At 34.1% G+C, this 72,089-nt stretch overlaps 1 protein-coding gene and 1 long non-coding RNA gene across 8 annotated transcripts; one reads left to right on the top strand and one right to left on the bottom strand.

The window, feature by feature from the left end:
• Positions 1-20,021: 20,021 nt before the first annotated feature.
• Positions 20,022-28,052, bottom strand: LOC142317338 (uncharacterized). The gene is made up of 3 exons (XR_012754703.1): positions 27,492-28,052; positions 26,688-26,815; positions 20,022-20,159 (listed from the first exon to the last, which is right to left on the bottom strand). It is a non-coding gene; the product is annotated as an uncharacterized LOC142317338 (long non-coding RNA).
• Positions 28,053-28,488: 436 nt separating this feature from the next.
• LOC142317335 (uncharacterized) lies at positions 28,489-49,000 on the top strand. Of its 7 annotated transcripts, none has more exons than XM_075353806.1 (4): positions 28,489-28,568; positions 37,338-37,505; positions 40,251-40,373; positions 47,715-49,000. In XM_075353806.1, exons 1-4 carry the CDS (start codon positions 28,515-28,517, stop codon positions 48,981-48,983), a joined length of 1,614 nt encoding a protein of 537 aa, XP_075209921.1. In that variant the 5' UTR covers positions 28,489-28,514; the 3' UTR covers positions 48,984-49,000. The 7 variants fall into 7 exon arrangements, with proteins under 7 accessions (XP_075209921.1, XP_075209923.1, XP_075209926.1 ...); XM_075353808.1 differs by lacking the exon at positions 28,489-28,568 and adding an exon at positions 28,609-28,677; XM_075353811.1 differs by lacking the exon at positions 28,489-28,568 and adding an exon at positions 28,686-29,112 and having other exon boundaries at positions 37,372-37,505.
• The last annotated feature ends 23,089 nt before the right edge of the window (positions 49,001-72,089 follow it).

Raw genomic sequence — 72,089 nt, 5'->3', positions numbered from 1 at the left:
CTGTAAACATTTATGTCGCGTACGAAAAACGACGAGTAGCCGCTAATGTGGCGTCGGACTGTGGACCTTTCTTCAAGACGCGCGATGAGGTAGATTGTTCTGCCGATGGTTGTGACGATGATACCCAACCGCTGATGGTCGCGTACGACATGGATGAAAATTCAAAATAAGATTACGTTAAAACCAATCGATATCTGCGTGGCCGTCATGTCGCTTCTCTTTATTTTATTTTATACAAGACTAACAAACGCAATGAAAATGACAACGAAGAGGAAAAAAACGGTCATTCATCAAGAAGAATTTTTCAATTTAACCGATTTTTAAAAAGAAAGTCCTTTTAAGGACTACAACACATTACACAAACAACATAAAAAAAGTTACACTAAAACACAAAACAAAAACACTTTAAACCCCCATTCAATAAAAAACTGTAACTAACTATTGTTTTCTTTAAAAATGTTTTCTTTTAAAGAAAACAAGAAAAAGAACGATATTTAGTTACGTTTATCGAATGCAGTGGTTCCAAGGCCCGCGACATGATGTGGTAATAGATTTATCTACTATCGGATTATGTTGCAAATGGTGAGGAGAGTGTTTAACGAATTCGGGTTTAGAACGTTGTTGACTTTTTTTAAAAAGAATGGATGTAGTTTCAAATCATACAAAATGCAGTTAGGATATTTTTATATCAGATGGTTGTTTTTCCCACGTTGTTCGTGTGTTGGGCGGTAGGCGGGTAGGGGGAGGGGTGAATAGGGTGTGGCTCATGTGGTGGGGATGTTCATATAAATATAGTGTAAACGCGCGAATTAGTTTATTCTTTGAGAAGCGCACGAAGTGTAAACATCATCATCATGATTCCGGTTAGTGAAGAAGATATACGCGTACGTGTCGGGAACCAACGTCTGCCACCTATGTGTTTTAAGTTAAAACACAGTTTTGCATACGTTGTCGATTTATCTGAACACGATTTCGACAAAGACGGTGATAACTTAACCGTAAGGATAATTTTCAAAGATGATTTCGCGTGTGGTCAAAAGTATTATTGCGAATTTGATTGCGGTGACAAAGCGATTGGACTTATTGACAGTAAAGAGGTTCTATTCTCCGGATTCTACGGTGACGACGGGAACGTAAAGGCGTTCAAGTTAAATCAATCGTCGAATATGAAATTGTCAGCGTCGGTGTTAAAAGATCTCAATACGTCGCATCGCAAAAACAACGTACTCGCTGTAAACATTTATGTCGCGTACGAAAAACGACGAGTAGCCGCTAATGTGGCGTCGGACTGTGGACCTTTCTTCAAGACGCGCGATGAGGTAGATTGTTCTGCCGATGGTTGTGACGATGATACCCAACCGCTGATGGTCGCGTACGACATGGATGAAAATTCAAAATAAGATTACGTTAAAACCAATCGATATCTGCGTGGCCGTCATGTCGCTTCTCTTTATTTTATTTTATACAAGACTAACAAACGCAATGAAAATGACAACGAAGAGGAAAAAAACGGTCATTCATCAAGAAGAATTTTTCAATTTAACCGATTTTTAAAAAGAAAGTCCTTTTAAGGACTACAACACATTACACAAACAACATAAAAAAAGTTACACTAAAACACAAAACAAAAACACTTTAAACCCCCATTCAATAAAAAACTGTAACTAACTATTGTTTTCTTTAAAAATGTTTTCTTTTAAAGAAAACAAGAAAAAGAACGATATTTAGTTACGTTTATCGAATGCAGTGGTTCCAAGGCCCGCGACATGATGTGGTAATAGATTTATCTACTATCGGATTATGTTGCAAATGGTGAGGAGAGTGTTTAACGAATTCGGGTTTAGAACGTTGTTGACTTTTTTTTAAAAGAATGGATGTAGTTTCAAATCATACAAAATGCAGTTAGGATATTTTTATATCAGATGGTTGTTTTTCCGACGTTGTTCGTGTGTTGGGCGGTAGGCGGGTAGGGGGAGGGGTGAATAGGGTGTGGCTCATGTGGTGGGGATGTTCTTATAAATATAGTGTAAACGCGCGAATTAGTTTATTCTTTGAGAAGCGCACGAAGTGTAAACATCATCATCATGATTCCGGTTAGTGAAGAAGATATACGCGTACGTGTCGGGAACCAACGTCTGCCACCTATGTGTTTTAAGTTAAAACACAGTTTTGCATACGTTGTCGATTTATCTGAACACGATTTCGACAAAGACGGTGATAACTTAACCGTAAGGATAATTTTCAAAGATGATTTCGCGTGTGGTCAAAAGTATTATTGCGAATTTGATTGCGGTGACAAAGCGATTGGACTTATTGACAGTAAAGAGGTTCTATTCTCCGGATTCTACGGTGACGACGGGAACGTAAAGGCGTTCAAGTTAAATCAATCGTCGAATATGAAATTGTCAGCGTCGGTGTTAAAAGATCTCAATACGTCGCATCGCAAAAACAACGTACTCGCTGTAAACATTTATGTCGCGTACGAAAAACGACGAGTAGCCGCTAATGTGGCGTCGGACTGTGGACTTTTCTTCAAGACGCGCGATGAGGTAGATTGTTCTGCCGATGGTTGTGACGATGATACCCAACCGCTGATGGTCGCGTACGACATGGATGAAAATTCAAAATACGATTACGTTAAAACCAATCGATATCTGCGTGGCCGTCATGTCGCTTCTCTTTATTTTATTTTATACAAGACTAACAAACGCAATGAAAATGACAACGAAGAGGAAAAAAACGGTCATTCATCAAGAAGAATTTTTCAATTTAACCGATTTTTAAAAAGAAAGTCCTTTTAAGGACTACAACACATTACACAAACAACATAAAAAAAGTTACACTAAAACACAAAACAAAAACACTTTAAACCCCCATTCAATAAAAAACTGTAACTAACTATTGTTTTCTTTAAAAATGTTTTCTTTTAAAGAAAACAAGAAAAAGAACGATATTTAGTTACGTTTATTGAATGCAGTGGTTCCAAGGCCCGCGACATGATGTGGTAATAGATTTATCTACTATCGGATTATCGGATTATGTTGCAAATGGTGAGGAGAGTTTTTAACAAATTCGGGTTTAGAACGTTGTTGACTTTTTTTAAAAAGAATGGATGTAGTTTCAAATCATACAAAATGTAGTTAGGATATTTTTATATCAGATAGTTGTTTTTCCCACGTTGTTCGTGTGTTGGGTGGTAGGCGGGTAGGGGGAGGGGTGAATAGGGTGTGGCTCATGTGGTGGGGATGTTCTTATAAATATAGTGTAAACGCGCGAATTAGTTTATTCTTTGAGAAGCGCACGAAGTGTAAACATCATCATCATGATTCCGGTTAGTGAAGAAGATATACGCGTACGTGTCGGGAACCAACGTCTGGCACCTATGTGTTTTAAGTTAAAACACAGTTTTGCATACGTTGTCGATTTATCTGAACACGATTTCGACAAAGACGGTGATAACTTAACCGTAAGGATAATTTTCAAAGATGATTTCGCGTGTGGTCAAAAGTATTATTGCGAATTTGATTGCGGTGACAAAGCGATTGGACTTATTGACAGTAAAGAGGTTCTATTCTCCGGATTCTACGGTGACGACGGGAACGTAAAGGCGTTCAAGTTAAATCAATCGTCGAATATGAAATTGTCAGCGTCGGTGTTAAAAGATCTCAATACGTCGCATCGCAAAAACAACGTACTCGCTGTAAACATTTATGTCGCGTACGAAAAACGACGAGTAGCCGCTAATGTGGCGTCGGACTGTGGACCTTTCTTCAAGACGCGCGATGAGGTAGATTGTTCTGCCGATGGTTGTGACGATGATACCCAACCGCTGATGGTCGCGTACGACATGGATGAAAATTCAAAATAAGATTACGTTAAAACCAATCGATATCTGCGTGGCCGTCATGTCGCTTCTCTTTATTTTATTTTATACAAGACTAACAAACGCAATGAAAATGACAACGAAGAGGAAAAAAACGGTCATTCATCAAGAAGAATTTTTCAATTTAACCGATTTTTAAAAAGAAAGTCCTTTTAAGGACTACAACACATTACACAAACAACATAAAAAAAGTTACACTAAAACACAAAACAAAAACACTTTAAACCCCCATTCAATAAAAAACTGTAACTAACTATTGTTTTCTTTAAAAATGTTTTCTTTTAAAGAAAACAAGAAAAAGAACGATATTTAGTTACGTTTATCGAATGCAGTGGTTCCAAGGCCCGCGACATGATGTGGTAATAGATTTATCTACTATCGGATTATGTTGCAAATGGTGAGGAGAGTGTTTAACGAATTCGGGTTTAGAACGTTGTTGACTTTTTTTAAAAAGAATGGATGTAGTTTCAAATCATACAAAATGCAGTTAGGATATTTTTATATCAGATGGTTGTTTTTCCCACGTTGTTCGTGTGTTGGGCGGTAGGCGGGTAGGGGGAGGGGTGAATAGGGTGTGGCTCATGTGGTGGGGATGTTCATATAAATATAGTGTAAACGCGCGAATTAGTTTATTCTTTGAGAAGCGCACGAAGTGTAAACATCATCATCATGATTCCGGTTAGTGAAGAAGATATACGCGTACGTGTCGGGAACCAACGTCTGCCACCTATGTGTTTTAAGTTAAAACACAGTTTTGCATACGTTGTCGATTTATCTGAACACGATTTCGACAAAGACGGTGATAACTTAACCGTAAGGATAATTTTCAAAGATGATTTCGCGTGTGGTCAAAAGTATTATTGCGAATTTGATTGCGGTGACAAAGCGATTGGACTTATTGACAGTAAAGAGGTTCTATTCTCCGGATTCTACGGTGACGACGGGAACGTAAAGGCGTTCAAGTTAAATCAATCGTCGAATATGAAATTGTCAGCGTCGGTGTTAAAAGATCTCAATACGTCGCATCGCAAAAACAACGTACTCGCTGTAAACATTTATGTCGCGTACGAAAAACGACGAGTAGCCGCTAATGTGGCGTCGGACTGTGGACTTTTCTTCAAGACGCGCGATGAGGTAGATTGTTCTGCCGATGGTTGTGACGATGATACCCAACCGCTGATGGTCGCGTACGACATGGATGAAAATTCAAAATACGATTACGTTAAAACCAATCGATATCTGCGTGGCCGTCATGTCGCTTCTCTTTATTTTATTTTATACAAGACTAACAAACGCAATGAAAATGACAACGAAGAGGAAAAAAACGGTCATTCATCAAGAAGAATTTTTCAATTTAACCGATTTTTAAAAAGAAAGTCCTTTTAAGGACTACAACACATTACACAAACAACATAAAAAAAGTTACACTAAAACACAAAACAAAAACACTTTAAACCCCCATTCAATAAAAAACTGTAACTAACTATTGTTTTCTTTAAAAATGTTTTCTTTTAAAGAAAACAAGAAAAAGAACGATATTTAGTTACGTTTATTGAATGCAGTGGTTCCAAGGCCCGCGACATGATGTGGTAATAGATTTATCTACTATCGGATTATCGGATTATGTTGCAAATGGTGAGGAGAGTTTTTAACAAATTCGGGTTTAGAACGTTGTTGACTTTTTTTAAAAAGAATGGATGTAGTTTCAAATCATACAAAATGCAGTTAGGATATTTTTATATCAGATAGTTGTTTTTCCCACGTTGTTCGTGTGTTGGGTGGTAGGCGGGTAGGGGGAGGGGTGAATAGGGTGTGGCTCATGTGGTGGGGATGTTCTTATAAATATAGTGTAAACGCGCGAATTAGTTTATTCTTTGAGAAGCGCACGAAGTGTAAACATCATCATCATGATTCCGGTTAGTGAAGAAGATATACGCGTACGTGTCGGGAACCAACGTCTGGCACCTATGTGTTTTAAGTTAAAACACAGTTTTGCATACGTTGTCGATTTATCTGAACACGATTTCGACAAAGACGGTGATAACTTAACCGTAAGGATAATTTTCAAAGATGATTTCGCGTGTGGTCAAAAGTATTATTGCGAATTTGATTGCGGTGACAAAGCGATTGGACTTATTGACAGTAAAGAGGTTCTATTCTCCGGATTCTACGGTGACGACGGGAACGTAAAGGCGTTCAAGTTAAATCAATCGTCGAATATGAAATTGTCAGCGTCGGTGTTAAAAGATCTCAATACGTCGCATCGCAAAAACAACGTACTCGCTGTAAACATTTATGTCGCGTACGAAAAACGACGAGTAGCCGCTAATGTGGCGTCGGACTGTGGACCTTTCTTCAAGACGCGCGATGAGGTAGATTGTTCTGCCGATGGTTGTGACGATGATACCCAACCGCTGATGGTCGCGTACGACATGGATGAAAATTCAAAATAAGATTACGTTAAAACCAATCGATATCTGCGTGGCCGTCATGTCGCTTCTCTTTATTTTATTTTATACAAGACTAACAAACGCAATGAAAATGACAACGAAGAGGAAAAAAACGGTCATTCATCAAGAAGAATTTTTCAATTTAACCGATTTTTAAAAAGAAAGTCCTTTTAAGGACTACAACACATTACACAAACAACATAAAAAAAGTTACACTAAAACACAAAACAAAAACACTTTAAACCCCCATTCAATAAAAAACTGTAACTAACTATTGTTTTCTTTAAAAATGTTTTCTTTTAAAGAAAACAAGAAAAAGAACGATATTTAGTTACGTTTATCGAATGCAGTGGTTCCAAGGCCCGCGACATGATGTGGTAATAGATTTATCTACTATCGGATTATGTTGCAAATGGTGAGGAGAGTGTTTAACGAATTCGGGTTTAGAACGTTGTTGACTTTTTTTAAAAAGAATGGATGTAGTTTCAAATCATACAAAATGCAGTTAGGATATTTTTATATCAGATGGTTGTTTTTCCCACGTTGTTCGTGTGTTGGGCGGTAGGCGGGTAGGGGGAGGGGTGAATAGGGTGTGGCTCATGTGGTGGGGATGTTCATATAAATATAGTGTAAACGCGCGAATTAGTTTATTCTTTGAGAAGCGCACGAAGTGTAAACATCATCATCATGATTCCGGTTAGTGAAGAAGATATACGCGTACGTGTCGGGAACCAACGTCTGCCACCTATGTGTTTTAAGTTAAAACACAGTTTTGCATACGTTGTCGATTTATCTGAACACGATTTCGACAAAGACGGTGATAACTTAACCGTAAGGATAATTTTCAAAGATGATTTCGCGTGTGGTCAAAAGTATTATTGCGAATTTGATTGCGGTGACAAAGCGATTGGACTTATTGACAGTAAAGAGGTTCTATTCTCCGGATTCTACGGTGACGACGGGAACGTAAAGGCGTTCAAGTTAAATCAATCGTCGAATATGAAATTGTCAGCGTCGGTGTTAAAAGATCTCAATACGTCGCATCGCAAAAACAACGTACTCGCTGTAAACATTTATGTCGCGTACGAAAAACGACGAGTAGCCGCTAATGTGGCGTCGGACTGTGGACCTTTCTTCAAGACGCGCGATGAGGTAGATTGTTCTGCCGATGGTTGTGACGATGATACCCAACCGCTGATGGTCGCGTACGACATGGATGAAAATTCAAAATAAGATTACGTTAAAACCAATCGATATCTGCGTGGCCGTCATGTCGCTTCTCTTTATTTTATTTTATACAAGACTAACAAACGCAATGAAAATGACAACGAAGAGGAAAAAAACGGTCATTCATCAAGAAGAATTTTTCAATTTAACCGATTTTTAAAAAGAAAGTCCTTTTAAGGACTACAACACATTACACAAACAACATAAAAAAAGTTACACTAAAACACAAAACAAAAACACTTTAAACCCCCATTCAATAAAAAACTGTAACTAACTATTGTTTTCTTTAAAAATGTTTTCTTTTAAAGAAAACAAGAAAAAGAACGATATTTAGTTACGTTTATCGAATGCAGTGGTTCCAAGGCCCGCGACATGATGTGGTAATAGATTTATCTACTATCGGATTATGTTGCAAATGGTGAGGAGAGTGTTTAACGAATTCGGGTTTAGAACGTTGTTGACTTTTTTTTAAAAGAATGGATGTAGTTTCAAATCATACAAAATGCAGTTAGGATATTTTTATATCAGATGGTTGTTTTTCCGACGTTGTTCGTGTGTTGGGCGGTAGGCGGGTAGGGGGAGGGGTGAATAGGGTGTGGCTCATGTGGTGGGGATGTTCTTATAAATATAGTGTAAACGCGCGAATTAGTTTATTCTTTGAGAAGCGCACGAAGTGTAAACATCATCATCATGATTCCGGTTAGTGAAGAAGATATACGCGTACGTGTCGGGAACCAACGTCTGCCACCTATGTGTTTTAAGTTAAAACACAGTTTTGCATACGTTGTCGATTTATCTGAACACGATTTCGACAAAGACGGTGATAACTTAACCGTAAGGATAATTTTCAAAGATGATTTCGCGTGTGGTCAAAAGTATTATTGCGAATTTGATTGCGGTGACAAAGCGATTGGACTTATTGACAGTAAAGAGGTTCTATTCTCCGGATTCTACGGTGACGACGGGAACGTAAAGGCGTTCAAGTTAAATCAATCGTCGAATATGAAATTGTCAGCGTCGGTGTTAAAAGATCTCAATACGTCGCATCGCAAAAACAACGTACTCGCTGTAAACATTTATGTCGCGTACGAAAAACGACGAGTAGCCGCTAATGTGGCGTCGGACTGTGGACTTTTCTTCAAGACGCGCGATGAGGTAGATTGTTCTGCCGATGGTTGTGACGATGATACCCAACCGCTGATGGTCGCGTACGACATGGATGAAAATTCAAAATACGATTACGTTAAAACCAATCGATATCTGCGTGGCCGTCATGTCGCTTCTCTTTATTTTATTTTATACAAGACTAACAAACGCAATGAAAATGACAACGAAGAGGAAAAAAACGGTCATTCATCAAGAAGAATTTTTCAATTTAACCGATTTTTAAAAAGAAAGTCCTTTTAAGGACTACAACACATTACACAAACAACATAAAAAAAGTTACACTAAAACACAAAACAAAAACACTTTAAACCCCCATTCAATAAAAAACTGTAACTAACTATTGTTTTCTTTAAAAATGTTTTCTTTTAAAGAAAACAAGAAAAAGAACGATATTTAGTTACGTTTATTGAATGCAGTGGTTCCAAGGCCCGCGACATGATGTGGTAATAGATTTATCTACTATCGGATTATCGGATTATGTTGCAAATGGTGAGGAGAGTTTTTAACAAATTCGGGTTTAGAACGTTGTTGACTTTTTTTAAAAAGAATGGATGTAGTTTCAAATCATACAAAATGTAGTTAGGATATTTTTATATCAGATAGTTGTTTTTCCCACGTTGTTCGTGTGTTGGGTGGTAGGCGGGTAGGGGGAGGGGTGAATAGGGTGTGGCTCATGTGGTGGGGATGTTCTTATAAATATAGTGTAAACGCGCGAATTAGTTTATTCTTTGAGAAGCGCACGAAGTGTAAACATCATCATCATGATTCCGGTTAGTGAAGAAGATATACGCGTACGTGTCGGGAACCAACGTCTGGCACCTATGTGTTTTAAGTTAAAACACAGTTTTGCATACGTTGTCGATTTATCTGAACACGATTTCGACAAAGACGGTGATAACTTAACCGTAAGGATAATTTTCAAAGATGATTTCGCGTGTGGTCAAAAGTATTATTGCGAATTTGATTGCGGTGACAAAGCGATTGGACTTATTGACAGTAAAGAGGTTCTATTCTCCGGATTCTACGGTGACGACGGGAACGTAAAGGCGTTCAAGTTAAATCAATCGTCGAATATGAAATTGTCAGCGTCGGTGTTAAAAGATCTCAATACGTCGCATCGCAAAAACAACGTACTCGCTGTAAACATTTATGTCGCGTACGAAAAACGACGAGTAGCCGCTAATGTGGCGTCGGACTGTGGACCTTTCTTCAAGACGCGCGATGAGGTAGATTGTTCTGCCGATGGTTGTGACGATGATACCCAACCGCTGATGGTCGCGTACGACATGGATGAAAATTCAAAATAAGATTACGTTAAAACCAATCGATATCTGCGTGGCCGTCATGTCGCTTCTCTTTATTTTATTTTATACAAGACTAACAAACGCAATGAAAATGACAACGAAGAGGAAAAAAACGGTCATTCATCAAGAAGAATTTTTCAATTTAACCGATTTTTAAAAAGAAAGTCCTTTTAAGGACTACAACACATTACACAAACAACATAAAAAAAGTTACACTAAAACACAAAACAAAAACACTTTAAACCCCCATTCAATAAAAAACTGTAACTAACTATTGTTTTCTTTAAAAATGTTTTCTTTTAAAGAAAACAAGAAAAAGAACGATATTTAGTTACGTTTATCGAATGCAGTGGTTCCAAGGCCCGCGACATGATGTGGTAATAGATTTATCTACTATCGGATTATGTTGCAAATGGTGAGGAGAGTGTTTAACGAATTCGGGTTTAGAACGTTGTTGACTTTTTTTAAAAAGAATGGATGTAGTTTCAAATCATACAAAATGCAGTTAGGATATTTTTATATCAGATGGTTGTTTTTCCCACGTTGTTCGTGTGTTGGGCGGTAGGCGGGTAGGGGGAGGGGTGAATAGGGTGTGGGGATGTTCTTATAAATATAGTGTAAACGCGCGAATTAGTTTATTCTTTGAGAAGCGCACGAAGTGTAAACATCATCATCATGATTCCGGTTAGTGAAGAAGATATACGCGTACGTGTCGGGAACCAACGTCTGCCACCTATGTGTTTTAAGTTAAAACACAGTTTTGCATACGTTGTCGATTTATCTGAACACGATTTCGACAAAGACGGTGATAACTTAACCGTAAGGATAATTTTCAAAGATGATTTCGCGTGTGGTCAAAAGTATTATTGCGAATTTGATTGCGGTGACAAAGCGATTGGACTTATTGACAGTAAAGAGGTTCTATTCTCCGGATTCTACGGTGACGACGGGAACGTAAAGGCGTTCAAGTTAAATCAATCGTCGAATATGAAATTGTCAGCGTCGGTGTTAAAAGATCTCAATACGTCGCATCGCAAAAACAACGTACTCGCTGTAAACATTTATGTCGCGTACGAAAAACGACGAGTAGCCGCTAATGTGGCGTCGGACTGTGGACTTTTCTTCAAGACGCGCGATGAGGTAGATTGTTCTGCCGATGGTTGTGACGATGATACCCAACCGCTGATGGTCGCGTACGACATGGATGAAAATTCAAAATACGATTACGTTAAAACCAATCGATATCTGCGTGGCCGTCATGTCGCTTCTCTTTATTTTATTTTATACAAGACTAACAAACGCAATGAAAATGACAACGAAGAGGAAAAACACGGTCATTCATCAAGAAGAATTTTTCAATTTAACCGATTTTTAAAAAGAAAGTCCTTTAAAGGACTACAGCACATTACACAAACAACATAAAAAAAGTTACACTAAAACACAAAACAAAAACACTTTAAACCCCCATTCAATAAAAAACTGTTACTAACTATTGTTTTCTTTAAAAATGTTTTCTTTTAAAGAAAACAAGAAAAAGAACGATATTTAGTTACGTTTATCGAATGCAGTGGTTCCAAGGCCCGCGACATGATGTGGTAATAGATTTATCTACTATCGGATTATGTTGCAAATGGTGAGGAGAGTGTTTAACGAATTCGGGTTTAGAACGTTGTTGACTTTTTTTAAAAAGAATGGATGTAGTTCAAATCATACAAAATGCAGTTAGGATATTTTTATATCAGATGGTTGTTTTTCCGACGTTGTTCGTGTGTTGGGTGGTAGGCGGGTAGGGGGAGGGGTGAATAGGGTGTGGCTCATGTGGTGGGGATGTTCTTATAAATATAGTGTAAACGCGCGAATTAGTTTATTCTTTGAGAAGCGCACGAAGTGTAAACATCATCATCATGATTCCGGTTAGTGAAGAAGATATACGCGTACGTGTCGGGAACCAACGTCTGCCACCTATGTGTTTTAAGTTAAAACACAGTTTTGCATACGTTGTCGATTTATCTGAACACGATTTCGACAAAGACGGTGATAACTTAACCGTAAGGATAATTTTCAAAGATGATTTCGCGTGTGGTCAAAAGTATTATTGCGAATTTGATTGCGGTGACAAAGCGATTGGACTTATTGACAGTAAAGAGGTTCTATTCTCCGGATTCTACGGTGACGACGGGAACGTAAAGGCGTTCAAGTTAAATCAATCGTCGAATATGAAATTGTCAGCGTCGGTGTTAAAAGTTCTCAATACGTCGCATCGCAAAAACAACGTACTCGCTGTAAACATTTGTCGCGTACGAAAAACGACGAGTAGCCGCTAATGTGGCGTCGGACTGTGGACCTTTCTTCAAGACGCGCGATGAGGTAGATTATTCTGCCGATGGTTGTGACGATGATACCCAACCGCTGATGGTCGCGTACGACATGGATGAAAATTCAAAATACGATTACGTTAAAACCAATCGATATCTGCGTGGCCGTCATGTCGCTTCTCTTTATTTTATTCTATACAAGACTAACAAACGCAATGAAAATGACAACGAAGAGGAAAAAAACGGTCATTCATCAAGAAGAATTTTTCAATTTAACCGATTTTTAAAAAGAAAGTCCTTTTAAGGACTACAACACATTACACAAACAACATAAAAAAAGTTACACTAAAACACAAAACAAAAACACTTTAAACCCCCATTCAATAAAAAACTGTAACTAACTATTGTTTTTTTTTAAAATGTGTTCTTTTAAAGAAAACAAGAAAAAGAACGATATTTAGTTACGTTTATTGAATGCAGTGGTTCCAAGGCCCGCGACATGATGTGGTAATAGATTTATCTACTATCGGATTATGTTGCAAATGGTGAGGAGAGTGTTTAACGAATTCGGGTTTAGAACGTTGTTGACTTTTTTTTAAAAGAATGGATGTAGTTTCAAATCATACAAAATGCAGTTAGGATATTTTTATATCAGATGGTTGTTTTTCCCACGTTGTTAGTGTGTTGGGTGGTAGGCGGGTAGGGGGAGGGGTGAATAGGGTGTGGCTCATGTGGTGGGGATGTTCTTATAAATATAGTGTAAACGCGCGAATTAGTTTATTCTTTGAGAAGCGCACGAAGTGTAAACATCATCATCATGATTCCGGTTAGTGAAGAAGATATACGCGTACGTGTCGGGAACCAACGTCTGCCACCTATGTGTTTTAAGTTAAAACACAGTTTTGCATACGTTGTCGATTTATCTGAACACGATTTCGACAAAGACGGTGATAACTTAACCGTAAGGATAATTTTCAAAGATGATTTCGCGTGTGGTCAAAAGTATTATTGCGAATTTGATTGCGGTGACAAAGCGATTGGACTTATTGACAGTAAAGAGGTTCTATTCTCCGGATTCTACGGTGACGACGGGAACGTAAAGGCGTTCAAGTTAAATCAATCGTCGAATATGAAATTGTCAGCGTCGGTGTTAAAAGTTCTCAATACGTCGCATCGCAAAAACAACGTACTCGCTGTAAACATTTATGTCGCGTACGAAAAACGACGAGTAGCCGCTAATGTGGCGTCGGACTGTGGACCTTTCTTCAAGACGCGCGATGAGGTAGATTATTCTGCCGATGGTTGTGACGATGATACCCAACCGCTGATGGTCGCGTACGACATGGATGAAAATTCAAAATACGATTACGTTAAAACCAATCGATATCTGCGTGGCCGTCATGTCGCTTCTCTTTATTTTATTCTATACAAGACTAACAAACGCAATGAAAATGACAACGAAGAGGAAAAAAACGGTCATTCATCAAGAAGAATTTTTCAATTTAACCGATTTTTAAAAAGAAAGTCCTTTTAAGGACTACAACACATTACACAAACAACATAAAAAAAGTTACACTAAAACACAAAACAAAAACACTTTAAACCCCCATTCAATAAAAAACTGTAACTAACTATTGTTTTTTTTTAAAATGTGTTCTTTTAAAGAAAACAAGAAAAAGAACGATATTTAGTTACGTTTATTGAATGCAGTGGTTCCAAGGCCCGCGACATGATGTGGTAATAGATTTATCTACTATCGGATTATGTTGCAAATGGTGAGGAGAGTGTTTAACGAATTCGGGTTTAGAACGTTGTTGACTTTTTTTTAAAAGAATGGATGTAGTTTCAAATCATACAAAATGCAGTTAGGATATTTTTATATCAGATGGTTGTTTTTCCCACGTTGTTAGTGTGTTGGGTGGTAGGCGGGTAGGGGGAGGGGTGAATAGGGTGTGGCTCATGTGGTGGGGATGTTCTTATAAATATAGTGTAAACGCGCGAATTAGTTTATTCTTTGAGAAGCGCACGAAGTGTAAACATCATCATCATGATTCCGGTTAGTGAAGAAGATATACGCGTACGTGTCGGGAACCAACGTCTGCCACCTATGTGTTTTAAGTTAAAACACAGTTTTGCATACGTTGTCGATTTATCTGAACACGATTTCGACAAAGACGGTGATAACTTAACCGTAAGGATAATTTTCAAAGATGATTTCGCGTGTGGTCAAAAGTATTATTGCGAATTTGATTGCGGTGACAAAGCGATTGGACTTATTGACAGTAAAGAGGTTCTATTCTCCGGATTCTACGGTGACGACGGGAACGTAAAGGCGTTCAAGTTAAATCAATCGTCGAATATGAAATTGTCAGCGTCGGTGTTAAAAGATCTCAATACGTCGCATCGCAAAAACAACGTACTCGCTGTAAACATTTATGTCGCGTACGAAAAACGACGAGTAGCCGCTAATGTGGCGTCGGACTGTGGACTTTTCTTCAAGACGCGCGATGAGGTAGATTGTTCTGCCGATGGTTGTGACGATGATACCCAACCGCTGATGGTCGCGTACGACATGGATGAAAATTCAAAATACGATTACGTTAAAACCAATCGATATCTGCGTGGCCGTCATGTCGCTTCTCTTTATTTTATTTTATACAAGACTAACAAACGCAATGAAAATGACAACGAAGAGGAAAAAAACGGTCATTCATCAAGAAGAATTTTTCAATTTAACCGATTTTTAAAAAGAAAGTCCTTTTAAGGACTACAACACATTACACAAACAACATAAAAAAAGTTACACTAAAACACAAAACAAAAACACTTTAAACCCCCATTCAATAAAAAACTGTAACTAACTATTGTTTTCTTTAAAAATGTTTTCTTTTAAAGAAAACAAGAAAAAGAACGATATTTAGTTACGTTTATTGAATGCAGTGGTTCCAAGGCCCGCGACATGATGTGGTAATAGATTTATCTACTATCGGATTATCGGATTATGTTGCAAATGGTGAGGAGAGTTTTTAACAAATTCGGGTTTAGAACGTTGTTGACTTTTTTTAAAAAGAATGGATGTAGTTTCAAATCATACAAAATGCAGTTAGGATATTTTTATATCAGATAGTTGTTTTTCCCACGTTGTTCGTGTGTTGGGTGGTAGGCGGGTAGGGGGAGGGGTGAATAGGGTGTGGCTCATGTGGTGGGGATGTTCTTATAAATATAGTGTAAACGCGCGAATTAGTTTATTCTTTGAGAAGCGCACGAAGTGTAAACATCATCATCATGATTCCGGTTAGTGAAGAAGATATACGCGTACGTGTCGGGAACCAACGTCTGGCACCTATGTGTTTTAAGTTAAAACACAGTTTTGCATACGTTGTCGATTTATCTGAACACGATTTCGACAAAGACGGTGATAACTTAACCGTAAGGATAATTTTCAAAGATGATTTCGCGTGTGGTCAAAAGTATTATTGCGAATTTGATTGCGGTGACAAAGCGATTGGACTTATTGACAGTAAAGAGGTTCTATTCTCCGGATTCTACGGTGACGACGGGAACGTAAAGGCGTTCAAGTTAAATCAATCGTCGAATATGAAATTGTCAGCGTCGGTGTTAAAAGATCTCAATACGTCGCATCGCAAAAACAACGTACTCGCTGTAAACATTTATGTCGCGTACGAAAAACGACGAGTAGCCGCTAATGTGGCGTCGGACTGTGGACCTTTCTTCAAGACGCGCGATGAGGTAGATTGTTCTGCCGATGGTTGTGACGATGATACCCAACCGCTGATGGTCGCGTACGACATGGATGAAAATTCAAAATACGATTACGTTAAAACCAATCGATATCTGCGTGGCCGTCATGTCGCTTCTCTTTATTTTATTTTATACAAGACTAACAAACGCAATGAAAATGACAACGAAGAGGAAAAAAACGGTCATTCATCAAGAAGAATTTTTCAATTTAACCGATTTTTAAAAAGAAAGTCCTTTTAAGGACTACAACACATTACACAAACAACATAAAAAAAGTTACACTAAAACACAAAACAAAAACACTTTAAACCCCCATTCAATAAAAAACTGTAACTAACTATTGTTTTCTTTAAAAATGTTTTCTTTTAAAGAAAACAAGAAAAAGAACGATATTTAGTTACGTTTATTGAATGCAGTGGTTCCAAGGCCCGCGACATGATGTGGTAATAGATTTATCTACTATCGGATTATCGGATTATGTTGCAAATGGTGAGGAGAGTTTTTAACAAATTCGGGTTTAGAACGTTGTTGACTTTTTTTAAAAAGAATGGATGTAGTTTCAAATCATACAAAATGCAGTTAGGATATTTTTATATCAGATAGTTGTTTTTCCCACGTTGTTCGTGTGTTGGGTGGTAGGCGGGTAGGGGGAGGGGTGAATAGGGTGTGGCTCATGTGGTGGGGATGTTCTTATAAATATAGTGTAAACGCGCGAATTAGTTTATTCTTTGAGAAGCGCACGAAGTGTAAACATCATCATCATGATTCCGGTTAGTGAAGAAGATATACGCGTACGTGTCGGGAACCAACGTCTGGCACCTATGTGTTTTAAGTTAAAACACAGTTTTGCATACGTTGTCGATTTATCTGAACACGATTTCGACAAAGACGGTGATAACTTAACCGTAAGGATAATTTTCAAAGATGATTTCGCGTGTGGTCAAAAGTATTATTGCGAATTTGATTGCGGTGACAAAGCGATTGGACTTATTGACAGTAAAGAGGTTCTATTCTCCGGATTCTACGGTGACGACGGGAACGTAAAGGCGTTCAAGTTAAATCAATCGTCGAATATGAAATTGTCAGCGTCGGTGTTAAAAGATCTCAATACGTCGCATCGCAAAAACAACGTACTCGCTGTAAACATTTATGTCGCGTACGAAAAACGACGAGTAGCCGCTAATGTGGCGTCGGACTGTGGACCTTTCTTCAAGACGCGCGATGAGGTAGATTGTTCTGCCGATGGTTGTGACGATGATACCCAACCGCTGATGGTCGCGTACGACATGGATGAAAATTCAAAATACGATTACGTTAAAACCAATCGATATCTGCGTGGCCGTCATGTCGCTTCTCTTTATTTTATTTTATACAAGACTAACAAACGCAATGAAAATGACAACGAAGAGGAAAAAAACGGTCATTCATCAAGAAGAATTTTTCAATTTAACTGATTTTTAAAAAAAAAGTCCTTTTAAGGACTACAACATATTACACCAACAACATAAAAAAAGTTACACTAAAACACAAAACAAAAACACTTTAAACCCCCATTCAATAAAAAACTGTAACTAACTATTGTTTTTTTTTAAATGTTTTCTTTTAAAGAAAACAAGAAACAGAACGATATTTAGTTACGTTTATTGAATGCAGTGGTTCCAAGGCCGGCGACATGATGTGGTAATAGATTTATCTACTATCGGATTATGTTGCAAATGGTGAGGAGAGTGTTTAAATATTTTTTTATTTATACAACTTATGTATGCGAAACATTTTTTTCTTGTTACTTCATGGCATTTCTTCACAAGACATATCATGAAGATACTTTTTGTAGATGAGTGTTTTGTAGGCCTACTGGGGAGAGATATCACTCTAAAAAAAATCTCAACGCGCCGCGGTTGCTACGTCTTGGGTGGTGTGGAAATGCATCCATTTTTTCTTATACACAGAATACAAGTCTCTCTTTATTTTTATTCGGAGTAATTTTTATAGTACCAAACTTAATTTTTAGCTTATATTTTAAATCATTTGCTTTTTTTTGTACGAGTGTTTTGTAGGCATATCGGGGAGAGATTTAACTCTAATAAAAAAAAAATCTCAACGCGCTGCAGTTGCTACCTCTTGGGTGGTGTGGAAATGCAACAATAATATTATCATTATTTTTTTCAAACTAATAATTTTTTTTGTTTGCAGACTTACTAATAGACTACCGTACTGCGCGCCAGGTGTGACGTCACAAGATGGCGGTTGAACCACCGCCCGCCGCTGTTGTCGTCGACTTATATACAACTTATTTCACCCTCCGACCAGGGGAGCCGCTGCAGCCGAATGGTCTAAGGCGTCAGTCAGTCAGTCGCGTCCCGCCGTGTCTAGGTTCAATCCCTAGCCGACCTGGTTTTTTTTCACTTTAAATATTATTTATTTAATTCAAACATACCGCTACACAACAGCGGTACCAACCTTTGAATTAAATAATTAAATAATATTCAAACTGAATTAACATTACCAACGTTGGCTACCCTGTGGAATTTCAAACTTCCCGCAAAGGGAAACGGGAAATTCCCACAGGGCGAAAAGGGAAAAACCAACATGGCGGACGCGACACTAACGCTCCCCGCGGGAGGGCTAGGCACTTGTGACGCCGCTCTCCTATTTATACACTACTGGCCTCAGATTAATAGTAGAAGGAAGATTAAAGAAAAAAAAACCAACATACTTGGCATTTATAGACCTTGAAAAGGCATTCGATAACGTAGACTGGAATAAAATGCTCAGCATTTTAAAAAAAATTATGGTTCAAATACAGAGATAGAAGAACAATTTCTAACATGTACAGGAACCAAACAGCAACAGTAACAATTGAAGAACATAAGAAAGAAGCCGTAATAAGAAAGGGAGTCCGACAAGGATGTTCCCTATCTCCGTTACTTTTTAATCTTTACATGGAACTAGCAATTAATGATGTTAAAGAACAATTTAGATTTGGGGTAACAGTACAAGGTGAAAAGATAAAGATGCTACGATTTGCTGATGATATAGTAATTCTAGCCGAGAGTAAAAAGGATTTAGAAGAAACAATGAACGGCATAGATGAAGTCCTATGCAAGAACTATCGCATGAAAATAAACAAGAACAAAACAAAAGTAATGAAATGTAGTAGAAATAACAAAGATGGACCACTGAATGTGAAAATAGGAGGAGAAAAGATTATGGAGGTAGAAGAATTTTGTTATTTGGGAAGTAGAATTACTAAAGATGGACGAAGCAGGAGCGATATAAAATGCTGAATAGCAAAAGCGAAACGAGCCTTCAGTAAGAAATATAATTTGTTTACATCAAAAATTTAAATGTCAGGAAAAGATTTTTGAAAGTGTATGTTTGGAGTGTCGATTTATATGGAAGTGAAACTTGGACGATCGGAGTATCTGAGAAGAAAAGATTAGAAGCTTTTGAAATGTGGTGCTATAGGAGAATGTTAAAAATCAGATGAGTGGATAAAGTGACAAATGAAGAGGTATTGCGGCAAATAGATGAAAGAAGCATTTGGAAAAATATAGTTAAACGAAGAGACAGACTTAGAGGCCCCATACTAAGGCATCCTGGAATAGTCGCTTTAATATTGGAAGGACAGGTAGAAGGGAAAAATTGTGTAGGCAGGCCATGTTTGGAATATGTAAAACAAATTGTTAGGGATGTAGGATGTAGAGGGTATACTGAAATGAAACGACTAGCACTAGATAGGGAATCTTGGAGAGCTGCATCAAACCAGTCAAATGACTGAAGACAAAAAAAAAGTTACGGTACTTATTAATAATGGAATGGTTTTATTTTTAAAGCAAAAAAAAATTATTCCAGTACTGATGTCTGAGAAAGTAAATGTATATTTATACTCCTAAATTACCCACCAGCAATAACTAATCTTGCAATTTTTGCTTGTCTTTGGTGATCATCTGCATCTCCCAACCATCCTGTAATCCAATCAATCATTAACTGAAGTGAAAATAAATCACCATTCTGACTCATATCCAAACCACTCAGTATGACCAAATACCTTAAATCAATAAAATTATAATGCTTATTTTAAAAGAATGTAATCTACGTATTTTACGAATTTTAATCCAGATAGTTACAGTGTGATTCTGCCATAACATAGCCAGAAATTAAACTTCTCAAAATAGCATAAAATAAATTAAGTAAAAAATAAATTAATTACTTTCAGAATTACAATTTTTTTATTTTTTTTAGTTGAAAGAGTGATGCCAACAGTATTCTATAGGAACTAGTCAAATGAGAATGACATCAACCACTAGGATAAATCCTTACTTCATATCATTTTCAATTACAAGATACTACCCACTTGAGATATACCATTTATTCAGTAATGACCACAGTAAGGGATGAAATTATCATCCTTCCTCTAATATAAAAATAATTAATAACTAGTAAAATAATATAATACTAATATATTAATTTATTTAATTTACATTTTTTATAATCCGTTTTTTCTTTATTTTTCCTCTGTACGTTTAAACAACTACATATAATAAAATATTTTTTCAGCCTCTGTAAAGTACAGAATTAGAGAACACACTTACCTTTAATTCTTCATGTTCAAAATGTTTTCAGGTCTACTAAGCCCATCTTCAGTGATTTTTTCTAATAATTCTTATTTTTGTACATTTACACATTAAATTATAGCTTTTTACTTTTATTTTGTTACTTTTATTAATAAAAAAATTTAAAAACATTTTAAAAATTCAGAACAAATATTTGTTCAGTCAAGAGAATGAAAAGTATTGCAATAACTATTAATTTATCAATATCTTATCTTTGTATATCAAATAAATTAATTTGAATAAGAATGTTCCCTTATTTGCAGATTTAGAAGGCTAATAACAAATTTATCCTTAAAATAAGCATAAATTATTAGGTTTCTTATTATTATTATTATTAAAAAATAGGTTTCTCATTAACCTTGAAAAACCTATTTTTTTATTTTTAAATGATTAAAATGTTCATTAAATCTACCTTTAAAGGACCTATTCGTTTTAGTATATATTTTTTCAAAATTGTTGCATTTTATTTTATAAATATCGAAAGAATCATATTTATTTTTTACTTTTTTACCATTGTAATATTTTAAATGTTTTATTATATGATTATCAGGTTTATATTTTTTATCATTATATGTGTTAATCAAGTTATCTATAATTTCATTTGTATAAGAGTATTTTAAATAAATATTTTAACTATTTTTATAATTGGGTATTAATATTTGTTATTGAAAAATTCTGGATTATATTTTTTATGTATATTATATTTTATCAATCAATGGCGTATGATACCCATTTTTTATAGCTATATTTTTTTATATTATTTATTTCATTATACAATTCCTGTTTATTGTTTATGTACTTTATTTCTCTATTTATCATGTTTTTAAAAATATTATTTTTTTTTTAAATGTAAATTCACCCTTATAAATTTGCAAACAGAATTTGATGGGGACAACCTTACTAAATTATTTAAATTGGCATACAAAGATTAGATTAGAAATTAATAGTTATTGTAATAATTTTCATTCTCTTGACTAACATATATTTGTTCTGAATTTTTAAAATGTTTTAAAATTTTTTTATTAATAAACAATTTTTACAAAATAAAAGTAAAAAGCTATAATTTAATGTGTAATTTTTTTTTTTTTATCTTCAGTCATTTGACTGGTTTGATGCAGCTCTCCAAAGACTCCCTATCTAGTGCTAGTAAATGTAAAAAATAAAAATTATTAAAAAAACATCACTGCAGACTTAAGGGCAGGGACTTAAAGGGGCTTAGGCCTGAAAATATTTTAAACATGAAAAATTAAAGGTAACAGACTCTAATTCTGTACTTTGCAGAGGCTGAAAAAATATATTATATATAATACTAATATTGAAGAGTTATACGGAGGAAATGAATTAGAAAATGGTGTTATAGAGGAAGAAGACGAAGTTGAGGAGGATGAAATGGGAGAAACAATACTGAGATCTGAATTTAAGAGAGCATTAAACGATTTAAATGGCAGAAATGCTCCTGGAATAGACGGAATACCTGTAGAATTACTGCGCAGTGCAGGCGAGGAAGCGATTGATAGATTATACAAACTGGTGTGTAATATTTTTGAAAAAGGGTAATTTCCGTCAGACTTCAAAAAAAGTGTTATAGTCATGATACCAAAGAAAGCAGGGGCAGATAAATGTGAAGAATACAGAACAATTAGTTTAACTAGTCATGCATCAAAAATCGTAATGAGAATTCTATACAGAAGAATTGAGAGGAGAGTGGAAGAAGTGTTAGGAGAAGACCAATTTGGTTTCAGGAAAAGTATAGGGACAAGGTAAGCAATTTTAGGCCTCAGATTAATAGTAGAAGGAAGATTAAAGAAAAAAAAACCAACATACTTGGCGTTTATAGACCTTGAATAGGCATTCGGTAACGTAGACTGGAATAAAATGTTAAGCATTTTAAAAAAATTAGGGTTCAAATACAGAGATAGAAGAACAATTGCTAACATGTACAGGAACCAAACAGCAACAGTAACAATTAAAGAACATAAGAAAGAAGCCGTAATAAGAAAGGGAGTTTGACAAGGATGTTCCCTATCTCCGTTACTTTTTAATCTTTACATGGAACTAGCAATTAATGATGTTAAAGAACAATTTCGATTCGGGGTAACAGTACAAGGTGAAAAGACAAAGATGCTACGATTTGCTGATGATATAGTAATTCTAGCCTAGAGTAAAAAGGATTTAGAAGAAACAATGAACGGCATAGATGAAGACCTATGCAAGAACTATCGCATAAAAATAAACAAGAACAAAACAAAAGTAATGAAATGTAGTAGAAATAACAAAGATGGACCACTGAATGTGAAAATAGGAAGAGAAAAGATTATGAAGGTAGAAAAATTTTGTTATTTGGGAAGTAGAATTACTACAGATGGACGAAGCAGGAGCGATATAAAATGCTGAATAGCACAAGCGAAACGAGCCTTCAGTAAGAGAAATATAATTTGTTACTATACTATATATATAACTTAATAGGCGTAGAAGGAAGTCATGTGGTGTCCCATTAGATTTTTTGATCAGAATTACAAAAAATCAGAGATCTATACATTGATTCAACTAAAATTTGCAGATCTCTTATAGAGTGGTTTTTGTTTACTAATATGATGACTAATTTACTTGACATATATATATACTATTGAATTTGTTTTGTTTTTTGTCAGTTTGAATTTGCATTTAAATTATATATACACATTTTTTTTAAATAGAAAGTACAATAAATTTTATTTCATTAACTACTTCTGATATTTTTTTATATATATTTTTTATTGTTATTATATTATTATTATGTATTGTATTTATTTTTTTTTTTAATCAGAGGTTAATAATAATAATTTTTTTTTTTTTTTGTCTTCATTCATTTGACTGGTTTGATGCAGCTCTACAAGATTCCCTATCTAGTGCTAGCCGTTTCATTTCAGTATACACTCTACATCCTACATCCCTAACAATTTGTTTTACATATTCCAAACATGGCCTGCCTACACAATTTTTCCCTTCTACCTGTCCTTCCAATATTAAAGCGATTATTCCAGGATGCCTTAGTATGTGGCCTATTAATCTGTCTCTTCGTTTAACTATATTTTTCCAAATGCTTCTTTCATCTATTTGCCGCAATACCTCTTCATTTGTCACTTTATCCACTCATCTGATTTTTAACATTCTCCTATAGCACCACATTTCAAAAGCTTCTAATCTTTTCTTCTCAGATACTCCGATCATCCAAGTTTCACTTCCATATAAAGCGACACTCCAAACATACACTTTCAAAAATCTTTTCCTGACATTTAAATTAATTTTTTATGTAAACAAATTATATTTCTCTTACTGAAGGCTCGTTTCGCTTGTGCTATTCAGCATTTTATATCGCTCCTGCTTCGTCCATCTGTAGTAATTCTACTTCCCAAATAACAAAATTCTTCTACCTTCATAATCTTTTCTCTTCCTATTTTCACATTCAGTGGTCCATCTTTGTTATTTCTACTACATTTCATTACTTTTGTTTTGTTCTTGTTTATTTTCATGCGATAGTTCTTGCATAGGTCTTCATCTATGCCGTTCATTGTTTCTTCTAAATCCTTTTTACTCTAGGCTAGAATTACTATATCATCAGCAAATCGTAGCATCTTTATCTTTTCACCTTGTACTGTTACCCCGAATCTAAATTGTTCTTTAACATCATTAACTGCTAGTTCCATGTAAAGATTAAAAAGTAACGGAGATAGGGAACAGGTCTATAAACGCAAAGTATGTTGGTTTGTTTTTCATTAATCTTCCTTCTACTATTAATCTGAGGCCTAAAATTGCTTCCCTTGTCCCTATACTTTTCCTGAAACCAAATTGGTCTTCTCCTAACACTTCCTCCACTCTCCTCTCAATTCTTCCGTATAGAATTCTAGTTAAGATTTTTGATGCATGACTAGTTAAACTAATTGTTCTGTATTCTTCACATTTATCTGCCCCTGCTTTTTTTGGTATATCATTACTATAACACTTTTTTTGAAGTCTGACGGAAATTCCCCTTTTTCATAAATATTACACACCAGTTTGTATAATCTATCAACCGCTTCCTCACCTGCACTGCGCAGTAATTCTACAGGTATTCCGTCTATTCCAGGAGCTTTTCTGCCATTTAAATCTTTTAATGCTCTCTTAAATTCAGATCTCAGTATTGTTTCTCCCATTTCATCCTCCTCAACTTCCTCTTCTTCCTCTATAACACCATTTTCTAATTCATTTCCTCCGTATAACTCTTCAATATATTCCACCCATCTATCGACTTCACCTTTCGTATTATATATTGGTGTACCATCTTTCTTTAACACATTATTAGATTTTAATTTATGTACCCCAAAATTTTCCTTAACTTTCCTGTATGCTCCGTCTATTTTACCAATGTTCATTTCTCTTTCCACTTCTGAACACTTTTCTTTAATCCACTCTTCTTTCGCCAGTTTTCACTTCCTGTTTATAGCATTTCCTAATTGCCGATAGTTCCTTTTACTTTCTTCATCACTAGCATTCTTATATTTTCTACGTTCATTCATCAGATGCAATATATAGTCTGAAACCCAAGGTTTTCTACCAGTTCTCTTTATTCCGCCTAAGTTTGCTTCTGCTGATTTAAGAATTTCCTTTTTAACATTCTCCCATTCTTCTTCTACATTTTCTACCTTATCTTTTTTACTCAGACCTCTTGCGATGTCCTCCTCAAAAATCTTCTTTACCTCTTCTTCCTCAAGCTTCTCTAAATTCCACCGATTCATCTGATACCTTTTCTTCAGGTTTTTAAACCCCAATCTACATTTCATTATCACCAAATTATGGTCGCTATCAATGTCTGTTCCAGGGTAAGTTTTGCAGTCAACGAGTTGATTTCTAAATCTTTGCTTAACCATGATATAATCTATCTGATACCTTGCAGTATCGCCTGGCTTTCTCCAAGTGTATATTCTTCTATTATGATTTTTAAATTGGGTGTTGGCAATTACTAAATTATACTTCGTGCAAAACTCTATAAGTCGGTCCCCTCTTTCATTCCTTTTGCCCAGCCCGTATTCACCCACTATATTTCCTTCCTTGCCTTTTCCAATGCTTGCATTCCAATCTCCAACTATTATTAAATTTTCATCTCCTTTTACGTGTTTAATTGCTTCATCAATCTCTTCGTATACACACTCTACCACATCATCATCATGGGCACTTGTAGGCATATAGACTTTAACAATCGTTGTCGGTTTAGGTTTTGATTTTATCCTTATTACAATGATTCTATCGCTATGCGTCTTGAAATACTCCACTCTCCTCCATATCTTCTTGTTCATCACGAAACCTACTCCTGCCTGCCCATTATTTGACGCTGAGTTCTAAAGTCACCTGTCCAAAAGTCGCCTTCCTCCTAATTATTAATAAATCAATATATTTAATAAAAAAAAAAAAGATGAAGTCTGATTCGAACCGATGTGCCTTTGTAAGATCCAAATATTTCATAATTGAAATTTTATTAGGCTATGACGCTGGAACAAATGAAAATAAGAACCGCTTATGATATATCGTTGAAAAGCTCTCAATGAAGGCTTATTACTGCAGTTAAGAAAAAGTCCATAATCAACATTTTTAGGCTTTTCTGGGCACTTTTGGTCCAGTCGATTGCAATCAAAGGGGGAGTTGCACAAACTAGATGTTACAACAGTCCAAAATAACCTTATCCTATTCAACAGACTCAGTTTTATTTCAACTTTCTACGGCTAATTGTTTTTTAGTTATGCAAGATACACACATACATACATGCCAGAATTAGTCAAAATGGATTCAGGAATAATCAAAATGGATATTTCCGTTGAAATCTAAATTTAATATGACCTCACATTGGACAAATAGCGATTTTTTCAATAATTACTTTATATATACAAAGAATAAATTAGAACCTAATAGTGTAACTAACACCAATTATGTATATAATTTATATTACTTACCTCTTCACTAATTTCCTTTAGAATGCTTGGTTTCAATTCTTGATGTTTAAACAAAGTTCCAATGACAACACATTTCTAACCATTTATATCAGGAAGATCCATTAAACGTGCTATCCTCACATTTGAACCTATAATATAATTTACACATTATAATAAAAAATAAATATCGTAACATATTGTAAAAAATAACAAAACAAGTAATACTAATGCCAAATTATAATAAGGACTATAATTAAATAACAATAGCTACACTTACAAGCAAAACTCTGTATTAAAAACCAGAAACAGAATATGCTTCAAGATGAAAATAGCCGTGTCACAAGTAGTTTACACATATCACTGGCAATTCTTTTTCAGGTAAAGCCAAAGGAAGGATGTATTGCATTAGAAGCAGATCAAAAAAAAACTTCTTTATTCTAATTTATGTAAAAAGTACAGTTAGTTCCAGAATTATGTTACTGTTTTTTTACTTGTTACTGTTATTGTACATAAGATTCTATCAGGAATATGTAGCTGTGCTACACCAAGCATAGAAAAAGAATTACATCAGCCTCTTTCTGGCAGGATCAAGGGAAACCATTAGAAAATCTTAAGTGTTATCACAAGATATAAACAATAATAAAAAAATCAAAATCAGTGTAAAACAAGTGTATAAATTGAAACTATAAAAGTACTTTCCATTTGTACATGTTAAATGAAGTGGAAACACGGGTTTTGTTTCTTTGATTTTTTTAAATTAGTATTAATACATTATTAGAATGAAATCTCATCAAAGTAGTAATAATGATAATCAAGCAAACTTACCCCATTTTTGACCAGACATTTAATAAGATTGTCACGCATCTTACTAAGTCTAGCTGCATATATGTGAGCAAATTGTCGGGTGAAGTCTTTAGACTGATGGCGATACTTAAACTATAAGTTGTTATACGAACATTGAACTCGAGAAAAAACTTCATCCACCGATATTTTATCGGCTGAATTGGGCAAATTTCCCTTTTTATCGTTTACCTTCATGATATCACCTAGTCAAAAATGTTCCCCCACCTTGATTTCAAATATTGTAGTTTTACAACAAAAAACTTCCACGAACAAACGTCATTTATATACTTTGTGATGTAATTTGGAGGTTAAGCAAACAAGTAATACTCAGATAAAGACCAAATTCAATTACTAACAAACACATCATCAAAATTAGCACTTCTGAAGACAATTAATTAAGTCACGAACAACTACCCGCCAACTTAAGTTTGTCAATCAATGTCGCAAACATACCCAACCATACCGAACCACAAACTCTGAAAGAGCCACAAAAATTAATTATGTTTAAAAAGTGAAAATGAGAAAATCTAAATAAAAAACTATCCAAAGTAAATCTTCCAGATTAAATATGTTATTTTTCAAAACGATTTTTTTTTGCACATATGATTTATCATAAAAATAATGGCAAGAAGTTTAAATTCGATACTAAACAATTAATAAATACTGACTATGACTTCAATTTGTTCTTAAGAAATTATCTTTAGGTTAAGATACTACTTGTAATAAAAAGTTATAAGAATCTTATAACACACATGACTGAATTTATGTTTTTTTGCCATTAATATACTCCTTATCAACATTATAATTCTCGATTCTCTTTCAGAATATCAGATAAATTTTTCGCTGTACTTGCACAAACTGAATAAATTATAATCTGTTGTATTTTATAATAATTTAAAATGTCGTAAAGCTAATTACATAAATTTTAACAAGTCTGAATTATTATATTATGTTGACTTGTTAGGTTGGTCCCATTACCGTTGGCTGGTGTGAGTGTTTACGTTAATGTGTAAAACTCTTACTAATATAAAGTTTATTTCTCCTGTATCAATTTTTATTGTACATATTTTTATTATTTATTTATTAAATAACAAACATTATCGTTTTAAGTATTTGCTTCCACTCAAACAGATTGATAAATTTTGGAGGGCTTCGTTAATTATATTTTGTTAGTAAATATAATTTTTAACACAATTTGGGTATAGCTGTTTAATTTACGAGAGGGTTGATTTTAATGACTAGCCATCTTATTGTTGTTTATTACAGTTCTTGTATTAGTGTATATTAATTCCTGCTCCAGCTTCTCGGCATTTGTTAAGTGAAAGAAAAAAATACTTTATCAACTATTGAATTGTTTGTTATGCATACGCCCTTAAGTTAATGTTAATTTAATTAAAAACTATCGACGTTGGTTGTTCAAAACTGACTGTGAAAATATCCTTTACTATATAACATTTAATATTATACCAAAAATTTGTTACATTAAATGAGGAAGATGTTGAAATTAATAGGGCATGCTAGTACTATTACTCTGAATTATCCTAATTCATTTTCAATTCCTAAGGCTCTTGAAAGAATGATAACTGATTAGTAGTATAATAATGTAAGTAATCTAGTTTTTATTACTGATAATATCAAATTCTTCCCCTTTCCACTAGGTTACTGTTTATACAAGATACATATAGAGATCACATAAAATTTATGTGAAGTACATATCAACTTTATAAAATATCTTAATCATTTACAAACATAAAAGTGATGGTGATTTAAACTGTTAAATACAACTATTTGAGAAAAGTATGCTTTTGATTTAATTAAATTGATTTTGGCTTATATCATCAAAATTTTGGTTTTTAATGATAAAAATCTTAGTTTTATTCTAACTAGAAAAATTACTACACTTTGCATTCTGCATAGACTGTAGCTAGTTGTAAGAGGCTTTTATTTTTGTTGGCTTGTTTACTGTTGTTAATTAAATCACAAAAAAGAACTTAAAAGTGGTGGCAGTGAGAATATTTAATAAAAAGACATGTGTAGTTCGTGTACAACAATGTTAGTTATTGTATTAACTGTAGGAGATGCTTCAGCATTTAAAAAATACTGGAAATTGTAATGGCTGTAGGTTGGCCCATTAATAATAAAATACAAGATTATGAGAAGTTACTTAATCAGCTGACTAACTAGCAATAACACTGGTTTTTACAGATTGTGATTATTTTACATTTTTGATGAATCTGCTTAGAATTTCCCAAAGTTCAACGCGCTACATTATTATTGTTTATGAGGCTTTAGTGAAGTCTGTCTTAAAAGAAGTGAATGTAAGAAAAAAAATTTTAAGTAATTATTTTTAAGAGAATTTAAAAATTTTCTTATATTCAATTAATTATTATAGTTTTACTTTATCTTAATTGTTGTGATTGTAACAAGAAAAATAATTTGTTACGTTGTAAGTTTTTCCTGATGTATTGGTGTCTAAATCAACATTAGAAATTTCAAGTTTATAGATTTGCTGTGAGATTATGATAATGATTATGGAGTTGATGAATCAGGTGAGGTTTCAAATCTATGTGGAAATACAGTTACACTATGTATTCTTATGTGCTCCATTTCTGCACATTGTAAGGCCACAGTAATTTTTGTTTTGCCACTCCCAATTTCATTGCACACTTCAGGTAATTTTCTGTGTTCACGTATTTACAAAATATTTGAAATTCATCCTGTGGTGATGTATCTGCAGTACTCACTCCTACTGCAGATATTTGTGTGACCATTATCTCAGATAATGGTCACTAATGACCATTAGATAATTGATACTGATAATCATATCTGTATCCCAAACACTATTACAGTGCCTTTCTATGTAATAGAAAAGATCTAAAGGCATACAGTGGTGGTCTATGCACAATCAGTGAACTTGTCATCAGGCAAGATTGTTTTTAACCAAGATATGTATAATGTTCAACATGTATCCAAGAAAATTGAAGTAATTTCTGAAGTACATTAAGTAAAAATAATAATTTTGGAATTAAATTAAGGGTTAGTAAGTTTTTATTTTCCCTTTTATATATATGTATATATATTTAGATTCAAAGAGTTTAAATATTTATTTTGACTGTATTTTTTTAAATGTTCATTTAATAACATTAGTAAAAAACATTACTAATGAATGTAGAAATGTTTGTTTAGTTAGCTTTCATTGTGTTGCCTGCAACATTAATAATATTTAATGACAAGTGATTAGATTATTCACTGGAAATAAATAAATAGATCTCTGTATGAGATGTAGCCATAAAAACATGCCCGTATTCAAGATTTGAAAATCCAGTAGCGTGAATTTATCAGAGATTCTAAAACTGAATAATGAAGAATAACTGAAGAATCTAAAACTGAATAAGTTTAAACAACTTATTCAGTTTTAGATTTTTCTTCCTTTTCTTATCATAGTTCCTGCCTAGAGGTGGAGTCTGCTGATATGTAATGCGCCTGCCATTTTGTTTGGTTTGCCATGTTCTCTGGCTGGACATTGACATCTAATCAGCCTTTTAGGTTGTCCTGACTCCAGATGGAATGTAGTTTTAGCCACTGATTGGTTGTCACTGCGCAAAGCATAGCCAAACTGTCGCATTCATGCTTCTCTCATTTTCTCGGGTATTGGTGCAACACCAGTTGCCTTTATTGTACATTCGGGTTTGTGATGAGGTCAAATCGTGTGGTCAAGTGACCACCACAGCATGTGCATTTCCATGGTGTGCCTTGTTCATGTATTTTTGTCATAGGTCAGCACTCAGCTCTATACAGCATTACCAGTCTTACTCTCACAAACTTTTAATTTCAAGAATTCTAGAATTCAAGGCACAAAGAATGACAGTGACCGGGTGTCGCTTTATCCATGCTACGTTTACTCTCATCCACGTGACCTGCAATGCATGATTTGTGACCCCAGATACTTGAATTTGTTAAGCAGCTGTTCATTGATCATTATGGATCTGTTGGTTTATTTGTGTGTGTGCTGATTTTGAGAGATCAAGCAGTCCAAAATGCATGCAACTTCTATGACTTTGTCACGTAGCTGATGGCCATGCCATTTATTGTGCCCTTTGTCCGTAGTAATAGAGTTTATAACCCTTGTATATGGCACATGCTTTGGCCCCAGTCTACTTTGTCCTGTATGCAGAGTTCAACATGCAATGTGAACTAGGGTGGTTGAGGTTGTTAGGTGCTGAAAAATTTATTTATTATTCAGTTTTTTGTTTGTTTTTAAAAAGTTTCTTAACAGGATTCATTAGTAAGGAATTGGATTTTGGTTTTGTATAGTTTTTTTAAGTGATTAGTATATATATATTGATATATACATATATATATGTATATATATATATATATATATATATGTATATATTGATATATAATTTCTCAATTTTTGGTTGTGAAGGTACCCTTTATTAGGCCACTTGTATAAGTAATAGTTTGTTTGGACTTTTTGTGACTGGGACTGACGTGGACGGTTTAATATTTAGATATATTAAAATTATAAATATTTAGTTGATTTAAATCGTTTAAATCATTATGTTTATTATAATATTTATTTTAGTATTTATTAAAAGTTATTGTTTATTGGCAACCATTTTGTTTATGTTGTTTCTTATTGGTTGTCATCTTTGTTTACTTGTGTTTCAATTGGTAGTTGTTTTTTAAGGTGTTTCACCATTGCCTGTTGTTTATTTATAACGTCAGTGTGCTTTTTGTGTTTAGGAGTTTTTTTGTTGTGTTTGTGATTTCGAAAATGTCTAAAACTAAGGGAAAATGGGTAAGTCCAAGAGGGCTAAACCTCACAAGGAGATTGAGGTTATGCTCGATACTCTTCATCCTCTGGGGATGAGAAGTAACAAGCAAGTGTTTCTAGTTCTTTATGGGCTGGAAAGAGTAAAAATTGTTAATGATTGGGTAGTTTTCTAAAGGTAATGGGAGGGCTGGAAGTTCAGTCCCATTAGTACAGGCGTTTGAAGAGAAGTACGACTTTATTCAAGTTTCAGGTCATCCTTCGACAAAAGAGGCAGGACCTGAGAATTGGTAATAATAGAGACAAAGAAGGAGTTAGTCATCATTGCTGACGACAAAGAAACTGTGAAGGTCATCTGTGACTTCTTTCAAATCAAAAAATCTGACTTGAAAGTCAACCCTAAAGGGGTGTTATAAAGTGACTGTCTGCAACGTAGATCGACGACTTTCTGAAGAAGAATTAATGGCTCTCATTATAAAATAAAATATTTTGATGGATGAGGCTGTATTCAAGTCTTGAGTGTTTATATTTTCAGCATAGAGATCCTGCTGATCATAATCTTGAGGTCTGGGATAAAATCCTACAATTATCTGGCACTGGTCGAATCCTTATTGGTGTGGATGTGAATGCTAAGTCACTTTTGTGGCATAACGATTTCACTGATGGCCATGAATTAATAGAGGGCTTTTTAGTTCAGTATGATCTACAGGTATATAACATACCTTGTGAGTTACCCATCTATGTAGGTATGGTAGATGAGCGTCAATTGTTTGGTGGAACAAACATCGATGTTGCCATTGGTAAGTTTATCCCTGCCAATGTTTGTAATGTGAAGGTGTTGATGATTGTTCAAGTGATCAACGATTGATTGCCTATGAGATTGCTAATCCGGATTTATAATTCTATGAGATTGTAGCATTCTGGTACAGCAGGATCGTTTCCTGCACAGGCATGCAGACTGGAAAAAATTTGTGGAGTTTCTTTCAGCCAGGCTTCGAGTTTTGGATCAGAGTCTTTATTGTAAGTGGTGGAGTTTGATTCTCTCCTGCGGCTGAGGTTGCCCAGCAGTTGTAGCATCCAGGCTTATGCTGTGGCGGTGGGCTCCTGCTGGTCAAAGGATGTTCACGGAGGGAGGTTGAACTCTAATCCACTCAAGCTGTAGCATCAACTCAAGATGATGTTTAGCCCAGAAAAGACCATGATGATGCTTCTCAAAGGCTGTTTTGCAGTGAGTTGGCAAGTCCATGTTTCAATGGCAGGCCAGCATATAAAATATGTTCCGGTTCAAAAGTACCTCAGGATATTTCTTGATGAGAAACTGCCATTTAAGAAGCACCTTCAGTATGTCACAGAGAAGACCTGTAGTACCTTCTTTGGTATTCAATGTGCGGTTAATCCTGATTGGGGGTCTTAATTCTAAGACCATGAGCATACTGTATAAAGCATGTGCGAGGCTATTATGCTATATGCAGCGTTGGTTTGGGTGGACAGGCTAAAATATTAAAGCTCAGGTCATATTATTAAGGCAATATCGTTAATGGTAATTGGTGGTTACGGTACTACTTCCTGAGAGGCAATCTTGGTGATTGCAGGTGTGAAACTGATAGACTTGATTGCGTCTGAGAAGCAGCAGCGATACCTTGCTAAGAAGTCCAGTGAGTTGACTTCAGATGCAGTTTGAGAAATTGAACAACATTATAATTCCTTATGGCAGGCCAGATGGGATGAGACAGAGGGTGGGTGTTTACGTATGATCTCTTTCCAAATGTTGTTGGTTTGTAGAACGCCTCTTTGGTACACCGTAATAAATATATAACATAATTTCTTTTCAGCCGTTTGATGACACCTACCATGTTCTTTATGAATGCTCAAAGTATGAGTTAATGCACACGGAGACCACCTGTCTGCTTGTTTTAACAGGTCGACATTGGATCTTTGTGTAAACTGGACGAGCCAGGCTGAATGGGAAAATAATGGAGAGTTTTATAGTGTACTTATTAAATGAAAGGATTGCTGTGGGGATCTAGAGCCCTGCTTGAATTTCTCTAGTATTATGTTTTTGTTACTGTTTTGTCTTATAATTTTGTTTTTTCCTTTGTTTTGTTTCAATGTTATTGTTCCATGTAATATTTTTGTTTCGTGTTGTATGTATAACTCACTCTTACTTTCTATGGATAGATAGTTCAGTTCCTTTGTTTAATTAAGTCCTTTCAGTCTTACGTAAGACTCGGTAAGATGTGTTTTGTTTTGAGCTCATTAAATAGTAATACACCAAAGGGAATATCACTCATTGCATTTACATTGATGGCATCGTGGCCGAGGCAGACTGAAATATGTCAAAAGCTGAGGTTTTGTAAATGACCTCTGCTAAAGTCCATAAGGGCTAAGAACAGAGGGGGCGGCAGAGAGGGTGTCTTTCCCTATTGTGGGGAGGGGGTCAGAATGTCTTTTATACAAGCGCCTTTGTCAACACACCATTGTTTTAAGACGTCTGCAAGTTCACAGCTGCAACCAATTAGCATACGAGTATTGATACTGGCTAGGCAAATTCAGGGGACTTGTTTATTTAGCCTGGCCTGCCCTTGTTCAGGTACCTCTTGCCCACTGTTTGCATCGTTCAGGCGAAGATGGTGTAAGTCACCTACAGGGTACATCCTAGCACTCCACATGAAATTTTAAGGCAGTCTGCATTGAGAACAACGTTCAACATCCAGCTTGTCCCGCTACATGATGTTAAGGGCAGTTATGAGCTACTGTTAGCAAAAAGAGGCCACCACCAGCCATGAGACTTTGTTCTAGGGGCGGCTCACACTCACCCCCATCATGATCTTTTATCAGCTTTGTGGTATTTTATCGTGGCACAAATGCCACCAAGTACCCCATCATGTCTGAAGATCACCGATCCTTATTTGGGTCACCCCTTATTCACAGATAACCATCATACTGATCCACAGCCTAGGGTTGCATCCTCTTGTCCACAGGTAGGCTCCCAATCCATAGGGAAGAAAATTTTAAATTGTATGCTTAAAATATTCTAAAAAAAAAGATTTTTTTAAATTATTTGATTTAAAAAAAAGACGATCTTGACAAATCCGAATAAAACAGTCAATTACATATTCTATTAAAAATAAAAATATCATTTATTTATCTTATATTTTTAACAATCTTTGTATAGATTAAAAGAATAATAGTAACAACTGAAAAAGTATTATTTATATTTAATCCCCATTCAAACAAATTTATTTCTTTTAAAAGATTAAGCCTACATAATTTTATTCAAAAGATTATTGATTTTCTTTATTCCTTTATCTTATTAATTTTTAAAATGTAATAAAATCTGAAATAAATAAATCAATAAGAAGAGAAAACTATCAAAATCTTAACTGTTATTACTAATATGGCAACTTAAATTTGTTTTCATCTTAAACCTTGAAAGATTACTTTCAAGAAATTTACAATGAAAAAAGTCACACACTACATTATTAGGAAAAAAGCGCTTAAAAATTGCCAAAGTTAATGTTATTTATAAGAAAGTGTTTTCAAAATAGATCAATGTTTACTTATCTGATATTTCACAGATTCCTAAAATACAAGAAGAATGAAAAAATTTGTATAAAATATTTTTGATTCAAATTTGAAATTAAAAACTAACATGATTAAATATCAAAGCGAAATAAATAATAATTTTGTATATTATAAATTATTGTTTTTTTTTATACTTATAGAGAAAACGTAGGAAAAAAACAATTAAAAAAGTATCTATTTATTTTTAAATAAAATATTCTTGTTTTGTATTAAAAAAAAAAATGTTAAAGAAATGTAAAAACATGATAATATTACAAAAGTAATTCGTAGCAAAATTTTGAAATTGTTTATTTTTTTTTAATTTCATGCAGTTGAGATGTTTTAGTTAGTTTGTATCATTAAGACTAAACATTTGATTTTATGGGAAAAGGAGATTTGAATTACACCTAACGTCATTTGACTTGAGTAATCTATTATAATTGATCTTTTAAGTGTAACTCCACCCATTAGCAGTTTATTCTTACTTCACACACTTTAATTTCCAAGTAGTTGTCAAAAAAATCAGTTCATGAAGGACACAGTTTATATTGTTAGTAGGAACCAGTTATTTATTCCCCTTGATGTAACATACAAAAGTAGTCTACATGTGTGTAGGTTAATTTACAGCTTACAGTTAAATTAAAATCAGCTGACAATAGAATTATATCATTTATATATGTCAAACAAACAGTTCGTCATTTAAGAGCCTAATCATAAATGAAAGAATTTTTCAAATTTTAAGTTTAACAATAGCAAATATTACACTAACCTAGAAATATTATAAATTTTTAATTTAGACTAAAATATTAAGAAAAGCATTTTATAAATGCAAACATAACCACATTTTTATGAATGAGCAGATAATTTGAATATGATAACTCTTTTAAATTGCAACACCTCTTTAATAGCTTAACAATAATTAATATTTAATTCATTGATCATATAGTAAACTTATAATTGAGCATGATAGAACTTGTTTTAACAAGTAATGAAGCTAATGCATTACCTGATATATTATTTTATAACAAATAATGAATCCGTGGATTCAAAGATTTTGTTATGTATTGGTAAGGTTATATTTAGCATGCCATTTTGTAGTATGCACAGGTGATTTGTATTAATGATTATTAATTGCAATACTCTAGACAACATATTTAAAAATTATATCTTTAGTTGCACATTTTATACAAATTCAATTGGCTATTACATAATACAATTTACAAAACACTAAGAGTGTAACAAATTTATCTTATCTTTCATGTAAAGTTAGAACATTAACAGAAATTTCTCTTGTATAGTATTATAGAAGGACAAGTTAGACTACTGCCTCAAATCATTTAACCTGTTATCATATTATTGGTTGAACTATGTTCATAAATGCTGAGGTGGACAATTTAACACAGGCTGGGGTTTTAAAAATTACTTTTAATAGTAGTAAATTTTTCATTATTTTCAAAATATTTTTTTAATTTTGTTAACCATTACAGAAAATGAGTGCAACAGATGATGTCTTAATTGCAGATGAGACACTTCCATGCAAGTATCTGAAAGTAGAAATTGCTGATAAAGAAGAAGAGTTTGATATTGGAGAAAATGAAATAGATTGTTTATCATCAAACAACATTAAAATGGAAGATGATGTTTTATTTGAGAATGTAAGTAAAATATTATAACATGATCTATTTTAAAAAAAGTTTTTGTAACAAGGGGTGGGGGATACTCCCACAATTCTCTCTGTAGAGGTTTATAATAGAAAAGACCAAAATTATAAATGTTTTTGTGGTCAAATGGGTAAAAAATACAGTATTCTAATCATAATATTTTTTTCTATAACCAATTATTTTGTAATATAAATATAAAAACTTTTATTGAAAAATCATTAATAATGTAAAAAAATAAGAATACTTTTTCCAATAGAAAAGGACAACGGATTTTAAAAATAAACATTTAATTTTATTGTGAGTATACACTACAGTGGCTTCGTTTGTTTATATTAGATTTAATTGCAAAATTTCTGTACAATTATTTATTCAATATATATATATATATATATACATATATATAAAATATAATTAATTACAATTAATATAAAAATACACAGAATTTTAGTTTTTCTCAAAAACCCTTTATTTATTCATCAATATGGATTTTGTTTTCTTCAAAGTACTCCCTTTCAGATATTTATATTTGTACAAGCGCTTTTTACAATTTTCGAAGCAAATCTGGAATGCAATTTTCAGTACAACGTTTAAGCTCCTCAGCTATTTTGTCTTTATCTCTTCAGTGTTGGTAAAACTTCATCCTATCATGGTTCTTTTCAGCTTGATGAATAGGGTGAAGTCACAGGGAGCCATGTCAAGTGAATATAGAGGTTGAGGCATCACAACAGTATTGTTTTTGGCTAAAAGTTCATGAACAAGCAGTGAAGTATGTGGACTGGTGCATTATCGTGGTGCAGTTACCATGAATTGTTTCACCACAAATCTGGGTGTTTTCTTCGGATTCCTTCATTCAAACAGCGTACAACTTCACTTAGCCGTTGAATTCAAAGAACACAGTAATCAGAACCTTCACATTCGATCTAACTTGACAAGCTTTTTTCAGTCTTGGCTCTTCAGGAAGCTTCCATTAGAACAATTGGGCGTAAGTTTTGACATCATGCCCATACGCATACATGTTTCATCACCAGTTATGACCCTTTTGGGCAGTTCCGGATTGTCTTTCACTTCATTCCTAAGCAATGTTCATTCACCATTACTTTTGTTCAAAATTCAATAATTTTGGAACAAATTTTGCAGCCACATGTTTCATGCCCAAAACATCCAAAAAAATTTCTTTGAATGAGCCAAATGATATGCCGACGTCATCTGCAACCTCCTGATAATGATTTGGCTATTGTCCATAATAATTTTTTTTACTTTTTCAACATTATCATCGGTTGTTGATGTGCTGGGATGTACACAGTGCTCGTCATCTTCATCTTCATGGCCCTCTTGGAAACATTTTTACTACTCATAAACGTTTGTTTTATTCATAGAAGAATCGCCAAAAGTAACATTCAATATTTCCAGTGCACTGCTGCACTTTATTCCATTCTTAAATCAAAATTTAATGCAAATTCTTTGTTCCATTTTTTCCATGAGTTAAAAATAGCTAACATATAACACCTTTTTACCTTTGGCACCGACATATCACCTTTGTAACGTGTCAACACATGTAATGTTATCAACAGCCGATAATAAACTAAGCATCCAATATGGCTACCAATGTAAACACACAGTAGGGATAAGTGTACCAACACAACAACAAAAAAATTATACAGAAATAAAAAAAATTCTGCATATTTTAACTTTGTACATTATAATTTGTATATATATATATATTACACATGCACACACACACACACACACACACACACACACACACACACACACACACACACAGTTAGAAGCATTACAAAATTAAAATGATATCTGTAATATGCAGTTCTGCTAGAGAACTAACTGTCAAGTGTATGAATGGTTCTCACTTTCAAAAAAAGTGAAATGTCAACTGATTCCAATTTCATTCTGAATATTCTTCAACTTGCCAAAAGGATGAAAATGTCAAAAAAATTCATGCAATTGTGCTTCTTTTCCAAGATCATTACTGGTGATTCATCATGATTTTATGGTTAAAAACCAAACAGCAGTGAAGACAGTGGAAGGCTGCAGTGTCACCTTGCCCAAAAGCTCATCAAGTGAAGTCAAACTTCAAGGCAGCAGTCATTTGTTTTTTTCAATGTGAGAGGGGTGGTGCATTTGGAATTCATTTTACCAGGTTGGACTTTTAGCCGGGGTTTCTATTTGGAGGTTCTGAGAAGATTGCCCAACAATTTGTGGCAAAAATGTCCAGTTTGTGGCAGGTGGGTGGTGACTGGTCTTTTCACCGTGACAATAATCTGCTCACACAGCTCTCTCATTACACTAATTTTTAATTTTAAAAAAACCACATGATTCCCTTGCCCCTCCTTTAGTCACCTGATTTAGCTCTATGTGATTTTATTTGTTCCTTCAAATGAAGAGGGACTTGAAAGAAAAGTGTCTTGCTGATTTCTAACTCATTGCTAGAAATTAAATTAAAAATATATACCTGGCTTAAATAAAATGCTGTAAAAGATAAAAAGTAATACTTTAAATTATTGAGATTTCTACTTTTAAAGTAAGTAGCTAATAGAAAACAACATTCAACTACTTATAAACTTTGTTTGGTTTTTTTAAACTATTAATGAATGGCTATTTTATATATGCACATTTAAAGATTTGTAGATGTGTATACGTTTATAAAAATATTGTATCTTGTTTATTTACTTGAACTAAATCAAATTATTTTTGTTTTACCATATTTGTTCACTTTTACAGGAAATTGATGATAACTCACAGTCATCTTTTCTTACGGAAGAAGACCCGCTGCGTATAGAAATTGGTGATATTAAGTCAGATCCTGACTGTAATGGAAATTTGTCAGTTAAACATGAAGAAGTGGTAAGATATTTGTAGTTGTTTTATCACTTTGAATACATACTGGAAATTTTACTGCTTGGTTTTTAGTTTATAAGATTTTTAGTTTTATACTGGATTCTCATGTGATTAAGCTTAAATGCTACTGAACTCCAAAAACTTTTTTTTTTTAGTGTTATTAATTCATTTTATTGAAGTAACTTTTTATAATACTATTAAATAATTATTTTACTGTTAGTAATTTTGAAAGATGGTTAAATTAATATTATGGTAAACCTTCTTTCCTATGTATACTTCGTGTTTATGTGTTCTTGTCAGTAGTTTTTGAATGAATTTACTCTTTCCCAATAAAGCCTCATTAAAAAAAAATATTATACTGTCAAAGCACTATATAACGAAATTGAGAATCCCATTAAATAGAGGTAGTGCAATTTAAGATTTTTGTTACCCTCTGATCCATAGGTTGTATAATTGACATTAATTTTTGTTGAAAAATACGACTTTTGGAGGATGTGCCATACAATTATCAGTAAAAAGTATAATTTTTTTTTTGTCTGGTAATCTCTTTGTTCAGCTTTTTTACCCAGTCTGTAAAAATGTTCATAGTCATCCACACCTTTTTGTTAAATATGTAGCCTACCTATAGAGATTTAACTCCTCAAAAACAATGCAGAGTTTTACTTTTGCTCATTATCAACATTTAAGTTTTTCAGTCCCTAGCATTGATGCAGCCAATAACACCGTAATTTTTAGCGTACTCTGTTTACCAAAAAAAAGCATGGATAATTTTTAAAAGTTAATGTTTTGTTGGGTAAACAAAATAGATCCGTTTCGTCCATGATGAAAATGTCTTTTTGCAGATATTCTTCTAAAATCGGTTTCTACACAGTCACTTATGGTGGCACTTGTACTTTCTCCAGAAATTATTACTGTATGACTAATACAATGACTTTCTTAAATTTCTCTAACCACCCATTGGTGCCTGGAAATCTTTTTATCTTAATGCAGCTCCAAATTTCAGGGCTTTTACTTTAATTAATGTCCCAGATAATGAAAGCTTTATTTTGCACATCACTGTCATCAATATTAAAATGGCTTTGTTGATATCACCATATGTGCTACTTTTTAATTTTCTCTATATTTTCTTTATTCTTGTCTAGTTCTTGTAGTACAGTATCACGACCCATTTATTGAAATTGTTAACAATGAACTTAGTGGGATTCCAAATTTTTGCACAATATTTTTTTTGTAACACCTTTGTCAACTTCATGTATAACAGTAATTTTTTCTGAAACACTAAGGCACTTCCGTTTTGACATTGCGTATGGCACTCTTAAGAAACAGTGCAGTACAGTACTGTATAACATGAGTAATGTAATCCAAAGATAGAAACCAATTGAATTAATCCCAGGAAAAGTTATTGTTGAACTGTATGTATGCACTGAACAATGGAGGGTGTGTGTGTTAAATGTTTTCTAGGAATTCTATTTATTATGTCAACGTACTGTAAGTAAATGAATAAAAGTTTGCACAGTAATTTTAGTGCTCTGTGTTAGTTAATGGATTCCAGGAAATTCCGCTACTTAATGTAAAGGCAGACAGTAACACGTGTTTAAATCTTTTATTCAAATTTTATTGTTAATGGGTTAAGAATCTTGGAAATTTTTCCATTATCAGTTCTAAAAATAACCTGTAATTTTTTAATGTTGTCAAAAATACTTGGTTTTTATATACAGGTGCAATTTACCTTATTAGTGTTAAAAAAACATTTATAAAAATTACTATATATTATGTTACTACGCAGTATGTCTCAGTTTCATTATATAGAGGTATAAATACGTTAAATAGAGGTAAATTTTTACGTTGATTTATTAAAATATCATGGTGCAATAAAAAAAATTTATAAAATTGAGGTTTGACTATTAGTATTATTATTACTTCTAATTGTAATTTAAAAAAAAAAATAATAAAGAAAAATGTAAAACAAAATTTATGCCATTCTAACATATATTATTTATAGCAATATCTATTTCTAGTTGATCTGCAGCAGAAATTTCAAAAAGCTGTAACACGTGCAGAATTTTTAATAAGTAATATTGAACTTATTCCTAATAATTAATATTACTAATTGATTAAGAAACACTTTTTTATCATGAAATATTTTATTCAACTAAATAAGCATATGTTAGGCTATATAAAATGAAGATTACAAATAATGTTAACATACCCTAAACACTGTCATATTAATTTAAATATATATTTTCTCATTTTTGCATTTATGTGGAGTCCAGTCTTTTTTTATAGAAACCAGCATGAGTCATCAATTATTGCTGGATCCCAGCACCATTGGTATCTGGTCTCCATAGTTCTATGTCCTTATGAAACCTCTCTTATTGTTCATCTCTAATTATGCCAAGATTTTCCATTAAGAAATTGATTTGGAAAATGTATTTTTAGCAACATTCAACATCCCACAATTTGGTGACTTGAGAAGCTTTGTAGTTCTTTTTTTTAATTTTCCTTTAAAAGCAGATTTTACAAGGTAAGTCAGTCTTAAATATATAAGGCAGATCACTCAGGCCCATTAAATATACCTAGTTCGGCATCGCTTAACTGTAAAAAAAATTATCTAAAGCCTTCACTTTCTTTATTCACAGCCTTAAAAATAATTTTCATCAATTTTAGCTTTATTTGAACTAGAAGAAGAAGAATTTTGGGTTGAACAGGAGGGCATCTTGATCAGTTTCAAAAAATCTCTGTTTTTTTTAAAGAACACTGCGGTTTTGCTTTACTATTTTATAAACATAAAATACCACAATATTTTCTAAACCATGTTGAAGGCCCATTTGTATAGTTATGACTGTCTAATCACCTAAACTGCTTATATTAAATTGCATTCCATAGAATGACCATTCTATCATCAAAACCTAGTAAGTGACTTCTTGTTTTTATTGTGGATTAAAACTCCTTGTAGGCTATACTTAGTTGAATCAATTAAAACATGCTACTCTGTAAGTTTTTGGTCTTCATGGTTCAGTAATTAATTCATCAGTATCAAAACATACACAAAAAGAACCCTCCATTTCATAAAACACTAAAAGCAGCACTTGTTTTGTAGAAATTTTCAGCCTTCTGTTTTGATAAGCTGAAGTCGCACACTAAATTGTTTAATTAAATTCATTTTGATGGATAAGATGTCTTCACTGTATATCTGAGAAGTGGTATATAAGTGGGATAACAAGTGTTCTCAGAAAGATATGCATTTTTGTCAGTTGATATCATCACAGTCACTATGTTCTAAGAGTAGGTGGCACATTCAGTTATTTAATCTTATGTTTTTTTTTTTAAATCCTTTTGTGTTACATCAAAATAATTGAAAGGCTCACGTGGCACTAAGGACAGCTAATGACATAGAGTTTCTGTTGTCTCATTCACTGAGCTAAAGGCACGTTACAGCTTACACAACAAATCTGTGAAGCCCAATTTTTATTTTTATTCTATTATTACAAATAAAAAATAATTTTTTCTTATTTTTTTTGTTGTTATTGATCTAACTTTAATATTAAACTTCCACATATATAACAAAATTTATCTGGTGAATTTTTACATGATCTGCTATGAAAACTTGACATTTTGGGAGTAAAAAGCACACAACTGCACTAAATGAATGCCATTTCTCTACTGAGAATAAATACAGACCAAGACACCATTACATTGCCCCCACCACTATACTGCACTTGTCAACTGCAACATAGTGAAAACTCTAAATTATGGTAAAGGGTGGTAATTAATGATAGGGTAATACAGAAATGTAATCTGCTGGACTTTATTAATTGTTAATATTTAAATTACAAACAAAGTGAAAAATAAAAATGATAATTTGTTCTTTGCTGACAAGTGTTTTCATTGAAATTAGTGGCTTGTGGCATGATGCAGGAAAATTTGTAAAGTTTTATGTGGCTTCTCTTTATCAGTGAGTAAAAGTCTAAGTGTGGGTCAGTTTCTTTTGAATGATGTTAGACATTATATAAAAGAAGAATCTCGTTTGTATCTTCCTTCTACTTCAGCATGTCAGCCTTAGTTAACTTCTTCAATAAACTTCCTCAACAAATCCTCAGGAAAAAATCAAAAGGGTCATATCCAGTGGCCATGGTGACTGTGTGTTACATATATTTGAGTCATTATTTTTAAATAACAAATAGATAATTGGAAACTGTTACATTAATCACTGGTAATTTTCTATCTTGTTACCAGAATTGCTACAGAAAAACTCACAACATTGCTAAGAATGAGGTCTCTTCAGAAAATAACCAAACTTTAATTTTTTAATCTTTATTATTAATTTTTACAGATTATTGGTCCTTGTCCCCTTCAGAGTACTCTCCTCCCCTACTCACACTTTTCCCAGTGATGTTTCCACTTTGCGAATCAGTCTTGGATAGCTTCATTTGAAATGGCCTTTAAGATGTGTAACAAATTTGCCTTTAATTTTGGAAATAAGAAAAAATTGCAAGAAGTCAGGTCTGGTGAGTAGGGAGGCTGAGGGAGGACAGTCATCTGATCTTTGGTACAAAACTGACAAATTGACAATGTTGAGTATGCAAGTGCATTCTCGTGGCGAAGGAACCATGAGTTGTCTCACCACAAATCCGGTCTCTTTTTGCAGATTTTTTCACGTAACCATTGTAAAACACCTTGATAGTATGCATGGTTCATTGTTTCACCTTGAGGCAAGAATTCAAAATGCACAATTCCATTAAAATCAGAAAGCACATTGACATCGGATCAAGACTGACGTGCTTTCTTGGGGCGTGGAGATCCTTTGCCACTCCATTGTGATGATCGAACTTTTGTCTCGATGTAGCCGTAAACCCAGCTTTCGTTTCTTCTTATGACCCTTTGCATGAATGTTTCATCATCATCGTGTTGTTCAAGAATTACCAACAAACATCCACTCCATGTTCTTTCCGCTGTTTGGTTATCAAATGAGAAACAAACTTTGCTGCAACTTGATGCACGTTCAATTTTTCAGTCAAAATATCTTGGCGTGATCCAGTTGAGTTGCTAACCTCTTCTGCAAGTTCTCTGACAGTCAGTGATTTGCATGCACCAGGTTGTTGATTTTCTGATCGTGGGAGTAATCAGTTGAAGTCAAAGGCCTTCCTGATCGAGGATCTCTTCAATTGACTGACGACCACTTCTAAATGGTGAAAACCATTGTATCATTGTGTATGACCCAGAGCATCATCTCCATAAGCTTGTTACAAAAGTTGAAATGTTTCTGTTAAAGTTTTCCCCAGTTTCACGTAAAATTTTATGTTGTATCCTTGCTTCTGAAAATCAGTTACACAAGCAGGACACAATGCTGCCAACCACACTTCAATAAATATCTGTTGGTGCATAATTAAAAATGTTCAGTTACTTTACCTCATATACAGCAGTTTTGTAAAAAATTAATCTTCTAAATGATTATTTCTTCAATTTTGTTTATCTCTGTTTAGAAATCTGTGTTGATATGAGAAACATACTCTAACACTGTCCTAACTGATTGATGCAAATCTCAGTTGCAAAAATTACCATACACATTATAAAAAAGGAGATTATCGGACATTTGGGAAATAGCCGCTTTATATTCATATAAATGAAGTCACTTAATTGAAATTTTGTACCATAAGGATTTGGATGATTGTTCGAAACAGCTTTAACATTCTCTTAACTGACTGATAGTCTCCATGTTGATTTCGTTTAGGTTAAGGAAATGTGTTTAAGGATGATGAGCCTGGCATACCAAGTTAATTATCCTGTTACTACCAGGTGATTGCAAACCTATCTATATTTTATCCTGTATGTGTGTACCTCCAAAAATTGTTTTGCTTATTTTTTCTAGTAATTTTTTTATTTAATGAGGGAAAGACTTCATGAACAATCTTCATAATTCATTTAATATACTGAACAGTTATTTAATCATTACCTGAAAATGATAGATTTATATATAAAACTATTTGGACAAAAAGGAAAGTCCATGATATTGCTAACAACTAAGTTATTTATTGCTTTAGTATTGAGTAGAAATAAGCTCCCAGCATATGGAATAGAAAATACCATTCACTATCTTTGAAACAAAATAATTAATATATAAATTCTTTGTAATTTAATCACACCATGACTGAATTATTTCCAAATAAATCATTTTAAATAAGTGATTTCTTGTTTACTTTTTCTATATCCTGATCAATTTAGAAGTTAAACTGTGAAAACAGTTTTTCTAGAATTTTGCTTCAAGTGTTTTTTCGTAGTAATAAAGTTAATTTCAAATATTAATATACAAAATATTTCACTGAGGGAAGATCAAAAAATACAAAAAGAGTGTGATAAAAGATAACTTATTTTTTATCACAAGTAATGTATAAGCAATTGTTGGCAAAACAAAAAAAAAATGTGCAGAATTTTTTAATCTTTAAAAAGGTATAACTTTTTTTTTGGTAGATCAGTAGTTTTTGAGATAGTTTGCAAAAAAAAAGAAGATTTTACCTGATTTCCCATTACTACAGATATCTTATTAATTCTGGAATCTTAATGAGTAAAATGAAAAATCTCACCAAAAAAGTTGTCAGTGGCCCCTAATTATTTCCTTTTTCAATATACTATTTTACTTTACTATTAATTTAATTTTTTTAAAAGATAATTTTTCTTAGAGACTGATTATTGCTAATTTTACAATTACAGTGTACAAAACAATCCTTCGTAGTTCAAACATGCCAAACCAGAATTTTTTTTCATTTTCCCTTGGTCTCAATTTTACAAAGGTGTTACTATAATAAATTAATACATATTGTTCCTGAAGAGTAAACCTTGTGTAATAAATAATTAAATTAAAAATTGCAGGTAGTATTGAAAGATATTCATGTACGAAAAAATGTAATGTGGTCTGTTTGTTCTGAAATATGTATAATCGGTCATGAGTAATCAGATATAAACAAATTTAGCTCATCAAACTGCTGGTTTGCTTCTTTCCTTAGCCACCTATTAAATACCCAAAGGAAGTCTTTCAAAATGATAGGGCATTTGAAAGACAATTACACGGGTAACATTTGCATGTTAGAACAAGTTGTTATGCTGTACTTTTACATTTATAAAAACATAGCGTAAGCCAGCAAATGCATGTAGCCACTAGATTGAGAAGATGTAGATAAAAATAGAATAAGTTTTAAGACTGATTGACAAGTAGCATAGTTTTTTGATAGAACTATCTTCTGCATTAGTAATAATCTGATATCAAATTTTATAATTCGATCTACTTCCTTGTTGTTGAGGCTTTAAATTGTAATAAAATTAAAATCAATTACTTTGTATTTTCTGTTGCAGGATCTTGGTGTAGAGACAGTGTGTGATGTTGATACAGTCGATGAAAATGTAGACCATTTTCTAATGAAGTGTCTTACATTTAGTAATGATATAATGTTAAATGAAAGTTATTGTGAGAATATTGCAAGTGAAAATGAGTTTGCTCAACAGAACCAAAGTTATACAAAATTTAAATGTGAACTTTGTAAAAAAATCTATAAACATGAACGTAGTTTGAAGACTCATTATATAAATGCACATTCTAATACATTTTTTTCATGTTCTTATTGTAAAAAGTCTTTTAAAAGTAAACAGTATTTAATCAAACATCTAAATATTCATACCAATGAGAAATTATATGATTGCAGTTATTGTCCAAAGACATTTAATCGGAAAGATGCCTTAACGATACATCTTAATATTCACACCAGTGAGAAGAAATTTGTGTGCAGTGTTTGTCTTAAATCATTCAATAATAAAGGTTCTTTATTACGACATATCAGACTTCATACAGACCAGAATGAGATATTTTCTTGTAATTTTTGTCATTACACATTTAATCGAAAGGTTGCTTTAATATCACATCTTAAAACTCACACTGATGAGAAGAATTTGGTATGTAATGTTTGTTTAGAACCTTTTGATGACAAACATAGTTTAATAAAACATTTAAACAGTCATTATGATCAGGAAACAAGTTTGCTTAATTCTTATCAAAATTCTTTTCCTGGAGAAAGTGAGTTAACACGTATTCCTAAAGATATTATTAGTGCCGATGAAAAAAAATACATATGTGGTTTTTGTCGTAAGTCATTTGGTCACAGAGATAGTTTAATTCTACATATTAAAACTCATTCCAGTGATAAAAGACATGTTTGCCATTTTTGTCAAAAATCTTGTATTCAAAGAAGTTCCTTGATAGCACATCTTAACAGTCATACATTAGAAACAAAGATTGTGTGTAGATTTTGTCAAAAATCTTTTAACCGTAACTTCAGTTTAGTAAGACATCTTAGTATTCACACTAATGAAAAAAACTATGTTTGTAATTTTTGTCAAAAAACATTTATTTCTAGTGGTGATTTAGTGAGACACGTTAATATTCACACAAATGAGAAATCATTTAAGTGTAATTATTGTGGAAAATCATTTCGTGATAAACGTAACTTAAATAGGCATATAAATTTGCATACTAAGGAGAAAACATTTTCATGTAATTATTGTAACAAGGTATATTATATGAGTGAGAGTTTGTTAGACCATGTAAAAAGTAAGCATAAAAATATATAATAGCCTGTATGAGTTAATTTTTTTTTTTCTAATCAGACCAATACAGCTGGAATCTAATCAAGAAAAAAACTTCATCTTATATTAACTAAAAATCAGACATTCCCTGAACACGGTTCCCACACTGTTATTATGGATATCTAGCATTTACCAGCCTCCAATCTGAAGGATCCAATGTTTCCCACGAGTCACTGGCAGACAGCAACCCAAGGGTGCCCCTGCTGCCCACCCATGAAGACATACACAGGACCAGATGCCCAACATCTGAAGCATCACTCCTCCTCAACTCTTAACATGACTCTACAGACCACCCACTGATCCAACCTGTTACAACATTGATACAATTATTAGTAAGTTGTAACACAGATACTGTTACAACTGATACAACCTTGTTTTTTCCTAACTGTCTCACTTAATACATTGCATACCAACGTGACGAATCGGATACATTCGTCTGTTTATATTAGGGGTCACTGTATCGATCCCAAACATCAGACAGATGTTTTTTCTATCGTCTGTCAAAAGAGCAGCATTTCTCGGATATTTTCATTTTACTAGTGGTTATTTGTCATAGTTTATAGAGTGTTTATTATCCTGATTTCTAAATCAGACTTCATTTTGTCCATGTCATTCTTGAACGTTTTTCACAATCTCTTCCCATTTTCCTCAATGATATTTATGAGTCTAGTGTTGTACAGTGTAATTTTAACCATTCCTGAGATATGTGGTTAATTGAAACCCAACCATCAAAGAACACCAGTATTCACGATCTAATATTCAAATATGTATAAAAGTAACTGGCTTTACTAGGATTTAAACACTGGAACTCTCGATTTCCAGATCAGCTGAATTGGGAAGACATGTTCACCACTAGACCAACCCATGGATTAAGCTGCACCTATCCTTTCCTTTCTTTTTCCTGTTTAGCCTCTGGTAATTACAAAATTAATTACAACAAAATTATTTTCTTATTTCTGTACAAATGAAAATTCGCCCATAAATAAAAATTTTGATGTATTCGCGTACATTATTCTGAACTGTAAAACCCAGTTTCAAATAATAATATTAACAAAAACCGGGTTACATGATAATAACGATTCTGATTGTAATTTAAATGGATACTAAATAATAATAAGCCGGGTAATTTAAATAAAATAATAAAGTATATTTTATAAAGACGAGTAGAAAATAAATAGATTAAACTATGAAATTCTTGGAGCTAATTCGACAGTCATAAACGTGATGATACAGGAAAATGTTGACATCGCTTGAAACACACTTTATCGTTTTCCTTCAGCTTCTGTTGATATTTTATTAAATTTTCTCAACGAGTGCTTACAAAATTTTGAAAGATGTAATAATACTCTCCTGATTGGCAGCTGAACATTAATTTGCGATAGGATTCCAATATCGCGAATTTATATTCCTGTACAATGTCCTCACAAGCTTCAAATCATACATTAATAAACCTATCAGAATTTGAAATGATTGAGTGGTTTCGGAGGCTAAACAGAAAAAGAGAGATCTTTGATCTGGAAGTAATATAGAATATCTTGCATTGTCTTATGTAGCAGGGTACACCGGGAACAAAATTTTAAAAAAACTTTGTTATTTTCAAATTTTAATGATGGTATTCTGGAAAATGACTGAAAAATGTCAACAGAAAAACTTTAAAAATTAAAAACAAGTACCATAATACATTTGATTTTTTTAAAAATCATATATTAATTGAATAAAAAATAATTATTGTTGTCTCCATATTAATAGAAAAAAAGTTTACTTTCCTTTAAAATTCCTGCAACAGTTAATTCATAACTTTATGAGAAAACAGCAATACTCCAACAATGACAGCATCAGGGTCAACTTAAGAAAAAAACAAGTGTGTCAAAATCAAGGTATCTTCAAAATAATGACCTTAAAACTTAAAAGATCGGGATTTTCATTGGTACAAAACCTGTCACTACATTTATTTTGTCAACAAAAAAATTTTTTAATTCTATTCTTTATATGAATCATTACAAGGTGGACAAGACTTCTCTCATCTACATGTGTGAATTTTGATTATTATCTCCAGACTAGCCCAACATAAATTCTTTGAAAATGATGATGGATTAATAATATGATATTAATTGTTAAATATGATTTTATAAATTGCATTAAATTTTGGGAAAAGTTAAAAAAAGAGGGAATGGTTGTTTTCATCACTTTGAATCTTTGAATAGTGGTCACAGAAAATTGATCTTTAGTATGATGAAAATACTTCAGTTATTTAGAATTCCAAAAAGTGTAAGTCAATCAGAATTAGTGGTAGGAGAATAATTCAATATTATTCCTTAACAGTTTTCACCTTATCTTAAAACCAGTTCATTAAAACGTTGAAATTTGTCACAAATAATTGTCTAAATTTATACATATATCCTCCAATTTTAGCCTTATTTTTTGACCACATTGGACAGGGGGCATGAAATTACCAATTTTCCCCTGAAAGGATATCTAGGAGGTGTTGGCCAAATTAAGGGACTGATTTAGGACATAAAAAACTTCATGTAGATAAATGCCCATTCTTGATTTATTTTACATCTGTTCACCTCATTTTGTAATTTTCTAATAGCTCAGTAAATATTAGTTTTATCGAATGCTTTATTTAGATAAATTGCGTTTCCTTTTCTTTTGAACAAAATGACATCTAATTTACTCAAACAGATTGAGAAACAGCAGATATGACTGAAATTGTTTAAGAAGTGGAATGCAAAAAGTATGAGTGAAAACAGCCACAAAATTATCAGACTGCATAATTTACAGTCTGAATTTTTACAAATGAGTACTTGATTTCACAATTATTAGTTTCTTCTAATATAATTAAACTGATTTTATATTATTACTGCATGAAAATAACTACAAAGGATACCTATGAATGATCATAATCATTCATTATAATCAATCTATATGCTTCCTTAATTTTATTTTATATTTTTACTTTTATTATTATGACCTTGGCATATTCTTTTATAAGTATTACAATGAAAAATAACATATGAAAAAAATGTCAGACTCTTGTCATAAATTTATGGGTAATAAGTAAAAAAAATAAAGATAAGAAAAGAAAGAAGATGAAAAATACAAAAATTTTAAAGAATAACAAAACTTACTTTCTCTCATAAACTTTTCCTTGTAAATTTAATTCAGTGAATCCAAACAGTGTATAAAATGCAAACTGAACAAGAGGTCAGGTACCATCCTTATATGCTTGATAACTATCAATCTATTGTAAACAACAGTTCCTGCCATAAATAAAACAACTTCACAATTTTTAACTCTATTTTTTTATCACAAACTGCAAACTGCACGAGGGTTGCACATGGGAATGTAATATTTATAGATAATGAATAATGACAAACCTTAGTAAGATTTGAATCCAGAACATCTTTAATTCAAGAAAATAGGATGAACAGGATCCACAAACTTCTAAGGAAGTCAAACTTTCTAAGGAAATAGGAGCCTGAAACTAGATTTCAAAAAATATGTCTGTATGTTAAATAAACAATATCAATGTAACATTTTGACATGAAACTGTTAGTAGTTAAGTATAAAAAAAAAAACTTAAGTAATGAGGTTATTTGCCAGGTTTAAGAACAAATTCTGTAGCAAAAATTTAATCTAAGGACAGACCCTAGAATAACTGCTGCTATTTAATTTCAAGGCATTGCGGTACTGAATCACATTAAATTTCTGAAATATTAAACTGATTTCCTACTGCAGATGAGTGTATGTACAGTTTACTAATTTTATCTATTAGATAGATCTAGAAAACATTTAAAAATGTTATGCTGATGCCACTGTAGTATTACCTAACATTCATTATATTTTTTACGAAGTTTACAATAAAATAAGCCAATTAATTATTTCACAGAAGTGTAAGAAAAAATGAATAAAGGAAATAAAAGTTAACTTTACTGAAATCCTTAACTACAAGTTTGGGTAATTATTTTTTTAAATATTCTGTTTTCTTATGCACAAAGAAGAAAAATAAGCAAAATAAATATTATTTGGAATTAAAAGGTACATGGAGATATCACTGACTGTCACAATTTCAACAGACCTATCAAGGAGTATTGAATGAAGTATAAGAAAAATGGGAAGGCAGAGGAAAATGATGTCCAACTCTCTAACTATTTATATCTGTCTACTTTTTTAAATTAACCTGAACTTTGTGATAATATAATTTTTTTTCACAAATGAAGTAAGCTATAGTAGTAACTTTTTAACTTCTGTATTAGACAATCATCCAAGGGGATTGTCTGAGCACTCTATTTCATATCCATTATGAACTAGACTGAGATGCCTATCTTCTAAAACTTGACCTCCTACTCCTAACTATTAAAACCAAATGAAATTTCAAGTAAATTCTCTGGAGAAATTAAAATATATAAACTGTTTTACATCACAATATAAATAAACACTGGCAGCTATACACATATGATTTGTCATAGGAATAATTATCAATAATGAAAACACTTTCTTATCACTGAACATATTCACAAGCACAATGTTAGGGATTTGGACCACAAAAATTCATATGAATTTATTGAACCAGCAACAAGATAATGTCATTTTTCCAAAGGTTATGCTCCTTCATGCATATGGTATTAAAAATTTCCTCAATAATAAATCACAACAGGAGGATGGAAGTAATGATCTTTTGGTCCTACGATTATAATAAAAGGGACAATGGTGTCGTGCTGGAGGTGGTAAATGCTGGAGGCTGACGTTCTGAAAAGGAACAAGTTGAAGGCTCAGTTGCTGGCCGAGCGGCGGCCACAAGTATTGGTATATGATCAGCCAAGAGTGAGAAGGGTAGAAGAGCCCAAAATCCTCAACTCTGCGCACAGTCAAAATCCGTTATTGGATATGGCCGTTGAATATTTCCTTCGGGAAACCAAGGAAGTTCGGCAGCTGAGAAGGAAGGAAGCCCCAAAGAGTCACTGGGTGTTGGAGACCACGCCAAAGATCCGGCAGGTCTTTGTGGCCGGTGGACGTTTGTTTTTCAGCTGGACCTCATGTAAGGTCGTCGACCAAACAGAGGTTGCCCGATGTTTTAAGTGTCAGGGCTTTGGTCACACCTCTATCCACTGCAGAGGGCAGTCGGAGATGTGTGGTCACTGTGCTGTTCCGGAGCACAAGGCACCCAATTGCCCTGCTAAGTACGCCGCCTGTGCCTTGGTGAAAGGAAGCAATGCTGGACACCGGGTAGGGGGTAGGCAGTGCAGGGCGTATGATACTGCTCGGGGGAGAGCTGTGAAAAATACAGCTTATGGTGACACCTGAATTGAGGAAAGCCTTTGAGGACGCTTGCGCCTGGGGCAGTTTAAAGCTGCATCATTCCCGGGCGGCCACCAGTGAAACCATGAAGCTCCTTGAGGATACAACCTCGAGGCCTCTTGGTGCAGGAACCGTACGCGGTCACGGATAGGTGGTCGGCTTCCGCGGGGTGGATGTTATTCATTCTCATGGGGAACGGCCGCTCTCCGCGATCGTGGTTGGCTCAGATTCGTTGGGTGTCTTCTGGATGTCCCATTGTTCTGATGAGCAATTTACTGTTCTGTGAATAACGAGGGGTACACTCCATGTCGTACTGGTGTCTGGATACTTCCAGATTGGATGGAGTATCGATGGCTTGCTGGCGAAATTGGGCAGAATTCTGAATGGCCTTCCGGGCACCAGAATGCTGGTTGTTCTGAACTCTAATTCCAAGTCTCCGACCTGAGATTCACCACTCACAGACTCCAGAGGCGCTGGTCTCGAACAGTTTGTGGAAGCCAAGAACCTCTACTTGATTAATGATGCAGAACCGCCAACTTTCTCTTGCGAACTCTGAAAGTTTCATAGACGTCACTTTGGTGACAGGCGACTTGCTGCGAAGTACAAGAGTTGGATTGTCTGGTCTGAGGACAGTGTGAGCGATCATAAGCTTATACCCTATGAGATCGTTTATAGAAGCGGTTTACAGACCATCGGTTACATGATCCTTTGGTTCACGTCAAGCCATAGGTACACCAAATGGCAAAGCCTTCCGTATACCTTTCATCCATCCTCTTAAATATACAGAACAATTAGTGCATACTATATAAGGAGCCTATGTTGTATCTTGATCAATTTTACACTGAAAATACAAATGATATGCTTTTTTAATTAAAGGTGTAATGTTTTTTCAATTTAATTTTACAGTAAACTCGCCACATACATAAAAAAAGGCATCCACATCATTTGCACAATTTTGAATCATTATGACACTGCATTATTAACAAACTTAAGACAGCAATAAAACTGAACAAAATTAATTCATTCCTAAATCCAATGCTTTATACAAACAACATAACAGTGCTTTCAGCTACATATTTTGACCAGCACAGACGTGATTAAGCTTGTCCATGACGGCTCACTTTTCAGTATTAGATATGATGTCATAGTATGCGATTATTATATGATTTAATTCTTTGTCTAGTATTGTTTATTTCCGGCTTAAAAATTATGTTAATAAAGTTAAACAATAAAAAATGAGCTAACAAAATACAATATAGGAGCTAAAAAATGCTAACTATATGTTGAAAAAATGAAAAAAAATGTTTAATTAAAATTTAAAATTTTTTCAAAAATTGTAGGTGATATAAAGATTCTGAGTTCATATCCGTTTTCAGTATAAAAAAACAGATTAAAATCATGAATCACATGTTTGGAAACAAAAATTATGTTTATCAGTGTAATTGGATGATAGTTTATTGTTTTTTTTTTTTCAGTAGAAATGATTGTTTCTATACTTTTCTCATATTTTGTATACTAATAGGAATCGGTGAGTCAAAAACGGAAATACAGTATGTTGCTATATATTTCATTTCTTAATAAAATAGTGATTAATATAAAATTTTTGAGAAACTAAATTTTCTTGGCTAACATTACAAATAATTAAAATATCTGCCAATAGTATATATATCATTGTAAAAAGTGATCTCCAATAAATCCAAAAAAATAATAAAAAAAGTTCTGTAAGAAAGTAGGGTAAAAAGGTTGATAGGTTAGAAAATTTAAAGAGGGAAATAGATAGGTTAGATGTAGTAGTTGTAGGAATTAGCGAGGTTCGGTGGGAAGACGAAAACACCTTTTGGTAGGTGATTTTAGAGTAATTAACTCAGCGGCAAATAAAGGGCAGGCAAGAGTAGGCTTCATAATGAACAAGAAGAGAGTAGAGCATTTCAGAAAGCTTAGAGAGAGAATCATTGTAATCAGGATAAAATCAAAACCTAAGCCGACAACGATTGTAACGTCTATGTGCCTACAAGTAAGTGCCCATTATGATGATGAGGTTCAGTGTGTATACGACTGAAAGAGGGGAACAACTTATTGAGAATTACAGGAAGTATAATTTAGTAATTGCCAATACCCAGTTTAAAAATCATACAGAATACATACGTGAGAAAAGCCTGGTAATACTGCAAGTTATCAGATAGATTATAAAATGGTTAAACAAAGAGCATATCCAGGAGCAGACACTGATAGCGACCATAATGTAGTGATGATGAAATGTAGATTGGGGTTTAAAAACCAAAAGAAAAGGTGTCAGATGAATCTGTGGAATTTAGAGATTCTTGAGGAAAAGAAGGTAAAAAACAATTTTGAGCAGGACATCGCAAGAGGTCTGAGTAAAACTGATATGGTAGAAAATGTAGAAGAAGAATGGGAGAATGTTAAAAGGAAATAATTAAATCGCAGAAGTGAACCTAAGCGGAACAAAGAGAACTGATAGAAAACCTTGGTTATCAGAGGATACATTGCAGTTGATGGATGAACGTAAAAAGTATAAGAATGCTGTTGATGAAGAATGTATTTACTTTATAAAATTTGCTTTTGAACACTCAGAATTGAAATTAAAAAAAAAAATTATTTTTATAACAATATAGATATTATGCTTATGTTCAGCATTTTAAAAAAATTAAGGTTCAAATACAGAGATAGAAGAACAATTGCTTGCATTTATAGGAACCAAACAGCAACAGTAATAATTGAAGAACATAAGAAAGAAGCCATAATAAGAAAGGGAGGCTGACAAGGATGTTGCCTAGCCCCATTACTTTTTTAATCTTTATATAGAACTAGCAATTAATGATGTTAAAGAACAATTTAGATTTGGAGTAACAGTACAAGGTGAAAAGATAAAGATGTTACGATTTGCTGATGATATAGTAATTCTAGCCGAGAGTAAAAAGGATTTAGAAGAAACAATGAACTGCACAGATGAAGTCCTACGCAAGAACTATCGCATGAAAATAATCAAGAACAAAACAAAAGTAATGAAATGTAGTAGAAATAACAAAGGTAGACCACTGAATGTGAAAATAGGAGGAGACAAGATTATGGAGGTAGAGGAATTTTGTTATTTGGGAAGTAGAATTACTAAAGATGGAAGAAGCAGGAGCGATATAAAATGCCAAATATCGCAGGCGAAACAAGCCTTTCAGTCAGAAATATAATTTCTTTACATCAAAAACTAACTTAAATGTCGGGAAAAGATTGCTGAAAGTATATATTTGGAGCGTTGCTTTATATGGAAGTGAAACTTGGATGATTGGAGTACCTGAGAAGAAAAGATTAGAAACTTTTGACATGTGGTGCTATAGGAGAATGTTAAAAATCAGATGGGTGGATAAAGTGACAAATGAAGAGGTGTTGCGGCAAATAGATGAAGAAAGAAGCATTTGGAAAAATATAACTAAAAGAAGGGACAGACTTATAGGCCACATATTAAGCCATCCTGGAATAGTCATTTTAATATTGGAGGGACAGGTAGAAGGAAAAAGTTGTGTAGGCAGGCAACATTGAGAATATGTAAAAAAAATTGTTAGGGATGTAGGATGTAGGGGGTATACCTAAATGAAATGAGTAGCACTAGATAGGAAATCTTGGAGAGCTGCATCAAACCAGTCAAATGACTGAAGACAAGAAAGATAATAAAAATATGAAACTTTTAGAGTCATCAATATCACCCAGAATCACAGGCCAACCAATTAATAAAACTCTATCTTCAATCGACAACAACCAATCATAAATTGATGGTGAAAACCATCACGTATTTACTCTTCTATGGATTTAAATTCCCTTGGTAACTGATTAAATATTTTTACACCTAAGAAAGAACATTTAAATAACTCAATTCTTGTCCTAGCAGGAACTACATTATCCGCTTCCTGCAAAGGATTCGTAACCAAAGTACCAAGAATCCTTTCCTGTTTACAGCCTTCATAATATGTCTTTGGTATTCTATAGAAATACATATGATGCAGTGGCAAGATCTTAGGCCTCTGAATAATGGGAAGGATTCATGTCATCTACTTTTAACCAATATTATACGTACTACATGCTTCTGAGCAATACAAAGAGATCTAAAAACACTGTAGTGAGCTCCACCACATAATTTAACCTTGACTCTACAAAAGCGTAATACAGTGATAACTAAACTCTGTATTACTGGTGAGAGCACTAAATCTCACAAACTTACTGAACTCGAACTTCTTCAAAAGGAGCACTACCATATCAGTCACCAAAACTTTTAATACCTGTTTTCCTTACACGATAATGTAGTAGCCCATACGGTGATGATAGAAATTCTTTGTTGAATTCACTAGAGCACCATCACAATCCTTAAACCATTATATTACACCTATATCTCTGTTATACTTACTGCTTTGTTTTATGCAACTGAGCTTATACTTCATTCCCCTCATATTTCTAATTTCAACGTACACTTTACTCTCTTTTTTCTGTTTAGTCTCCAGAACCAATGTAAGGTATTAGTTCAGAGGATGATTTGTATGAATGTAAATGAAGTGTACTCTTGTATAGTCTCAGGTTGATATTTTCTGAGATGTGTACTTAATTGAAACTCTACCACCAAAGAACACCAGTATCCATGATCTAGTATTCAAATCCATATAAAACTAAGTGCCTTTACTAGAAAAATTCTTCCTAATTTGTAACTTTTACAATTTTTTTTTTAATAAAAATACTTTTTATTTTAAATTAATACATTCTTTCTTTACTTTAAACCTGTTCATTACATAACTTACTTCTAAAATACAAACCTGTCTATAAAACTATAGTATGGTTGTGCTGGTTCATATCAACATGCAGAGCCTGTAGACATACATGGACTTGTCAATTGAAGATTTAGGATTACGTAAACTTTTAATAAGTGGCAAACCAGATTTTAGTCATTTTTGGAGCCATCTTCAGCAATTGGTGATTTTGTTTATCAATTTAGATGCACGGTTTGCATTTGAAACTAGAGTTGTAAGGGGTTCTGCAATCCCTTACACCTCTTTTGTACTGCAGAGAGCATAGTGTGTGAAAATATGCTTGTTCAAAGATGATGCTCTCACAGTGAATATTATGCAAGTAGACCAAATTACAAGGAGCATGTATACATAAAGTTGTAAACTGTAATTTGCTCATATTTATACACTATATACATGCATGTCCATGCCCATCATATCAACACAGCTAAAATATTTTTAACTAGGTTTCATCGAGTTGTGGTTGGGGGGGTTGCAAAATATTCATTATATATATTTTTTTTTTACTTTTTGGAGGTTGTGGAGATGAAAACGTATAGAATCACTGGTTTAAATGATTTAAACAGGTTTAAATGATTTAAATTGGTTTAAATAGGCAATAATAACTCATTAGCTCATTAGGGATTTTAAAACGAAAGTAAAGAGCATTTTTTTTAGTGACCATGTCAAAGCAAAGTTTATTAGAAAATACTTTTATTATAAAACAACAGATTATAAAACTCCAATAAATTTGAATGTGGTATAAACAGGATACAGCTGGATTCATCAGATGGTAGTTGTGCAAATTATAAGCAGATGTTTGTATTCTAGTATTTATTCTAATAAATATAGATTAATAAACCATTTCTTCTAATTTGTATTTAATAATGCATTATACACATCACATTTGAAATGCATAGATATACTACTTCATGGATAAAAAAGGAACTGTGCAGGCATTTGGCTGGATTGATCAAGGGAAACCATGGTAACACTGATAAAAAATTTTTTTTAAATATTTTAATAATAAACAATAATAAGAGTAACATAAAATAATAATAATAATAGCATCACAAAATTTACAGTTAATTATACATATATAGTTATATATTTTCAGCACCACAACTTAATCCATTTTTCTAATATATCCTACACTGATAAATAAGGAATTCTTCCAGATTTTGGCTGGATAGATTAAGAGAAACCATGGTAAAATTTTGATCAGAGCAGCATCAGTTTATTATGAAGATTTTATATCAATCTGACAATAATTTGAGTTCATTTTTCTATTAAACAACAGAAATATATATAAAACAGTAATACATTAACAACTAACAGTTGAGGATTAAGGCAATCAAATACACAAATAATAATTAGTTAAGTATTATTATTGTTTAAAATATAAGGAAATTTATTTAAGTCAGGGAAAGGAAAACTAATTGTTCTGGCATTTATTCTACTGGACCAAGGGAAACCATGGTAAAACCTTCGTCAGAAGAGCTTACAATATTTTATATCTGTAATATTTTTTTTTTTTTTTTTTTTTTTTTTTTTTTAAGGGCGAAAAACGGTTGAACGTTATCATCGCCCGGAAAATAAATAAATAGATAAATAAATACATAAATAAATAAATAAAAATAATTTTAGGTTTTTAGATAAAATTAAAACTTAAAACTACTATCACAGAAACAAAATCCGGAATGGGTGTAAAAGGCCCATTCTCGGATAACAAAAACACTAATATGTAACTTAAAACTCTGTTAAAAACTATCACATTAAAAATAAATAAAACTTAAAGCTATGTTAAAAACTATCACATTAAAAATAAATAAAACTTAAAACTATGTTAAAAACTATCATTAAAAATAGATAAAACTTAAAACTAAAAAAGGAGATAAAACTTAAAACTAATATCACAAAAATCTTATAACTAATATCACAGACGAATTTAAAAAACATACAAAAAAAAAATCTGATAGGGAGTGTAAAAGGCTCCCTACTCGGATAACAAAAACAATACATAGGACAATACATACAATTATGAAAGAACACATACTTATTAAATTTTTTGCATTAACCCTATACTATGTAAAAATATAAACATCCGGTTTAAAACCTCCTTATCGTCACGCAAGATACCACGGATGTTACCAGGTAATTTAAATTTACGACGCAATGCCGCATAACATATGCAGTCCACAAGTATGTGGCGCACAGTCATGCGGCAGTTGCATCTTGCGCATAGAGGTGGTTGTCCTCTTGTAAACAGGTACTCGTGTGTGACTCTCGTGTGTCCTATCCGCAATCGACAGAGAACTACTTCCTCACGCCGGGGTTTTCTGTATGAGGAGTTCCATGGTAACACAGAATCTTTAATCTGACGGAGTTTATTATCGACAGTAGCTGTCCAATCACCTTGCCACCTTGTTCTTAATAATTGTTTTACATTGTTAATGAAATCAGAAGTAGCAACTCGGGTGGTGAAAGGAGGCTGGTTACATGCTTCTTTGGCAGCGGAATCTGCATGTTCATTACCTGGAATCCCTATGTGGCTAGGGACCCAGCAAAAACTTAATTCTGTGTTGCGATTATTCAACTCAGCGATTGCGTTGTAAATTTCAATGACGATAGGATGTTTGGAATAAAAGTTCTTTAAGGCTTGGAGAGCACTACACGAGTCACTGCAAATAAGAATTTTTCTATATTTAGGATTAATGATGTTTAGAGCCTTATTTATAGCATATAGTTCAGCGGTAAACACACTCGTAATACTGGGGAGACCAAACATATAAGTTCTCTCATTGACAACAAAAGCACACCCAACCGTATCGTTTTGTTTCGATCCATCAGTGTATACAACCGCGTCTGGTTTCGCCTTGGAGAGAACACACTGAAACATCTGCTGAAAGACGATAGATGGTGTTGATTGTTTATTACATGTAGTCAGGTCAAAATTAAAATTTATGAGGTTTATTCCCCATGGAGGATATGAGCAAGGGTACATAGGAAAGAATGACGGTGTGTCAACATTTATATGCTGCAGCAGACGCCAGGTACGGATACCTACAGGTGCAGTACGACGTGGATGATCCTCATACTTTCCTAGATTAGGATTTTTAAGGACTGACTCAAGAACCGGGTGATTTGGCTGTCCTCTGAGACGAGCAAAATAAGATAATAAGAGCTGGTCTCGTCTATCCCAAAGTGATGGTTCACCACAGTCTACAAGTAAGCTTGCGACAGGACTTGATCTAAACGCGCCTGTAGCAAGCCGAAGGAAAGCATGATGTACACTATCCAGCATTTTAAGCACGGTTTGACGAGCTGATGAGTAGGCCACACAACCGTAATCTAAACGGGAGCGAACAAAGGAATAGTAAAAATGTATCATACATGATCTATCGGCTCCCCACTTGGTGTTAGTAAGGACTCGCATCATATCTAAAATTTTGGAACATTTTGTTTTCAATTCTTTTAAATGTTTGACCCAAGTAAGACGACTATCAAAAATTAAACCTAAAAACTTAACGTAATTAGAGATAGTAATAGTCTCACCGTTCAGAAAAATTTGCGGAATAGAAGGGTTTCGTAGCCGAGAAAAAACTACACATTTTGTTTTTTCGGATGAAAATGTGAAACCAGTAATCCTGGACCAAGCTTCAAGGTGATATATAGTGTTCTGCAGTAGTCTCTCTGCTGTAGGTGCCGAACGGCTTGCAATGTAGATAGCAAAGTCGTCAGCGAATAGAGAGCATGAGACAGGAGCCTGAACACATTTGGTAATATCATTTATGGCTACAGAAAATAAGGTGGCACTTAATACACTACCTTGGGGCACTCCATTCTCCAAGATGACACTATCTGAGAGCGAATCATCTACACGAACACGAGCCGTTCGGTGATTTATGAATCCCCGGATAAAAGCAAGCATATTGCCCTTGATTCCCCATTTTTGGAGAGTGTTAAGAATACCACGTCGCCAGGCTGTATCATACGCCTTTTTTATATCAAAGAAGATAGCGACGAGGTGTTGCCGATTGAGGAAAGCGTTTTGTATGGCTGTTTCTAGTGACACTAAATGATCAATGGAAGATCGTCCTTGTCGAAAACCACACTGTTCTGGAGATAGGAAGCCATGTTTCTCCAAGTACCATGTAAGTCTGCGGTTTACCATTCTCTCCATTATTTTACACAACACGCTTGTTAATGAAATAGGGCGATAGCTTGAGGGGTTCGTTTGGTCTTTACCAGGTTTTAGTACTGGTATAATAAATGCTTCTGACCAGCCAGGTGGGAAGACTTGTTCGGAGAATATACCGTTGAAAATATTCAAAAGTTGTTGTAGTGCCGAATTAGGAAGGTGTGAAAGCATGGAAAGGCGAATGTTGTCCGGTCCAGGGGAAGTGTCCCGTGAATTTTTAAGTGCATGTAACAATTCTTTAAATACGAATGGAGTGTTTAATTCACCAACCGAATCACCAATGTTTAACGACAACACCTCCATTTGTATCTTGTACCGTTGAAAATCGTTATTATATGATGAGGTGAGAGACACCGAGCGGAAAGATTTTGCTAGACTATTTGCCACTTCCGACGATGATGAAAGGAGTTCTCCTTCATCAATAAGACCAAGAATAGATTGTTTCGGTGATCCGAAGATTGCACGAATTTTCTTCCATACAGTAGACGTGGAAGTAGTGCGTGAGATAGTGCTCACGTATTTCGTCCATGAATTCCTCTTAGCGTCCAAGAATACTCGACGGCACACCGCTCTAGCCCTGCGGTATAAATTTAGATGTTCTGTTGTGGGCCTACGATTAAATTTACGTAGTGCCTGCCGTCGATTCCTAATAGCAATTTTGCATTCATCGTTCCACCATGGAACGAAAGGACGTCTAGGATTACCCGATGTTTGTGGGATATATCTGTTGGCATTCTTAAGTATCATGGACGTAAAAGAAGAATATTGGTCGAGGATGTTCGCTCCATCGTCATACTGAGATTGGAATGCTTTACAGTATCCGTTCCAATCTGCCTTTTCAACAATCCATCTCCGTGGCATTCTTTTAATCTCGCAGTCTACACCGAAACTAATAATAATTGGTCTATGATCACTGCCGTGATAGTCATCACAAATCGACCAATTAAAATGAGGGAGTACATTCGGTGAGCATATGGAAAGATCAAGGTTAGATACAGCACCAGTTGATAAGGACATAAATGTGTGTGATCCATTATTCAGTAGGCAAAGGTCAAAATCTTGTCTCAATCTGTTTATCATATTTCCTCGAGTGGAGCAGAAGGTTGAGCCCCAGGAAATATGATGGGCATTGAAGTCTCCTACTATTAACGATGGAGATGGTATTTGTGTAAGGAGATTTGAGACATCTAAAGCACTGAACACAGTGTTCGGCGAGAGATACAGATTGCAGATATGCAATTTGAAGGGAATAGTGACCTTTACTGCAATAGCAGGAATGACAGTGGTTAGTTGAATTCTTGTAGCTGACACCCCATTCTTCATGAAAATCGCTACTCCACCACTCTCCCTACTGTCTACTAGGCAGTCGTATCTCTCGCAGAAGTATCCTCTAAATGTAATTCGGTCATGTTGTAGGAGGTGAGTTTCCTGGAAACACATGATTAGTGGATCATGTGTGTGCGCCAGTACTCTAATATCTTCAATGCGGGACCGAATACCTCTAACATTCCACTGAATAATGTTCATAAGTGTAAAAAGCAAATAAAAAAATAAATTTCGGAAACTATATAAAAATTAGTTGTACGTGATTCGGTTTTTCTTTTTTGAATTTTTTATTTTAAAGAACTCCGATGCCCTAGGGTCGGGTGGTTCTTCAACCATATCCTCCAGTATATGAGGAGATGGTGGAGGAGATTTATTTGAATGGGATGCTGTAGTTGACATCCCAGAAGAGATAGTTACGTGGGTTCCCTTTACGGGGAGCTTATTAGGTGGCTTACTGCCAGCTGTGATAGTCGCTATTCGTGGCGGTGCGATTTTGGGAATAGGAACTTTCGTATGTATCATACTGTTTGATTCACTAGCTGCGATGGAGGACTTTTGATTCATTTTTGTCAGCTCTGAGATAGTGGCTGTAAGTGAAGCTACTTGATCAGATAGCATCTGAACAAGTTTTTTAAGCTCATTGCAGGATCCGCACTGCTGATTATTAGCATTTGTAGGAATTTGTTTAGTTGTAGCGGTGGCAAAAGATACGTCTGGTTTAACCAGGTTCCGTGAGTTGTTTATCTTTTTATATTCTCTACGTGCAGCCGGAAAAGATAGTTTTTGCTCCGTACAAATTTTGAGAATTGCCTTTTCTTCTTTAAAAGTTGGGCAATCTCGGGAGCGGGCTGTATGTGGACCACTGCAGTTTGCACATTTTTCACTTTCTTCGCAGTTAGTGTCGTTGTGACCTTCTTTACCACATCGAGCACAGATCTCAGTTTTCGTGCAAGATGTTGTAGTATGACCAAAACCTTGGCATCTGAAACATCGCCGTGGGTTGGGTATGAATGTTCGTACCCGAACCGAGAGGTAACCCACTTTGATCTTTTCTGGTGGAACAGGGAGACTGAATGTTAGTATAAGAGACGGTGTCGGTTCTTCTGTTCCGTTCTGCCGTTTCATTATACGTTTCACCTCAACAACATCTTGGTGGCACAGCTCGTCAACTATTTCAGAGATATCTATATCCAGAAGGTCTCTACAAAAAATTACACCCCGGCTCGTATTTAACGTTTTGTGGCATTCTGCGCTTATATTTATGCCACCCATATTACGGAGACGTAAGATAGATCGACTCTGCTCATCGTTGAATGTTTCAACCAGAATCGATCCGTCGCGTAATTTCCTGATATTCTTCGGGGAGCCACTTGCAGCTGTTATGGTTTTGTTTATTAAAAACGGTGAGACCTTTTGAAGGGAGCCACCTTCCTGACTATTTTTAAGAACAACGAATCTGATATTTTTATATTTTGGTTTTAAGAAATTCTGTTCAGTAGGACTTTTATCCTCGTCAGACGAAGCTGATCGAGGTCTCTTCGCAAGACTTAAAATGGTGGTTTTTTCAGATGGACCACCAACCATCATAGTGTTTATTATTGGAACTGAAATTTTGGTCCCACGAGTACCGGCGAAAAATGGACCACTCCAGCAGAGCGCACGCGTACTGGAGCTAGAGCTAAATACAACTGGGTTCGCCCTGGTGCCCAGAGGACATCGTTCGAGACTCACTACGTAGAGCCATTCACCCATCGGCACGATTTGTTCCCACCTTGGGTTACGGTTGCGTTTCGTAAGATGTCGCAACACCACCGAGTGTAAATGTAAGAAATATCAGTGTAGGTTGTTGTTGTGTAATTGTGTATGTGTGTATGTTGTAATTTATGTAGTGTTCTTGGTGTAGTATATGTGTAAAATGTAAAGTGTTCCGCAGCTCATTGTATAGTGGGAAGAAAAGCTGCGGAGGCTAGGCCCGTGGGGACGCCAACCCCCAAAGTCTTAAAGAATAAGACTCCCCGTCGGGGTTATCTGTAATATGCTGCAGTATTAAAGGCATATAAATAATAAAAGAAATTTATTGGTGATACATTCATTGTATGTTATTTATATATTTAATTAGCTTTTAAACAATAAAATTTGATGAATTTTAATTGTTACTTCTTGAATATCATCATCATAATCCTTTAAGTCCTGTAACAAAAAAAATAAATTGTAAGATGAAACATTTAATAAAATACTGTATTATGATAGCCTGACATACTACACACAAACTCAAGGATTTAAATGACAGATAAAAGGATACTAGGTCTTGAAAGAATCGAACTAGGGATCACAAGAGAAAAAATAACATATCTAATTCAAATCCATTTAAAAAAATAAGAAAATTTACTTTTTATCAAGCATTAATATCACTTTACTAATATAAATTAATCTCATTCAATTTGGAACTGTCTTGCATTGATTAATATAAGATTGGTTGATTAAGAGCAATTATCAGAAGAATAACTTTGTTTTGTAACTCAACTTGTAATTTATTAAGAGACAGTACAAATCAAACAAATTCCACTAAAGATTTTATTATAACCGTTTTAGTTACACTTTAAAAACTTGTTTTTGTGGAAAATAAAGAGTTGAAAATTTACAGCTGGGAGTAAAAAAAAATGTTAATTCTGTTGATAATAAATACAGAATTTTCATGTTTACTTTAATTAGTTCCTTTTTTGAGCTTAGTGAACTGAAAACAAAAAATAAATCTTTGACATCATAGAAGGTGATAAAAAAGTCACCGCTGTTATGATGTTACCTATCTTAAAAGTGGTCTGGAAACCCCTTAATATGTAGTCAAATAGTTTATTTAGTCCGCATGATGTCACATTGTATATGTTGCATTTGTCAAATTTAGTGCAAATTTAAATTCCATTCTGTTCCATCATATTTGCAATTACAATAACATGCTATATGTTAAGTTTCCTGTTATCGTAATAACATTGTTCATTAGTTTTAAACCTGTAATAGGTGATTTACAAAGTTTGATCCTGATGTTAATTGTAATGGTTTTTAAACAAGAAACTTGGGCATCCCACTATGTTTGCTACACATGGGTTTAAGGACTTAGATGGTGTTCCTATTTCGAGTTCCAGTGGTATGGCAGGAGCCATGAAATCACACCAATGATTGTTACTTCTGTTCGATTGGTGTTCACAGCTTTAATTTGAAGAATAAAAAAAGAATCATCTATCCAAATTTGCCATTTGCTTTACACCCGGTTCCTTATGTTCTAGACGTACCAGAGCTAATTCCACCAGAAAATTAACCTGAAATAGATGGTTCCATAAGTGATTTAAATGAAGATAACATTGATCTGATCAAAGAAAATTCAGAATTGCTTGTTTTGATGCTTAAAGAGAAGAACCTGCTAGCAGTCAGCACCTCATTTTCCTGGTTCATGTACAGAAAAAACGGATTTTCTGTCATATTTTTTTGGAAGAAGGAGAATTAGTCTTCTGCATTGATTTAGTGGACTTTTAATTGATTTAACATTCCATACAAAATTACTGATTGGAGAGTGTTCATAGATTCATCCAAAAGAAGCTTCAGAGTTATCTTTCCTCACAATGAGAATACGTGTCTGTCAATACCAGTCGGACATTCTGTCCATTTAAAAGAGGATTACAGTGGTTTGGAATTCATTCTCAATAAAATTAAATGATTATGTGTGTGTTAAGGATTATGTGCGGCAATCTCAAAATAATATTGATGCTCTTACAACAGCAAGGAGGATACACAAAGTTTCCTTGTTTTATGTGTGAATGGGGTAGCAAAGACAGAGAAAATTGTTGGATAAGGAAAGATTGATCAAATAGAGCTTTATTAGAACCTGGAACCAAAAATGTGCTCTGAAAAGTTCTCATATACCTGAATAAAGTTCTTCTTCCATCTCTGCATATCAAGCTAAGTTGGATGAAGCAATTTGTCAAAGCCTTACCAAGAGAAGGTAAATGTTTTAAATATATCTGTGACAAATTTCCAGTCTTACCAACTGCCAAACTAAAAGAGGGTGTGTTTACTTGACCTGACATTATAAAACTTCTTAAAGGTGGTAATTTTGAGAAACATGAAAGTTGCAGAAAAAAAGCCCATGGAGCCTTTAAAGACATAGTAATCAAGTCTTTGGGCAATAAGAAGGATCTGAACTTCAAATCAATCATTGTAAGCTTGCTGTAGAAGTACAAAAATAGTAAAAGTAAAAATAGTAAAATAGTAAAAGTAAAAAGCTGGGTGTCGTTAGTGAAGCGATGGGTGAGAGATTTCATCAGGACATGAAAGAAATTGAAAGAATGTATCAAGGAAAATGTACTACTACCATGATGGCAGACTATTGCTGGATGTTATACGGAGATGAACCCTATAAAGAACATAGAAGGAAAAGTGCAAAGCAAAGTGTAAGCTATCCAAATAAACTTCGACACATGGAATAGAATTGTATTTTACATACTTCGTCATTATAGGTGAGTGAATAGGAGGAATAGTTTATACTTCATCATTAACAGTAGGTGACGAGGGGGAATATTTTCCAAAGGCATGACTTACCTCATAAAAATGAATTAAATAAAAAAATAAAAATAAATTAATTTAAAATGCACTACAATAGAAATTAGGCTTATTTTGTCGCAATTTTCATTAGAAATAAAGTGGTCAGTGCCTGCCCTGTCAACCTCTTCAACCACTTAACTATTCAGCTATAGGAATGCATAGTATACGCCAAAAAAGTGAATATATTACATTAATTTATTATAAAATAAGGTTTTATATCTAATTTTTTGTATCACATTTTCACAATTTTTCAACTTTTTACTTGAAAAATTCAAGTTTGCAAAAAAGCCTGACATAATAGAAAAAAAGAAGGTTATTTTCGGATTCAGCACTATACAATACATAAGAATCAATTATCAAATACTAAAAAACACAACTCATTCATTGCTGGCTTGTGTAATAAGAAAATAATAATTACAATTAAAATTACTACATTTATTTTGCAGACATTTACTTTTATCTTAAATTTTATTTTTCTTATTTTCCTTTGGTGTTCAGTGAAGTCTTCTCTTTTTATTATCCAGAAGTAGTCGCTCTTCATAGATCCACCCCATCTGCCTTGATAACCTTATTCTATCTGCAACATATTTTGATGGAAACTTTCTTCTTGTTCATCGCTGATGTCACCCAAGTTTAAAGGGAGAAAGTCCAAACGAGAATAAAAAAATCAATTTTCAATGACATTCTGCAGCCTAAATTTTTGTGGTTGACTAGGAGTTTATTTATAGGCCGCTCATGGTTTTCAGCTGTTTTGTTTCCAAGAAAACCAGTAATAACATCTTTGGATAACTTCCATTGTGTTTCAATGAATTTTCTATTTGTGGTCCAATGAATTCCATCTTTTAATTGAGTTCACTTAATTGTGAAAAAACCTCAGCTAAATATTTAAAGCAGCCTCTATCTTTAATGGTTTTACAACATTCTTCATTAGGACTAGCGTTACATACAGAGGTGGTAAAATAATATGACCTGCTTCAATAACAGGAATATTGACAGCATTTTCCTTTTCTAAGGTAAACTGATTTCTTTTTGGCCAATCTTGAACTGCATAGTCTTTATCTGTAGCCTGCTATCCTAAAAATACAAGAAACACATATTTTGTAAAGCCACTCTGGAAACTGAGAAGAAATCCATCCTTTTAGATCAGCAGTGATTTGCCATTAGTGTTCATCATGCTTAATAGCTTTTTAAATTTTTGACATACTTTCATTTATTTATTTCATTCTACAGCATGTGCTACTGGTGTAAAAGAAAACTTATTTGAGTTATGCAACAACACCACCTTTAAGCTTCTTTTTGATGAGTCTATAAATAAACACCAATCATGAATAACAAATTCAATGTCCAGTTCAGATGTTAGCCCCCCCTAACATCATGGCAGTAAATTTTTGTTTTGATTTCTATATACTGAAATTTTAGTATCCTTGTTTAATAGATTCCACTCTTTAAGACATGAACCTAGGAGTTCTTGTATTTCTCAAAACAACATGCAGAACTAAAGTCATGAATTAGGTCGCTCAGTTCTGCTTATGAGATGAGGTGAGGTTAAGTATTTGATTGTTCTGGAATGTATAATATCTATTGAAGCTGAGGATTCATCAGTTGAGAAATTTCTTTCCAAGAAGTTAGAGCAATCGGAATCTGTAAATCAACACCATGAAGAACCAGTCTCATAGCTAAACTAATATTAGGGTATGCAATACAGCTTTTATTATTTGAATTGAAACAAGTAACATTTGTTGAGCAAAAATAGCAGTCATTGTATGGTTAATAGGCTAGCACAAACTCATAGGTTCACCAAAGGCAAATACTCTTTTTTTCCTTTTAACCACTGGGTTAGTTTAATGTAGCATTTCATGCATGCTACATGCATGCCCAGGATTTAACTTGTCTTCCAAGGACAGTCAAAATAATGTTTATAAGCAGTTTTCAGCATTCGATCTGGTTTTTGTTGACTTATTGTGGTGAATTCTCCACAAACATTACAAAAAATATTTAGAGAATTTTTCCAAGCCTGATTTTTTTTTTAATGCTTTTATTTATCCACTCCACTCCACTCCACTCACTCCACTCCACTCCACTCCACTCCACTCCACTCCACTCCACTCCACTCCACTCCACTCCACTCCACTCCACTCCACTCCACTCCACTCCACTCCACTCCACTCCACTCCACTCCACTCACTCCACTCCACTCCACTCCACTCCACTCCACTCACTCCACTCCACTCCACTCCACTCCACTCCACTCCACTCCACTCCACTCCACTCCACTCCACTCCACTCCACTCCACTCCACTCCACTCCACTCCACTCCACTCCACTCCACTCCACTCCACTCCACTCCACTCCACTCCACTCCACTCCACTCCACTCCACTCCACTCCACTCCACTCCACTCCACTCCACTCCACTCCACTCCACTCCACTCCACTCCACTCCACTCCACTCCACTCCACTCCACTCCACTCCACTCCACTCCACTCCACTCCACTCCACTCCACTCCACTCCACTCCACTCCACTCCACTCCACTCCACTCCACTCCACTCCACTCCACTCCACTCCACTCCACTCCACTCCACTCCACTCCACTCCACTCCACTCCACTCCACTCCACTCCACTCCACTCCACTCCACTCCACTCCACTCCACTCCACTCCACTCCACTCCACTCCACTCCACTCCACTCCACTCCACTCCACTCCACTCCACTCCACTCCACTCCACTCCACTCCACTCCACTCCACTCCACTCCACTCCACTCCACTCCACTCCACTCCACTCCACTCCACTCCACTCCACTCCACTCCACTCCACTCCACTCCACTCCACTCCACTCCACTCCACTCCACTCCACTCCACTCCACTCCACTCCACTCCACTCCAC

This window comes from Lycorma delicatula, chromosome 1 (assembly GCF_047948215.1).
Source record: "Lycorma delicatula isolate Av1 chromosome 1, ASM4794821v1, whole genome shotgun sequence".
Classification (NCBI taxonomy): Eukaryota; Metazoa; Arthropoda; class Insecta; order Hemiptera; family Fulgoridae; genus Lycorma; species Lycorma delicatula.
This window is presented reverse-complemented; position numbering and strand designations above follow the sequence as displayed.

Excerpts from the sequence above, each read along its gene's own strand:
- LOC142317335 (XM_075353805.1), top strand. The coding sequence starts at position 29,738 with ATGAATCTGCTTAGAATTTCCCAAAGTTCAACGCGCTACATTATTATT. Across the intron at positions 29,828-37,337 it reads CTGTCTTAAAAGAAGTGAAT|AAAATGAGTGCAACAGATGA; the intron begins GTAAGAAAAAAA and ends TAACCATTACAG. Across the intron at positions 37,506-40,250 it reads ATGATGTTTTATTTGAGAAT|GAAATTGATGATAACTCACA; the intron begins GTAAGTAAAATA and ends TCACTTTTACAG.